This window comes from Zingiber officinale, chromosome 4A, assembly GCF_018446385.1.
Source record: "Zingiber officinale cultivar Zhangliang chromosome 4A, Zo_v1.1, whole genome shotgun sequence".
NCBI classification, from domain to species: domain Eukaryota; kingdom Viridiplantae; phylum Streptophyta; class Magnoliopsida; order Zingiberales; family Zingiberaceae; genus Zingiber; species Zingiber officinale.
This window is the reverse complement of record NC_055992.1, coordinates 37,960,540-38,032,628: the sequence shown is the minus strand read 5'-3', so window position 1 is coordinate 38,032,628 and position 72,089 is coordinate 37,960,540. Positions and strand designations below refer to the sequence as shown.

The following is a 72,089-nucleotide window of genomic DNA, read 5'->3' as shown; positions in this document are numbered from 1 at the left end:
TTATTGACATTATGGTGGCAAATTATCAGCAGTATGGGACTAGACCAGTGATTGCTAAATATGTTCATTCCGTTGCTACTGTATTCCTGACCAGGATCCAGTATCAGCAGCTTGATCTTTAGTATTATCAGACTCATCAGCAGGATATGAATAATTCATTTGTAGGATTCGGGTATGGGAATGCACAACAAGGGATTCTAAGTGGCCCCAGTTTTACCAGCCTTACTTTCAACACCATTAGCCTGAGCAGGATTTTAGGGAGCAACCGCAATAAATTTGGCAACATCAAGAAACACAGTTTAGGAAAGGACACATTCATCGACACAGTTACAATTGCTATTAGATCAACCTACTGTATCAATTTCTGAGCAGATGGATTGTAGAGTTTGTGATATTCCTGACTTTGATTCTGCTACTCTACATACCTCTTCTAGTTTTTTGTATTGTGATATTATAGTTAATCCTGATAATATTTTTGTTGATGATATTGTTGTTCCAAATATTCTTGATGTTGTAGGTGTTGTTGATGATGATGGAAGTGTAGAGACTTGTGCTGTAGAGACAATGCCCCAAGAATCGCTTCCTCTTGAGCTAGTTCAGTCTGTAGTTGTACTTAGTGATGAAGGAAGTATAGGGGAGACTCAAGAATCACTTCATTTGAGTGATCCAGAGCCAAATACTTTACCTGATCAAGATGATGCCACATTCACTATTCTAGAGTCTCTAGGTACCTTTTGTTAGGATGTATACTAAAAGCTTAGCTTTTTGTATGAACATTTATTTTAAATAAGAATCACATTGGTCAAATGTCTGTATTTATGTTAAATGTAGTTGCCCATTTAATTTATATTGTAGATAACATGGTGTGTGGTGTCACACAAAAGATCATGTTATCAGTTCCTTATAAATTATAAATAGTAGCTCACAACCAAGATGGATTGGGACAAACCATTGGAATGGTGTAGTGTAATTTGGTATTAGTTTATCTTGACTATAAAATTACACTAGTACACTATGAGTGTATTGAGCAGGACCATTTAAGGTTATTCTTTTATACTGACTGCATAAAAGAACAGGACCTCTGTTATTATGGAAGTGTGTGCTCTTAATCCTGATATAATAACAAGTACATATACTTAGTATTTATTTCTTTAATTTATCAATAGGTGAGATTTATTCAGTTGGATCAATAGATCCGATAAGTTGGGAAATAATATTATTTATATGGTGTGTTGTTGATTATAGAAAGAAATTGTGTCCTAGTAATCTAGGTTGATGATGAACCCTTGAGGAGCTCATAAGGATTGTCATGTAAAGCTTGTAGGTGGACCTAGTCCAACATGACAATGAAGTTGAATGGTACTACTCTTGGAGCTAGATGTTAATTAAGTGAGTGTCAATAACTCATTTGATTAATGGACATTCGATATTTTAAATACAAGGAGATTAATGCACTCATAAGGAGCCCATAATGTAATATGGGATTGGTGCGGTAGTTCAATAATAACTCTTTAGTGGTATGAGTTATTATTGATGAACTTGAGTTGAGTGTTCAAGGCGAACACAGGAAGCTCAAGCTCATTGGGAGACCAAAACCAATTCTTCCTCTCGGTCATTGTTGTAGCCTCTATAAAGCCTTGTATCCATAAAGTCCGCTTCTTACCCAAGTAATGGGTCGGACACATCCTTGCTTGGAGCAAACGGGCCGACCAAGCATTGTTTGGAGTCCAAGAGGTGGTCGGCCCAAGCATATCTTGGTGTCCAAGATGTGGTCGGTCATTAGTGGAAGAGAAGGAAGTTTTGTTTAAAACAAAATTTTGTTAAAATCTTTCCTTATTTGTAGTTATCTACAATGGTTAAAAGAAAGATTTTAATTTTGTTTAAATTTTCCTTTTTAGCATCCACTAAAGGAATAAAAGGAAGATTTTATTTTTATTAAAATCTTTCCTTTTATAGTCATCCTCATGGTTTTAAAAAGAGAGTTTTAAATTTTAAAATCTTTCCTTTTATAGCTATCTACAAAAGATTAAAGAGAGATTTTAATTTTGTTAAAATCTTTCCTTATTTGTATATATCAATAATGTCTAAAAGAGATATTTTAATTTTGATAAAACTTTTCTTTTTTGTGACCATGATTTAAAAGAAAAGTTTTAATTTTAATCTTTCCTTTTTTGTAGATGTCTACATGATTTAAAAGAGAGAGATTAATTTTAAAACTTTCCTTTATTGCCATGTACAATGGGAAATTTAGAAAAGAGAGATTTTAATTGTTGTTAAAATTTTCTTTTTTTAATGGGAGGTCACAAATAAGGAAGTTTTAATTATGTTTAGAACTTTCCTTTTTTGCAATGACCAAGGATTATATAAAAGAGAGAGGGAGGGTGCCTCATGAGGTGATTCAACCTAAGCCTTGCCTCCTCTTTTATTGTGGCTGAAACTCTCTTCTTCTAATCCTTGGTGGTCGACCCTTGCTTCTTTTCTTTCTCCTTGCTTTCTTTCTCTCAAGGCCAGTGGCACATCAAGAAGTTCCATCTCCTTGGTGGTCGGTTACTTGGAAGAGAAGAAGAAAAGGAAATTTCTTATTTTGGCATCCCTTGGTGGCTCGAGTTTCTTGGAGGAAAAGAAGTGGTTCAGGTGGAGTTAGCTTGGTAGATCGTCGCCCACACGACATCCAAGAGAAGGAGAGGAATACAACAGAAGATCAAGAGGTCTTTAGCTACAAATAAATGTATAACTAATTAATGGTTTTCGCTTCAAATTAATTAGTTAGTTTTCTTTGCATGGATTCTGAAACACCAACACAAGACTAGCGATTTTATGTTTCGATTTCATGTTATCGATTTTGTATTTCAATTTTATGTATCGATCTTGTGTTTCTATTGTGGTCTCTGTAGTTAAACCTAGGGTTACTGTAAGAAGTTAAATATCTAATTTCTTTGAAAGACTTTGTCTAGGAAGTGGTGGATGATCCCATAACCAAGAAGGCCTAGTGTCTCGCCATGTTTAACCTGGAAGCCAATCTTTAAAATATATATTTAATCAACTTCTGTAATATGGTTTAACTTAGGAAGATCACATCAGTTAAACTTGGAGTAAAAATGTTAAGTATCGTTTCCAATCCAAGTTTAACTTCTGAAGAGCAACTTGGATTAATAATGTTAAGTATCGTTTGTAATCCAAGTTTAACTTCAGTAGAGCACACAGATAGCTAGGTTAAGTTCTATGCTTGTACAAATTTTTTGTACATGAAAAATAGAATGGAATCCAGGTGTAGCAACCATCACCTTTCAGTATAGTAAGGTTGATAATTCTTTAGAATTCTTAGAAAATTCCATGGAGGTCATTATTTCTGATTCTATTGAATGTGATATATCTTTTGATTCATGTTCTGTTGATATCGATATTATTTTTGGTACATCTCACACAATATGCGTGCAGAAATTGCATCCTCTTTTTAGTGCATAGGATTTCTACATACATTTCATTTGCTATCAATTACGCAAAGATGCATTCTATCAATTGAAGAAGACCCTAACACTGTATGCAATAATGAAGCTTCTGGAGTGGACAATCCAACTAAACTATCTTCGGCCACCAAAGAAAATTTTTAAGGAGGCGTTGGTAGAGGGAGCAGTCCTCGCTTCACTTACATTCATCCCACTTCCAGAATGACTTCTGGAATTGAATCGACTCCGACCGCCAGAAAATTAGGGGAGTCTATTCCATCTTACTTTCTCTTTGTCTTTCTATTTCTATATATTTCTTTGCTTTATTGCTTTATTTGCTTTTGCTTGGTAGTTCATTTTTAGTTTATCTCATCGATTTTCATAATAAATTTCCTATGCATTCTTTTTATCATATTAGAAATTGTAGAAGGTAGTTAAATTTAATTGTCGAGTTTGATGATTTATTGTCATGATTGGATTCTTGGATTATATGTGGTTACAACTTGGTGATGGATTCTATGTTAATAGATTGAGATGATAATTTTTTATATACCTAGTGAGGATTTTCTAAGCCTATTATTTCCATTTATGTGTGATGCACTTGTGGTTAATGTTACTCTAGAACTTACTTAATTCTTTTGAAACCACATTATCATAGGATTGCATGCTTTTTATGAAGCTTATCTCACTTCCTTTTATTCATTCCTTTTTTTTATCACATGTTGTTTGAATAATTCTCTTATTTTTGGTCATTTCATTCTTTTCTCTCTTCCATTTATTTCCCACTATTCTTCTTTTGGATGTGGATATCTTGGATGTACATGATGAGTATTTTGTCCAGGATGGACAAAAGTTTAAGTGTGGGGGAGAGAAATAGCTGAGTAGAATTTAGGGAAAGCATAGGTGAACCATGCTTGATCACCATAGGTACATCATGCTATTAATCTTTATATTTGAGCTATTGATTATGATTAAGGAAGATACACAATATGTTTGAAAAAAAAATATGGAAACGAAGAGTAAAAAAAAGTGAACAGAATGAAAAGGAAAAAAAAAGCAAAAAAAAAAAACATGTTGTGCTATTTTTGTATTCATGTGTGGTAGAAATTTTTGGAAGTGACAATCTTTATTATAGCAATATTTCGATTCTATTGTATATCATGAGTGATATTTTTATTGAAAAGCTATAGTAGAGATTGTCTACATATTTATTGGATCTATGAAAAATTTTGACATGTGATATTTTGTATTTATTTCTGGTAGAATTTTTGTGAGTGACAATCTTTATTGTAGTAACATTGAGATATTATTGTATATCATGAGTAGATTTTTATTGAAATGCTAGAGTAGAGGTTGTTCACATGTTTATTGGAGTTGTGAAAGCTAACTTAAAAGTTGGATGAGATGCTTTTTGGGCATTGTTCTCGTGTACTCATCTATGTAGCATTTCATTATGTCAATGCCTTCCACATTACTTTGCTTTATCTTTTTCACTTCTTTTCTTACACTATCATTTGCTTGACTCATGTTTCTCTTACACAAATAATGCTTTCATTATTTTATTGTACACGCTTATGCATATGGTGGTGGATATTAGAAACAAAGCAAGCATATGGTAGTATATAAATCATGAGTAGCTTGAGTGAGCTCCATTATTGCATGTATATGAGAGGAGAGCCACCATCACTTTCCTTGTGAAGTTATTTTATTATCATTCTCAGTTTATCTATTATGGATTGAAGTTATCATATTTGTTAATCGATGAATGAATTGAATCTATGAATGCTTTAGTCATATGAATTTGACAATCCTAGGTAACTTTCTTTCACTATATTCTAAGCATATTTGAGAATTACTAAGGGAATACATTTTTAGTTATCTTTATTGTTTTATTTAATTGCTCAAGATAAGCAAGAATAAGTGTGGGGGAGTTGATAACTAGTATTTTGATGCATTATTTTGGCTCTTATACTTAGCATTTTTAACCTCTCGTATGCTTAATTTCGTATTTATATCATGTTCTACAAGTTGAGATTTATTTGGAACGTTGATGTAATTTTTCCTATATTTTTTGGTATTTTATATAAAAATATGCATCTTATTTGTAGGAAAGCAATCTGGAAGATCTGGACTGTCCATAGAGAAAATCCTCATCTAAGCAAAAGAAGATGTCACCAATTGATAGAGGTCCAATTCATCTCCAATTTGGATCAAGAAATAAGAGTCAATCCAATTACAACAATCCACTTAACTAAAAGTCCAACCCATGAAAGAAGTCACTTCTCTTATTAGATCCGGATATGTTCCCTTAACCCAAAACCTCAACTCCACAACCTGATCCACTAATAAACCTAACCCCCTCTCATTTCACACGACGACACAGTACTAAGGGGAAAGAGAAGCCCTTTCTATTGGCGATCCTTTTCCTCGCGTGCTAGGGCTCGCGAGAACTCCCACCACACCATACCTCTACCTCTTCTTCTTCCTCACCACCAGCCGGTGGCATCTTGTCTTCCCTTGCCATCTTCCGGCTAGCCCTTTCCACCCTCTGCTTCTTGATTCCAACGGCGAGCAACAGTGGACTCTTGCAGGCGGCAGGAGGCTTTGGCAGCGAGCTCCGATCTTCACCTTATCGAAGAGGGTTTCTCCGGTGTGATCTCTACCGTCTGGCTTCTTCCTGACAGCTCTATCGTTTGGGGTTCAAGCGATAAAGTAAGGAGGTGAGCAGCGGCAATCCATCTTCACTTCCAACCAACATCCAGTGGAGGGGTTCTTCGTTGGAGGATTCGTATCTTCATTGTTAGCGAAGCGGGCACCAACCGACAAGCTTGTGCTACTGTTCACCGGAGTTCGGGGTTCGATCTTCAGGCCTTCGTGTGGCGACGAGGGTAGTCCTTGGTATCGAAGTGGATGAATGGATTGTGGTTTAGATTTCTTAGTTTAATTTTGTTAATTGTGTCAATTTGCTTGTGTTAATGCTTCTAATTGAATGCTTGTATCAAACTTGACTCCCCACGTTTAAATTGCACATATTATGCTTAATTAGTTTTATGCACTCAACATGTTCGATCAATTGCTTCAACCATTAGTTAGGTTTAATTTGATGCATTTTAGTTTGTTTAATTCTTGTTTTGTCTTGTTCTTTCAATTTCGTTAACTTCTAGTTTTGATTGAATGCAATTAGGTTATGTTAGATTAGATTTCTTTAATGCTTTAGGGTTCGTTAAATGCTTACTTTATTTTATGTTGCCTTTTATTTCCTGCAATTATAGTTAGGTTAGACTTAGCTTTTATTACTTGCATTATCTTTCATTTACTAGATTATGTTTCATTTAATGCTTTGTCATTTCATTTCTTAGTTTAATTGTGTTGATAGTTAATCCATAGCGTAGTGTGACAATGCGTTGTGGATTAATTATTCGCACTTAGTTAGATTTCATTCCAATATTAGATTATATTCCTACTTGCTTTGCTTTTCATTTGTTAGGTTTAGAATCAAAATCCAAAACCCCCATTTCCATATTGAAAACCCTAAAAATAGGAATAACATACAATCCTATATTATCATCCTATTGTTGCTTTCGTTGGGAGACAACCTGAGTCATTTCTATACTGCATTAGTGTAGTTAGAGGGGGTTCAGAACTTAAAAATTCTTTTGATATCATTTCACGGCACGAAAAAAACACAGTTATCACTGTGCCAGGCCCGTGCCCTGCTATATAAAAGGGGATCTCTTCCCCTTTTCAAAGGGAGGAAGGTTCTCCCTTTGGGAGTGCCATCTTGGTGCCAATCTCCATCTTCTCCGGTCTCAGTTTGACGATCTAAAGCGGTTTCCATCGCCTCATTGACTTTGAAAGCTTGGGATTGTATCCGAAGATCACTCTATGATATTTGATAAGCATCTCTTCACTTTTCTCTCTTGTTGGGTTTAGATGCTTGTGATTCATATGTCTTTGGATCTCTTTCTTCTTGTTATGGAGTAGATCCCTTGTTTTAGGATTATGGGAGTAGTTGTGGTGTGGATTGATATAAAAACTCATGGATATGCTAATTTCCTATCTAGATGACATTATCATGCTTTGTATATATTTTGATTTTATGTGAATGCATGTGTTTGAACTTAATTCTCATGTTTGATTGAATGGTTATGTAGAGTTGTTGATCCCGTAGGGAGACGTGCCTAGCTGGTCGGGGCCCATAGCTGTTGGTTCTCATGCTCTAGAAATGTCAATCATTGGCATAGTGGCAAGCTCTATACCCAGAACTATAGACCCAAAGAAGGATTAGTGTTGATCAGGAAATGCAAAGGGAAGACTTAGTAAAAATTTACCCCTACGGATTTCTAAGTGAAGTCATCGACTGTTTCCCCAGGAGAAAGGGTCGTCGCCTTGGCTCGAGCATCTGCCCACCTTTGGGCAAGCGGGCCCTCGATAGTTATTTGGTTCCGAGGGGAGCACGGCTCGACACTCTTTGGGTGACAATACTCATCAGTGGGTAAGCGAAGAATAGCCTTGATGCTTCGCCGACCGCTCAGGGCTGATGGCTCTAAGGAGGCTAAGCCCTTGGACTTGGACATAGGGGAGGAGCAAATGAGGAACATCTAGTTGACTGGGCTGATGGGCGGAGGTAGAAGAATGCGACCGAGGACGCACATATCGTCCCAGCCGGTAGCATGGACAGTGAAGACGTTCAGTCGAAAGATGGAGGTGTAGGAAGAGAAGCCTCTCTCTTAGGAATGGTTGAGAAGGAAGCTTCACCCAGATCGGATGGAAGGGAGAGGTTGAAGGAGCTGTGGATAGAAGAGTAGAAGTGGTCGAGCAGGAAGAAGCCTTCAACCAGTTCCTTTTGCAGCGTTGGATTAATGGCTCACCGAAAGTGGCCGACTATGAGGGCACCACGATTGGCACCATAGATTGTTGTTCGAGGGGGGGGGGGGGGTAGCTCACTAGTGGTGGTTGTAGTGTCGCTTACCACCACATGACTCCCACCGACATCGTCGGCCGACTCTTTCGATTGCTCAACCAGCAGCAGGCCTCGACTTTCCAGCTCGGCAGCACCTCGGGCGTTGACCTCTATGTCGACAAGTTTGCTCTTACCGCTCAGTCGTGCCCTCAACATGACTTTGACTACAAAAAAGAAAATGAAATCAGTTAGCTCCTAAAGCGACAGAGTAGAGGATAGTTTACCTAGAGTGCTGGGCAACCGAATTCGGCTGGGACTTAACCTAAAATTGTACAAAACGCCCTCCACTAGCAACTTATGGATGTGATATTTTTGATCGGCTAGACAAGAGACTGCTTGGAGGTAGGACGACTCCCAATGATATTTTCTCAAGGCAAGTGGCTTGGGAAGCTCCATTTGCTAGTCGGCCAGGAAAAATAGCTGGTTGGGAAGGCGAACAAAGAAGTAATGCTCCTTCCAATGCATATTGGAAGAAGTCATTTTATCAAAAAAATATAGAGCCCACACGAGCTTGGAGGAGGAAGGTGCCCGGCTCGGATAGTTTGGGATAGTAAAAATAATGAAAAATGTGGAGCACGAGTGGAATTCTATATAGACAAAATAGTATTTCCACATCGTACAATAACATAAACTAATTAGGCACTAATTGGTGCAGAGAAATACGGAAGTATCTATAGACATTGAAAAAAAAGGTGGATCGGTGATCCTATCCGAACGCTGAATCGATGGACGCTGGGCACGTGGCGCTCTCCGTACCGATGACGTGGATCTCTGACCGACCGTATGAAGCTCCGGCGAACCTGCAAAGAAGTCGGGCCGGGAAGGGGTTCCCGGCGACGACCCTCCGACGCTCAAGTCAGGCAAGAGGAAAATGAGAGAGTGGCTCCGAATATGCGAGAATGCGTACCTCCGACGAAGTGTGAGGACCCTTATATAGAGCTGCGAAGAGGCTTATGCACACATACCGAGGCGAATACGTGTCCTCTTACCATACCTCAGTATGGGCTTGTCAGAGGAGCTTGCCTGACGTCATACTGCTACAGTCCAAGTACCTCTCTGATGGGACGACAGAACCTTCTGTCGTAAGGTTCAAGTCAGCGTATGACTTGGTCGTTGGACATGCCTGTTGTCAGAAGATGTTTCTCGATGTTTCCCTTGTCCTTTTGTCTCTTCTGTTCCCGCGCCGAGCGTTCGGCCGCTCGGCAGTCCCATCACGTCCGACCGGACGTAGGTACTGATCCGCTCGGGAGATTCCAAGTCGTGTGCTCGGATGAAACTGTTCACAGCATTACTGCTTTATGCCTCGCCCGAGCGGGCTACTCGCTCGGCCCGGCAACCCTGTTCACCATGAGCGTCGGAGACCCGACTCCTCGTCGGGTTGTCTTTGCTTCCGCTTATACCCCGTTCGGCCGGTCGGTCCTCCCTTTTCCGGTCGACCGTTTGACCTTTGACCTCCACGTGGCGTTGACTTCCCTCAAAGGGGGTCCCCCGTCCTTACTGCCGGATCACTTGCCTCCCCTTTAAGTCTAGTCGAAGGAGGCGATTAGTCTGACTGACTGGACTGTTAGTTGCACCGAGCGGCGTCTCCGTGAAACTATCTTCCGCTCGACCCCCACGTGGGTAGCTACGGCGTTCAGTCAACGGCAACATTCCTCGGATCTCTTCGGAATTTGCGCCAATCTTCGACATTAAGGCCAAGCACACGCTCTGTGCCTCAATAAAGCGCTTATTAAATGCTCTCCCGTGATGGAATGCCATGTGGCATTGCTGCCATCATCCTACGGCGGCGGCGCCGCGGGTGATGAGACCGAAGCGGTTTGAAATGGACGGAACGATGCGTGCTCCGGTTCTCGCGACCTGAATCTGACGGTGGAGGCCGCTCGGGCTCAACCCTATAAAGCCTTCGCCTTCTCCACCTTCGTCGCATTTCTACTCTCGCGTGCCCAGAAGCTTCCTTCGGCGTCTCAGTGCTCCGACAGCTTCGGTTCTCTTTTTCCGGCGATCCCGCGTTCTTCGTCGATCCTCCTTCTTCTCTGTAAGGCTCTTTTTCTGTTCTATCTTTGGTTCTTGTGTTTTCTTTGCCTTTCTTTTCCTGAGTTTTGGTCCTCGGGGCTCTGTTTCGTTTGTCATCTTCTTTCTTCTATCCTCTGCCTTTCTTCGCCTTTTTTGGTTTCGTCCGTTCGGACAATGGCTAGTTCCTCTCAGTCTCAAGACCAAGCCCTCAGCCCATGGTATACTACCATGGAGTCGTGCTTCGATCGGTGCGACGCCGATATTCTGATGGATACTTTTGACATCCCATCTGACAAACCGCCGCGCGGAGCTTTTTGTGTTTTCTGCGACCAGTTCACAGCTGGTCTGCGATTTCCAATTCATCCCTTCATCGCTGAAGTTTGCACTTTTTTCGGCATTCCGCTCAGAAGCCTAGTCCCCAACACTTTCCGCCTTTTATGCGGCGTCGTCATCTTGTTCAAAATCCACAACATCCCCATCCGACTGGAGGTTTTCTATTATTTTTATTACCCTAAACAGTCCGAGCTGGGAACATATATGTTCCAGGCTCGACCTGGTTTAGTTTTCTTCAATAAACTGCCCTCTTCCAATAAGTATTGGAAAGAATTCTACTTCTACCTTCGTATGCCCGAGCAGGCTCCCTTCCGAACCCAGTGGCAGGTCGGACCACCAATCTCACCAGAGCTCAAAAGGTTCAAGACCCGACCGGACTATCTACATGCCGCCAACATGCTAGCCGGTCTGAAGTTTGACATCACTAAGTTCCTGCCTGAAGGGGTGATGTACATATTCGGCCTGAGTCCGATCAGAACCCCCCTCCCGAGCGGCTTCGGTAAGAATTTTACTTGTATATTTGCCTTGATTGCTAACTGATTTTCTCCTTTTTTCCTTTGCAGTGAACATCGTCATGGAGTTTGTGATGGCTGGCATTTTGAAAAGGAAGGCGGCGGCGCTCGAGGCCGCGGCGACCAAAGAGATGGAGACGCTTGGCATTCAGCCGGTCGGCTCTAACGAAGGAGAGAGCGAGACAAATGCTGGGGAGTTGGCTGCTCAGGCTTCTCTTCCGGAGCCGGCGGTTGGCATAACTTCTAGCTGAGGGGCTTCCGTCCGGGAGGAAGGCTCCACACAAGAGGAAGAACGCCCTCTTCGACAGAAGAGACGCCGAGCGAAGACACCCCTTCGATCAGCCACTTCCGCCGTCCAGCCTCCCGAGCGGACCATCACCGATTCTCGTGGCAAAGCCCCAGCGGTGGAGGCAATCTCATCCGATCGGATCCCCTCGCAATTGGACGCGTCCGCGGACCCTCTCGAGGCCATTCCAGTCAGCACTCTTCCACCCGCTCCCCGCCAAGTCCAACGTTCAACCATTTTGTCCCAGTTTTCGACGCCGACCTCCGATCCTTCCCCGGCTTCCGCCCAGACGACCCTCGGTCGGCGCCGCACCATTCGGGTCTCCCTACATCTTCCCACCGAGGAATTAATGCCCGAAGTCGATTGGCCAACCACGCCCGAACACATGATCACAATGAAGGGGCCCTTAGCTGAGATGTGGGCCGACGCTCGGGCACGCGTCGCAATGATTCCCCTCAGCAATCTGGCCAACAACCATATGCAGCAGGCCATGAGGGTAAGTTTATTTTCTTTAAGTCCTTTACGCATTCTTTCCGATCGGCCATTAACAATCTTTCTTATGCCAGAGATGGGTGGAGGAGATAGCTATTTGCAACCGTTTAGCCATGGTGGATGAGGAGCTAAAGCGGCTAAGGAGTTCGGGCGGTCCGCCCGGCTCCCAAGGCCCCTCCTACGCCGAGCTGCAGAAAGAGCTCAAAAAGACCCGAGCTTTGCTAGCGGCGGAGCAAAAGAAAACTACCGACCAGGCACATACTCTGTCCGAGCTCGATCGACAAGTCAAATCACTTGACCGAAAAATAAGCTTGGCGACTGAGCGGAAGAAGACGACCATTGCCGACCTGGAGAAGAAGAATATCGAGGCTCGGGGCCTGGAGCAAAAAGTTAAGGAGTTAATGGAGCAGCTCGATGGCGAGAAGGCGGGCCGCTCGGCAGAGGCAATTAAGCATAAGGAGGAGCTGAAAACTCTGCAGGAGTCCCTAGCAGCCTCCCAAGCGGCCTTCAAGGAATATCAAGACGCTGAGCCTGGCCGAGTTGCAGCCCTAAGGTTGAATTACATCCGTTCGGACGAATTCTCGGAGAAAGTCTGCGAACGGATGTACACCACCTTCGAGCTTGCCATGACTACCACCACCACTTATTTGAAGTCCAAGGGTCATCTGGCCGACTCCGTCCTCATCCCGGCCCAAGACCAAGCGACGCTTCTTGGCACCATCCCCTAGGACATTTATGATTTCCTTGAATAGGAAGTTTTTATGTAACTCGGCCGCTTGGCCAAAAACTTATCCATTTTTATAATTCTGCCGCTCGGCCTTAATTTCATTAATGCTATCCTTTTACTTGCTTTTTCTTTTGCTAATCAATATGAGTGTTCTCCGCTCGGCTCGCCAACTACCGTTGTTCATGTTCCTTTGCTTCTCCTCGTTATTCGCCTCTCATCCCACCTTTCTTGTGTTTGAAAGGGGTTTTTTACGAAGTATTTTGCGTAGCTAGTCCGCTCGGCTGAATATATCTTGTTTCGCAAACGGGATTTTCGCCAGATGTTAACGTACTTTTGGTTATTTAGTCGATCAGTCACACGACTTAAGAGTCGACCTCTTTATTGTCTTCTTTCGGTCGGAGGGTTTATAGTCGCCGACGCGACTCTCGATATTTAACGTCGGAGCTCGACGATCTTCCGGCCGGAGGGTCTATAGTCGCCGGCGCGACTCTCGATATTTAACGTCGGAGCTCGACGGTCTTCCGGCCGGAGGGTTTATAGTCGATCATCCAAGAGCAAGCATAGGACTACTGCCATAATAGTCCATTCAGGTACTACTATTGATCCTGTTACTAAGCGAGAAGTCAAAGGGAAGGAACGCATGGCTTTTAATTATAAGAGGCTTAATGACAACACATACAAGGATCAGTATAGTCTTCCAGGTATCAATACCATTATCAAAAGAATTGGAGGAAGTAATATTTATTCCAAATTTGACCTGAAGTCCGGATTTCATCAAGTAGCAATGGACCCAGAATCAGTTGAATGGACTGCCTTTTGGGTACCGGATGGTCTATACGAATGGCTTGTTATGCCATTTGGACTAAAAAATGCTCCAGCCATATTTCAAAGGAAGATGGATGATTGTTTCAAAGGTACCGAAAAATTCATTGCTGTTTACATTGATGATATTTTGGTTTTCTCAAAATCTGAGCAGGAACATAAGGAGCACTTGGAAATTATGTTAAAGATTTGCCAGAAGAACGGATTAATATTAAGTCCTACAAAAATGAAAATTGGGACACCAGTTGTTGAATTTCTTGGTGCAACTATTGGGTCTTCTACTATTAAGCTCCAAACGCATATTATATCAAAAATTGCTGATTTCAAAGAATCAGAGCTGGAAACAATTAAAGGCCTAAGGTCCTGGTTGGGTCTCCTTAATTATGCTCGTAGCTACATCCCTAATTTGGGAAGATTGTTGGGACCTCTATATGCAAAAACCTCCCTCACTGGAGAAAGGAGGATGAATTCTCAAGATTGGATGTTAATTAGAAAAATCAAAGATATGATATCCACACTCCCTGACCTTGCAATACCTCCTGAGGAATGTTTTATTATCCTAGAAACAGATGGATGCATGGAAGGATGGGGTGATATTTGTAAATGGAAGTTGAAAAAGGATGATCCTCATACTGAAGAGAGAATCTGTGCATATGCCAGTGGAAAGTATGCTCCTCTCAAATCCACAATAGATGCTGAAATCCATGCGGTGATGAATAGTCTGAGCAGCTTCAGGATTTATTATCTTGACAAAAAGGAACTTATTATAAGAACTGACTGTCAGGCAATTATAAGTTTCTTTAATAAATCTGCTCAGAATAAGCCCTCAAGAGTCAGATGGCTATCTTTTACTGATTACATTACAGGACTCGGGCTTGATGTGCAGTTTCAGCATATTGAAGGTAAAGATAATAAACTGGCTGACACATTATCTCGTCTTGTTTGTTTTATAACAGGGCCATGGCTTCCTCAAGAAGAAGACTATTTAGTCTTAGCCCAAGTCGAGGAAACACTAGTGCAACTCTAGAAGAAGCCCAATATCAAAGCATCCCAACACCTGGAGGGCCTTATGAACTACTGGACCAATATGAAGAACTCGTCGGAAGCCCAAGCCAAGGGATCATTGGGCTTCATGAAAAAGATCTCAGGGAACACCTTGGTGACATTGAATGGACAGCATCCAGCCGTGTCCTCAAAAGCATATGGGAGCTCAAGCTTATCATCAACTCCAAAGAAGCTGATTTCGCACATCGAGGACAGCTCAGAGGGGGCCTATACTTTAAAGATACGCTCCCTGAAGTGACAAAAGCAAAAGAAGAATTACTAGATCTCTTCATCAAAGCACAGAACGTGGCACAACGCATCAAAGACGTGCCCCCATAAGGAAGCATGATGGACCCAAGAATCCAAATAATATCACTAGGCTTTAACTTTATAGCCTTCCTTTACTTTTTAGCTTTGCTTTCGGCTACTTTACTTTAAAGACGAAATGGACTTGAGCCTCGGGGAGCCGTCCACTAGTCTAAAGATAAGGATACCTAGTCAGGAATGCGTGTAAAGGACTAAAGGTAGGATATGCTTGAATGAAGATGGGGCCCAATGAGCACCCTGTTCAGCATTCCATACCTCTATATAAGTCCATAGCTAGCTCGTTGCAGAACAGAAGTCAAGAGACTGACATAAGTTCTACTTCGAGATTTTAGCTTTCTTAAGTTTGTAAGTTCCTAATCTTGTAATCAAAGTCTTTGCAATTTCATAAGTTCTTCTTGCAATTATCTTTGTTATAAGTTTAGAAGGCTTCCGCTTTTCTTTTGGTATCAGAGCAAGTTTTAAGATATGGCTGAGTAAAAACTTAATAAGGTATTCAAGTAAGAGGTCACTGGGAATTGTATCTTTTAAACACCCATATGGTTAGGCAGAAGCATTAATAAGTATCTTTCTTTAAAATCTTAAGAATAACGAATTGCAACTGTTGATCAGTTATAGTTATTCCTAAGAAAGAGATTGGCAAAACCTCTTACTGATATAGTACTTTATTAACTTTAATCCTTCTTTAAAAAGAATTTTTGTGATAAGGCGACCGAGGAACGACGGGTAGATTGCAAAAGGACAGATCCTAACTTGGCAATTGTGATAAGACCAAGGGCACATCTGTATGAGCAAGAAAGCCTTTAGAACCTCCTAAGCTGTAAGCAGAAAATCTAGAGGAAGGAAGAAAGTTATAAGTGTTTATGTCTAAACATTGGGAGGAAAAAAATTCAGGAATGGTATTCCAAATCCCATACCTCAGATCTTGAATATCTTGACCTTGCAGAAACAAAGCCAACAGTAAAAGAACTTGCTCATAACTTAGCAGTAGTTTACGACCGACTGTGTCTCTCTTGTAGAGTTCATCTTAAGAACTTTAAGAAAATACAAGAAGAAATTGAGGAACTGAAAAATCAAAATAAAGAATTGAAAAAATCGATAGTTTCCCTTACTGAAGTTGTCATAACCCAACAGCCATTTACTGAAAGATAGCTTAAGAAAATAGTAGTTGGTATTATTGAACAACCCAGAACCTTAAAACTTTCTGAAGATTTAAGCAAGAAGCTTGAAAGAATAGAAAAACTTCTTTCTAAGGTAGAGGCGTGGGTAAACGCATGAGTTATATTAATACTCAAGCAACAACCAGCTACAGAGAAGCTCTTCAAGCAACCGAAGGAATAGAAGCACCAGTCCTTGGGTTCCTCAAACCAACAGAATATCAAGGAGCAATAAAAGGATCCATTGCTGCTATAAAACAAGCAAACACTCAGATACAACTGCTTGTTACAATTCTTGAAAAGCTAGACAGCTTAGAAGAAAGGATCAAGAAGCTTGAGTCAAAAACTACTACTCCAACAACTTTACCAGAGGAGGTAATACAGAATCTAACGGATAAAATCAAAACTTTGTCTCTTCAGGAAAAACCTAAGGAGAAAAAGAGTAAGCTCCTGATATTTAAAGATCCTTACGTCCAAAAGCAGCAAAAATGATGACAACAAGGACTCAAAATCCTCCTATTACTACAAGGACTAGCACGGAAAATGCTCCTTTATTTGAAGATCAGATACGTGATTACCGGCAAAACCAAAGAAGGAGATACAATGCCCAGAGGGCCCTTCAAAGAATAACAAGACTAGTCCGAGGCCAAGAAGAGCATAATTATACTCTGGAACAACCTTTGTAACTCGGACCATAGGCTGCCAACTCCTGCTTTTGCCTATCATATAGCAATTCCTTTGTTCAATAAAAACATATAAATGTTCATGGGCAAGTACCTGTTGGTCTTCTCCTTCAGATATGCTGTAAATAGCATCTGACTGATCATCCCCTTCTTGTACAGACATTATTTCATAATCTTCAGGTAATTCTAATCCTTCAAACATGGCAACCCTTCTGATATTCTTATATTCTTTAGGGCAATCCCTCGCAAAATGCCCTTCTTCTCCACAAAGAAAACATTTGCATTTTTTATTTCGAATCAGATGCTTCTTCTTTTCTATCCTGGCGTGAGATTCATGAGGCTTTCCTTTGTAAGTAGTCGACCTTCTAACCCCATACTTTTTGCCAGGTTTCTGATAGTACCCTGGTATAGGGATTTGGCTACAGAATGATAAATCTTTGAGGGACCTGCTAAATGCCGCCTTTTTGCATTCCTCCTCAAGGTACCTATAAGCAAATATTATCCTTGGATGAACGCCTATAGTGTTACCTTGATATCGTTCTTCAAATGCTGCTTTAATTCTTTTTCCCAAATCACCAGGCAGTTTTAGCCAAAAAAATTTCGATAATTCAGGTCCCATGAATAACCTTCCTGTTTTAGATGCCAAATTCATATAATCATTAAGGAATGGGATTATATCCTTTACCTGGGTACAGGAAATTCTTTCCAGGTCATGATATGCTCTGTCTTGTATATCTGTTGATCCCTGAAAAGGTTCTTCTAATAGGAATATCCTCCTTATTTGAGATATTACATTTTGTGTACCGCTTCTTCCATCAGCAGAATTAACAAGCCTCTGATATTCATCAGGGTAGGCCATTCTCCACTGAATCCATGTTAGCCTTTCAGTTTCCCCAAGTAGATTTTCAATAAAATCTACTTTATCCTGCACATCAGAAAAGTTTTGTAATGCCACAATATTTTTTGTTATACCTTCCCATCTTAGAAATACATCATCAATCTTGTTGAGTTGGGTAGGTAATGTCAGGATAGCCCCAGTTTGTTGATGAGCTGAGGGTAGATTCCACCATTCTGAATTGTCTTGCTTGGAAAACCTCCTATGTTTAGTGGATGGCTCTGGAACATAACTCATTGGTTCCATCTTTGGCCCTGGCGGTTTTGGAGGAAATCCAACAGGGTTCATAGTTTCATCCACTGGTGGTCTGTACTGAGAGTTGGCTTCCTGAGAGTACACTTGTTCAGTTAGTGCTTTTAACTGTGGATAGTCAGTGTTCCACTCATCTGTAATAGCCGCAACAATTGGTTCTTTTTCCCCACCACCATCCGCAAAGGGATTAATGAATTCGTCATCAGATGTTGTCTGCAAAGCCAGATATTGCAAATAATCGAGGTAATCATCAACAGGATGAGTTAACATACATAAAAAGTTGGTTGATGATGATTGTGAATCAAGTTGCTGCTGCAACCGCTTTCTATATTCACGCGAATGTTGTAACATTCTGGTAGTTTGAGCTAAGGATAAAGCCATAGTTGGTGGTCCTTCAATAAGGTCAAGATATGCTTCTTCCTCATAGAACTTGTGCTGCGCAATTCTATATTCTCTGGCCTTCTTGCTTAAGATTTCCAGGTTATCTTCCTTCATGGTCTGAATAGCTTTGCCTTTGTCGGGCTTAGGATCTTTAGCCACATAGAAGTCATATTCTTGAGCGTATTCTTCATCACTGCAGCAATAATAACAACCAATACATTGAGGGTTTGCTTTATGTTTTGAGCAAACCTGTATAGTTGTGGATCCGAAGCCTTGATTCCCTCTGGTTGTTTGTTGCAAAGTTTCAACTTCTCTCACAGGTGGAGTAGCAATGTATTCTAGTATGAGTTGAGCTATACATTCATGCTTGTTAAGATATATATCATTATTGGTGGTATTAAAAGCCAGAATCTTCACTTCCCCCCTATAATCGGAATCAATGACACCACCCATAATAATAATACCTTGTAGTGCTGCACTTGATCTTGGAGCTATTCGTGCATATAGTCCTTCAGGAACTTGAATGCATATTCCTGTTGTTAATAATGCTTTATCATGAGATGCTATATCTTGGGCACGGTTTATTGCGAGATCATATCCTGCTGCTCCTGAGCTCCTCCGAATTGGTAGCACAGCTGTTGATGAAATTCTTTTTACCAACAACTCCTCCTCTTCTTTTCTTGCTATGGTTAACACTGCAACAATATGATTAGTAATTGTGTCTTCATCGGATAATACTTCTTCATCTCTTGTGTTATATGTTGGAGGATTTGTTATAGCTGCAACTTGGTAGTTATCAAAACTAATAGAAATTCTTCCATCTATTAGATTTCGTGTGTTTACCTCTGTGGGTTGTATAGGAATATTAACAACTGATTGCCTGATTATCCAGTTTTGACCGGCAATATCTCTTGTGTTGTAACTTCTTCCTGGTAGTGCTCTAACTCCATGGCTTGCTAGATAATCAACAACACTTTGTACTTCATATGCAAACCCTACATTTGGAGTATTCGATAGTCTTCCGACTAGTCCTCTGGTGACAAGGATATTGGCCTCACCATTTTGCCAATTTTCGTATCCTCGGGCCAGGAATGATACCTGTATATTTCTGTAAAAATCAGAAACAGTTAGCATGGTATCAGGTATAACATATACCAATTGTGTTCCTCGTGTAAGATCAATCTCCATAGTAGCAAAGATTGATTGGTCTCCTTGCCAGCGATTATCCCGAAATACCACAAGGAGCATAGTTCCTTCTTCCTGTCTATGAAGAATTTGAACACGGACTTGGATAACCCCTATATGCAAGAACCTCATGCCACTTCTCTATAACTGCCGGAAGCTTTCTTCTTGAATAAAGGTTCTGTCAACTTGGTTACTTATGACGAGAATAGCTTCTTCCGATCTATGAACATAGACTCTGTGATGAGCATCATCCCTTCTTGAGTGATATAATACCTCAGCAGGTACTATAGAAGCTCGTTGTTGCATTGACAGTTGCAACTGTATTTGGGGATCTAATTGTTGTTCCAGAGTATAATTATGCGCTTCTTGGCCTCGGACTAGTCTTGTTATTCTTTGAAGGGCCCTCTGGGCATTGTATCTCCTTCTTTGGTTTTGCCGGTAATCACGTATCTGATTTTCAAATAAAGGAGCATTTTCCGTGCTAGTCCTTGTAGTTCCGTGTTATATTAAAAGGCTCTTTGAAGCTTGTAATGGATCCGTCCGGTAGCCTCCGAAACCACCGTTGCGCCGATCCCGAGAGGGTGGTAAGGAACACCCGACACTTTACTCCATCTGTGTATTGATGTAGGGTAGTTGTGTTGTCAAACTTACCCAGATGATCATCCGGGTCGGTGGTTCCATTGTATTCACCGATCGCCGGGGGCACATAGTGCTTTGGCAGAGGGTCCTGCAGGATGGCCTCTGAAAATTACCGGTTGATCCGCTCGGGGGAGGCGTCCGTTCGGGGGGCCTTGCCTTTTCTGTTGTCTCGCATGAGCGCCTCATCGGACGAAGATCCTCGATCACGGTTAGCTGTTGTGACTTCAGGAGACGTACAGAATAAGGCCCGATGAAATGGAACCGTGGCAGGCGGTGCTTCCGCTCGGCCTCCTGATGCTGACGTCGCTTGTTGCTTCGGCCGCTCAGCTTGTGACTTCTGTTTCTATTATTCCACAAGTTTAGCTGCTCTTGCCTCGATCAGAGCGTCGAGCTCCTCCGTGGAGAGCATCACCGTGTGCGGTCGTCCAGCTTCGTCCATTTCTTCCGCTCGGATGCAGGTGCGTCCCCACAGACGGCGCCAATTTGATCCTGTCCGAACGCTGAATCGATGGACGCTGGGCACGTGGCGTTCTCTGTACCGATGATGTGGATCTCCGACCGGCCGTATGAAGCTCCGGCGAACCTGCAAAGAAATCGGGTCGGGAAGGGGTTCCTGGCGACGACCCTCCGACGCTCAAGTCAGGCAAGAGGAAAATGAGAGAGTGGCTCCGAATATGCGAGAATACGTACCTCCGGCGAAGTGTGAGGACCCTTATATAGAGCTGCGAAGAGGCTTATGCACACATACCGAGGCGAATACGTGTCCTCTTACCATACCTCAGTATGGGCTTGTCAGAGGAGCTTACCTGACGCCATACTGCTACAGTCCGAGCACTTCTCTGATGGGACGGCAGAACCTTCTGTCGTAAGGTTCAAGTCAGCGTATGACTTGGTCGTTGGACATGCCTGTTGTTAGAAGATGTTTCTCGATGTTTCCCTTGTCCTTTTGTCTCTTCTGTTCCCGCGCCGAGCATCCGGCCGCTCGGCAGTCCCATCATGTCCGACCGGACGTAGGTACTGATCCGCTCGGGAGATTCCAGGTCGTGTGCTCGGATGAAACTGTTCACAGCATTACTGCTTTATGCCTCGGCCGAGCGGGCTACCCGCTCGGCCTGGCAACCCTGTTCACCATGAGCGTCGGAGACCCGACTCCCCGTCGGGTTGTCTTTGCTTCCGCTTATACCTCGTTCGGCCGGTCGGCCCTCCCTTTTCCGGTTGGCCGTTTGACCTTTGACCTCCACGTGGCTTGACTTCCCTCAAAGGTGGTCCCCCGTCCTTACTGCCGGATCAATCGGGAAACGCAAGTTGGCCAAAAATTGATCTTTAAAGAAGGAAAGGAAGTCATTCGGCGAAATATGGGGACGCGCATACGCAGAAGGAATGGTAATTTGGTAGTTGTCGAGGATGTGGTAAGTCATTTGCATTTGGAGAATTTCATCCCTGTTGAAATCAGATTCTGTGGAAGTATACCACAAGCTGGCAATGGCTTGAGGAGGAGAAGTGGGATAGGTCATGGGATCACGAATATAAATCAAGGATTGAGAGCAGAAAAGAAGGAGGAACTTACAGGAGTAGTGGAGACTATCGGTGGCGAACAAAGAAGGAGAAGAGACGAAGAGTGTGAGGAAAGACAATGAGGGGGAGAGAAAAAGTCGAGGGCTTAAAAACCAGGAGAACGGTTGCCCTGAGTCGTTCGATCAAGGACCTTGGAAAATATGGGTTCATTGCAACTGTCGAATTCAAAAAGGTAGCCATCACATCAAAGCTAAACAGTCGTCTATCATATCGCGCATGCAGTGATATGCAGAGGTGACACATGGCATTCTACTATATGCGACATTAATAAAGAGGCAAAAAGCATGATTACAGAGCATGGCTGAGCGTGTCCTGCATTAATGGGCAGAGATTTGAATGATTCTCAAGAAATCATGGTGACATCATCAGTAATTAAGGGGCACTGCAGTCGGAACATGGATCACTAAGGAGCCCAAAAATAGACAAGTATTGGCTATAATATCATCAAGCGGCTATTATGAATTCATGTACAGAGAACATCATCAACTGAACAGTGGCTATAAAATCGAAGGTCTCCGGCATCAGTAGCCGAACGACGGCTATAAAATTGAGTGTCTCCACCATGAATAACCAAACGATGACTATAAAACTGAAAGTCTTCGTCGTTAACAACCGAATGACCGCTATAAAACTGAAAGTCTTCACCATCAATAGTCAAATAACAAGCTATAAAACTGAAAATTTTCGTCATCAATAGCTGAACGGCGGCTATAAAATCTAAATTCTTCGCCATCAATAGTCGAACGACAGCTATAAAATTGAAAGTGTTCGCCATCAACAGCTACACATTAGCTATAAAATTGAAGGTCTCCATCATCAGCAGCTGAACGATGACTACAAAAATAAATGCCATCAGGATCGACAGTCGAACGGCAGCTATGAGCTCCAGGAGAAAAGAGGAAATTATGGACCACACCAATTGTCCTGCCAGTCGGACTTGCGACCTCCTTTGACTAGACTTAAATGGGAGGCTTGTAATCCGGTAATGATGAGAGGTCCCACTGAAGGGGGTCAGAGTAAGGAGGACCGGGTGACGTGGAAGATAAAGTCAAGCGAGATGATAAAGTCAGCCGAACGAACTAGGTAGGGCCGAGCGGACCTAGTATGGCTGGGCAAACATTGCAAGTTTTGAGACAAACAAGTCGGGTAATTCCTAGTCAGGCAAAAAGCCTTTTGACTGCAAAGAGAGCTAAGCAATAGCTAGTGTCGCTGACCAGGCTCTGCATCCGGTCAAACAGAGATAACTGGCGATGGATAAGGAGCAAGGAGACGAGTCGGCAGCTTCTATAGACATTGCCGAGCGAAGCAACCCGGCTTAGGAAACTCCGTCCGCCCGTTCATGGCCCCTCTAAATATATAATCGTATCCTTTTGGGAATTTGTGTCGCTGACAACAGGGCATGCCCAACAAGTAATCATCCTTTAGAAGCTTCCAGGCTATCACATTATAGGATTACATGGCTGCCTAAGGAATGATGTCAGGGACACTTTTTGACCTGTCTCTTCCTAGGACACCTAGGAGAACGTGCCTATGCCTTGAGAGTCATGCACGAGCATCATGTTGACACTATAAAAGGGGGTCCCCATCTACAGAGAAAGGTATGTGCAACTTCATTCTCTACATCTCTTAGCTACAATTCTCCATTTCTTGAGATCGCTGGAAATTGACTTGAGCGTCGGAGGGTCAACGTCGAGAACCCCTTCCCAGCCTTGCACTGATGCTTTTGTGTTGTACAATTACGTGGAGTCTTCATGGCATGAACTTCGAAGTCACATCCCCAGCTTGCCATCTTCGTTGTTTCTGGACAGGATTATATACCTAAAAGTGAAATCTATTACTTAAACAAAAACATTAAAATCTATGATTCAAGGGGAGGTGACAACTTGATTGTTACCTTAACAACTTAACTTGCATGCTTACTTGTTTGACACTTAAGAGTAGAAAGGTTAAAAATAATAACAATAAGTTAGTTCTAACTTATCAAAAGTATCAAAAAAGATTGGGATGATAGTAGGTTAGAGAAACTATGTTAAAAATGTAGGATCATTACGTTAGAGGGGGGTGAATAGCGCTCGTGGATTTTACATTTTCCAAAAAATATTTGCTTAAAAACTCAGAGAGAGAAGAGGCAGTGGAATAAAGACAGAAAGATAGAGATAATACTAACATGACCAAGATTTACTTGGTTCGGAGCCTGTGGCGACTCCTACTCCAACGTCCACATGTGAGAGTGTTTTGGTAGACAAATACTAATCATTCCAAAGGTTACAAGAATGATTACAATTTTGGTCAAGTAATTTGAATAAAAATAATACCGACGACTTGGAGAATTAGATTTTTAGTGTAGTTGTCGTCGAAGCAGCTTTCGAACGTCATAGAGACCTTTTCGGAGCAACGCACAGAAGTGGAAGATGTTTGGAATGATGTGTCTGAGGTGCTAGTTGAATTCTCCTTTTATAGGCCACTCCTGACACCTGGAACCTCCCCCGGGTGCCCCATGGGGCTAACATGGTGTGCTCTCATCGAAACTCCATCCAGCAAAACTTATCCATCTCCGGGTGCCCGGACCACCCCCGAGCATCTGGATTGTGACATAAGTCCACTAGTCTTCACGCTCCAGCTCACCATGCTGATCCACTGTTGGTCGACAGGGCACCTGGAGCAACTCTGGATGCCTAGAGCAACTCCAAGCGCCAAGACTGCTAGGGCGCTTGGTTAGGCACCCTCCCAAGGGCTCCTCTTCGACGAAACCTTCCCGGGTGCCCAGACTAGCTTTTTCTAAAACCTCCTTTCTGTAAAATAAAGTTAGTCTAGATAATAAATAATATATATATGAGGTATGAATTTGACAGCCTCTGGACTGTGCTATCCTGACTTTGAGTTTTGCTGAAACTCTAGGTTAGACTGACACTTACTGTTTCTTCTTCGGGGAACACGTCCTCACCTACTCCTCTCAGGAGAGTTTACCTTTTGCTAGACTAGTCCTCTAGACCGTCTGACTTTTACTCAGTGTCTGAAACTTCAGGACTTCATGCTAGACATCCGATCCATGATTCGTCCAGTCTTTCATCTAGTGTCTGCGACCCCCATGATTTTAACCTAGCATCCTCTAGGATTTCACCCAATGTCCTCAGCCTGCCAAGACTTTGTCCAATCCCCCGAATCAGGACTTTATTGTCTAACTACAGTTAGGACTTTCCACTTGCCTAGCCTTAACTAGGACTTTCCTTTTCCTAAGAACACTTAGAACTTTCCTGTATACTCAGTTCAACTTGTTAGGCAAACAATACAACTTAACTTTGAACTTTTGTCAATATCAAAAATACAAGTTTGATTAGCTGGTGCTTCCAACGCCAACAATCTCTCCCTATTTGATTTATGGCAATATAGCTCAATGTTAAGTAAAAACATTCAAAATAGTAAGGTATGTAGAACATGTAAATTTTTAATTAACATAAATTTTTAAGTAACATTTTTTCAAGGCAAAAATCAAATGTTACTCACTCCCCATGAAATGTTATTTTTGTTTCTTAATATAAAACTTTTTACTTTACTTTTAACACATTTCTTCCCCTTTGACATATATTAAAAACTATTAAGTAGAGAGAAAAGTTGTAAAAAAACTTTAAATTTGAAATGTTGACTTTTAAATCTTTTTTTCCTTTAAGTTCCCCTAAGAGTAGCACTTAACTTTTATTTTCGAAAAATATGTTTAACTTAAAAAAATCTTAGCTAAATACTTAGTTTTGAAAAGGGTTTCTTACATAACTTTGGAAGGATTTTCTTTGGAAAAAATACTTAGTTATACATAGCTTTAAAACGAATTTCTTTGAATTGAAAAATACTTAGCTAACTACTTAGGTTTAAAAATAATTTCTTACTTAGCTTTTAAAAAGATTTTCCTTGTAAATTGCATAGCTAAAAAGAATTTCCTTGGCTTATTCCAATTTTTTTTTTTTTTGAAGATACTTAAAAAAACTTAAATTTTTGCAAAACTTAGCCTTTAAAACTTGACTTTAAATTTTAAAAAGTACTTAGCTTTTGCAAATAAAAAATATTTTAACCTCTTTTTTCTCTCCATCTTGATTAATGCCGTAAAAAAATTTAAATAAATTGTTTATGTTTGAGGAGCCCTAGAGTCCAAGTATGAAAAATAAGATTAAAAACCTATTTAAGATAATCACCTATTTTCTTAATTTTCCGTCTCACCCTTTCTAACTTATCAAATATATTAAGCTTATGAGTTTGTGTGAGATAAAGTTAAGTTAATCTTGAAGTTGATTGAGAATATCATTTCTGAATTTGAAAACAAATATTAAAAAAAAAAAGCAATTTTAAACTTCAAAATATTTAAGTTTAAATTTGAATTTTAAAAAAAAAATTAAGTTTGAATAATTAAATTTAAAATTTAAAAATATATGTTTGAATAATTAAATTTGAATTTTAAACATTTAAGTTTGAATTTTAAAATATTTAAGTTTTAAGAAAAAAAAATTAAGTTTGAATTTTATAAAATTTGAAAATAATTTGAAAAGAACTAAGATTTTGAAATTAATTAAAATTTAAAAATTAATTATGATTTGAAACTAATTAAGATTTTGAAAATATTAAGATTTAAAAATTAATTACTAAAGATTAAATTAAGTTTAATTTGATTCGGTTTAAGTTTAATTAAGTTTAGGTTAAATTTGATTAATTTAAATTATATTTGCTTTGATTTAAAGATTAAGTTAGGTTTAAGCTTTAATTAACTAATTTTAAACATAAATCCATCTCTTCTTTTTTCTAGATTGTCAATCAAGGAACCTTATCTGTTTTGTGAGATGGTTATTTTCAATTTTGATTAAAATCTAAAGATTAATTTATATTTGAGTTAGACTAAAGTTTAACAGTTAGTCAATTAAACATTCATTTCAATATTTGGCTTCCAGACTGTGGCGAGGTACTAGGCCTTCTTGAGTATTGGAGCAACAATCACTTCTAGACAAAGTCTTTTAAAGAAATTAAATATTTAATTTTTTTTCTAAAAATCCTAAGTCTAACTAGTCAAGTGTCAATTAAGTCTAAGCCCTTATCTATATTAATCTAAGCAAGAATAAGAAAAGCAGTAAATCAAAAATCAAACAAATCTATTTATAACAGAAATAGTCTTTTTATTGGCTCTCTCTAGATAATAGTCTTGATAAAATCTATCAAGGTAATGGATTTGATCCTTGAAGATCCAATATTAATTAAGTCCAACTTGATTAGTCAAGTTAGACTTGTGAACCTATGCTTGGACTAGGTTTTTATTTGATAATTTTACTAAAAATAACTATGATCTGAACCTTTGTTTAGCCTTATATCTGAGTCCAGATCAGTTGTATATGACCCTTTATTTTTCAAGAATCAGATCAAGGTTCTTGGAACCCAAAGTAAACTATTCCAATATCCTTGAGTTCTTTGACTTGAGTTTTTAAAGTAGAATTCTCTTTCTCAAGTTTTTAAACTTGAGTTGAGGTTCCATCTTGAACTTGTTCAGTCAAAGAGCTCATGTTAGTCTCCTCCTTAAGGACTGTTACCTCCTTTTGGAGTGACTTGAATCGGAGATTGGATTTGGCTAACTTTCTTAATAAGTATGAAATTAAATTTTGTAATTCATCTACTTGAGTACCAGCAACCAGAGAACTTACAATATTATTTGGCCCTTTGGAAATGATATGGATCTATGGCTTCTTTCGAACTTGATTTCTGATTCTGCTTTGATTTCAGACTCAAACTCAGTTTCAGCAACATAAGCTTTTCTGGTAGAGCAAGGAAGCTCGTTTGTTCATGTTCTTCGTCGAAGTCTTCTGAGGATTCGGGTCACGTTGCTTTCAAAGCCTTCCTTCTTCTTTGCTTCTAGTTTAGACATTCCTACTTGTAGTGACCATTCTTATTGCAGCCGTAGAAGGTAACTTTGGACTTGACCTTCATGTTCGAATGAGTCACCTTCTTGATCTCTTGTTTGGTGAAGCCCTTCTTCTTCTTGTACAATTTCCATACCAGTTTCACGAGCTCAGCAGTGATTTCATTGTCATCTTCTGAGTCTGATTCGTCTTCGAACTAGGATTCGATCTGGCACTTGGTTTTTGGTACCCACGTTCTTCTTGTACCTATGACGAAAGCAATACCTTTCTTGACTGGCAGTACATAAGTCTATTCATGAAGTTTGAATTTGGGAAACAACTAGTCTAATTTAATTAAGAAAAGGTCCTTAGATACCTTATAGACATTTACTATTGATGCCCACAATGTATTCCTTGGAAAAGCGTTTAGCACGTACTTGATGATGTTGTGATTCTCTACTTTTTGTCCGATCACGTGGAGGTTGTTTAGAAGATCTTGGATGCAAGCGTGTAACTAGCTCATCATCTCACCTTCCTACATTTTAATGTTATATAATTTATTAAGAATTAAATCTCTCTTACTTACCTTTATGTACGATGTCCACTCATGTAGTTTGATGAGTTTTTCCCACAATTCTTTTACGCTTGAGAAAGAGCCGACTTGGTTCAGTTCTTCTTTGGTTAGGCCGTATTAGAGAGTACATGTCGCTTTTGTATCCACCTCGATCTTCCTCTTTATTGGTGCATCCCACTTGTCACAAGGGATGAGTACTCCGTCTTCTGTGGAAAATGTGAATTCGATTTAGATTATAATCCACATTTCCATTTGAGTCTTAAGATAGTACTCCATCCGGCTTTTCCAATATCTAAAGTTCTCACTGGAGAAAAGAGGCGAGTGAGTGGTACTATAGCCTTCTTGGTGGGCCATTGATAGAAAATCTCGCACACACAAAAAATAACGAATATTCCAAGATTGAGTCTTGAATTAGTAGTGCGGGAGGAAAGAAAACTTAAGAACTCGAGTGGTGTTGCACCAACTTCGAGAAATAATAAACTCAATTGAGAAAAACTAATCAGAAGGGGTGATAGCATCAATTCCGATTGACTCCGAAAATCTCAAGATGCAAAAATCGGAAAAAAGGTGTAAGAATATATTAACTAGCGAAAAACACATAAATTTTGCTCGAATGGTGGTTTCACCAATTCAGAGCGACCCCGCTCTGATACTAATTGTAGGATCATTGCACTAGAGGGGGGTGAATAACGCTCGTAACTTTCATGTTTTTCAGAAAACATTCGCGTAAAAACTCAAAGAGAAAAGAGACAGCGGAATAAAGACAAAAATAAAAAGACAATGCTAACACGGCCAAGATTTACTTGGTTCGGAGCCTGTGACGACTCCTACTTCAAAGCTCGCACGTGAGAGTGCTTTTAGTGGACAAATACTAATCAATCTGAAGGTTACAAGAATGATTACAATTTTAGTACAAGTAATTTAAATAAAAACAATACCGACGACTTGGAGAATCAAATTTTCAGTGTAGTCATCATTGGAATAACTTTCGGGTGTCGTACAGACATTTTTAGAGCAGCGCGCAGAAGTGGAAGATGTTTGGAATGATATGTTTAAGGTGTTGGTTGAATCCTACTTTTATAGCCCACTCTGAGTGCTTGATATCTCCCCCAGGTGCCCCCACAAGAATGATGTGGCGTGCTCTCATTGAAACTCGATCCAGCAAAACTTATCCATCTCCGGGCACTCGGACCACCCCTGGATGCTTGGACTGTGACGTAGGTCCGCTAGTCATTGTGCTCCAGCTCACTGTGATGATCAACTTTTGTCCGTCCGGGGACCTGAAGGAACTCTAGATGCCAAGACCACAAGGGCACCTAGCCAAGCACCCTCCCGAAGGTGCCTCTTTGTCAAAACCTTCTCGGCGCAACTCTAGGGGCCCAGAGTCCCAGCGCCGAAATTTGAGGGTCTGGACCAGCTTTTTACTGAAACTTCCTTTCTGAAAAATAAAGTTAGTCCAAACAATAAATAATATATATAAAGTATGAATTTGACATCTTCTGGACTGCCCGATCTTGACTTTGAATTTCGCTGAAACTCTAGGTCGGGCCGTCACCTACTGTTCCCTCTTCAGGGAACGCGTCCTCACCTACTCCTCTCAGGAGAGTTTACCTTTTCCCAGACCGGTGTTCTTGACCATCTAGACTTTTGCTCAACGTCCGAGACTTCAAGACTTCATGCTGGACTTTCGATCCATGAACCGTCCAGTCTTCCACCTAGTATCAGCAACCCCCAGGATTTTCACCTAGTGTCCTCGACTATAGGATTTTGCCCAACGTCCTTGACTCGCCAAGACTTTGCCCAGCCCCCGAACTGGGACTTTGTTGCCTAACCGCAGTTAGAACTTTCCATCTGCCTAGCCTCAACTAGGACTTTCTTTTGCCTAAGATCACTTAAGACTTTCCTGTACACTCAGTTCAACTTGTTAGACAAACAACACAACTTAACTTTGAATCTTTGTCAATATCAAAATACAAGTTTGATTAGCTAGTGCTTCGAGCACCAATAGAAAGCATGTATAGGACAAATCATATATATTCAACTTGGTGCAATCAACTTAGTAGAACTAGCTGAAACTACTCGAGTTTAATCTGGACTAGTTAGACTAAAATGTAATATTAAGTTCCTTGGGTAGGATAATTTGGAAAAAAAAGTTTGTCGCATGTGTTTCTTTAAATTATATCCAAGTGACTCACCATATCCTAGAAGCTTATTCTAAGGAAGCTTGCTTGGCAAATCCAAATCTAAATTTAAATCTAACACAAATTAAAACTACCCTAATTAATAATTATTTAAATCAATATTAAAACTAAACTCATCTCCCAGAACTATATTACCATATTTGGCAACCTAGGTATGGTGAGATAAATTAGGTAATTAAATTTAAACTAATTAACTAATTAAAATAATTATTAAATTAAAAGTAATCTTAAACTCATTAATAATGTTAAACATAAACTTAAGTATCAACCTTAATTAATAATTAAAACTTAATTCTAATTTAACTTAATCAATTATACTTAATTAATAAACATAATCTCAATTAACTTAAATTTAATTAATAAACATTTAAAACATAATAATTAAACCTAATATTTAATCTTTAATTAAAAATCTAATTAATCCAAAACTCAATTAAAAATCTAATTAATCCGAAATTCATTAATTAATTAATCAATGTTAATTTAATCAATCCTAATTTAATTAATCAAAAATTTCATAATTAATTAATCAATCTTAATTTACTTAATTCTAAAGTTATTAATCAACTAATTAATCCAAATCAATAATGAATTAATCAATCTTAATTCAATCCTCAATTAATTAAATAATTTTTATTTAACTTCTATTCTTTAAAAATAATTTTTAAAAAATAATTTTTATGCCATCTGTAAGAACTTCGTTAAAAATTCTCGTTACAAAATCTTTATACTACACTTTTTTTTTTGAAAATCTATTTTTCTATCTCTGAAATAAATCTTTTTTAAAATAGACTTTGAATACTTAGCATTTTTTTGCAAATTTTTTTTTAAAATTGAAAAATATTATACATACACTATTTTAAAGCTTTTTTTTATTCTTCAAATTTTTAAAAAGTGCAAAATTCTTTATTATGCATGGAAATTTTTTGAATATTGCATCATTAACATTAAAAATGCATGTCAAAACAATTTTAAAAAAATTATGGTATGATCCTTTTTTTTTATTTTATATATGTCAAAAGGGGATAAGTGGAGTTAAAAGTTAAAGTTTTAAAAAAAAAATCATTAGTAATCTTAAAAAACCTTAGTAATGTTAAACTTAGAGAGAGGGAGAGGGGGAGAGTTCAAGGAAGAGTTTTTAAGAAGCAATTATTTATTGTAACTTAACTTTGAATTAGGTTATCAAATATTAAAAATAAGGACATTATTAGTGTAGAGAGCATCAGAATTGATCATATATTTTGATGTTGTTAAAGGTACAAAGTTAAATTCTACTGTGATATAATATGTTGATCAAGTGTGCAAACCTAATCTGACTTGATAGATCTAAACACATTAGGCATAAGTCCAATTGGGTTAAGATGACTAAACGATTGGTATGAATCCTAGATGGATCAAAATGAACCAGACATCTAATAAGGAAGACTAGTTGGATTGGCAAAACCAAACAATTGACGGGAAGACCTAGTGGATCAAAAGGTCAGAAGGCAAAGGAGGTTTAAAGACTGATAAATAAGGTAATAAATTGGAGTGGAGAGATCTAGTGAGAATGCATCCCAACTTGGGATGACTTAGGCATTGATCCAACTTAAAGTCAAATTGAAAATCTAAGTTGAGATCAGACTAGATCCTAAACAGGATTCGAGTCACACATACTTTTCATGCATCTGTCTTTCTAACTCTGTGTTATAGGGACATATTGTTTTTAAGCTAACACATGTGCAGGAAAATTCAATCTAGGCATCTCAGATGGTTTGAGGCGCCTCGAGTGAATAGAGATGCCCCGAATTAGATAAGCTACAAGGACAGACCTTCACAGAGATTGAGACACATCAATAGTGAAGGCGCTTCCGATCACTAGAGGCGCCCCAAAGCTAATAAACGTGAAGGATGGGCTTCGTTATGGTGATGCCATGACAACATCGGAGGCGCCCTGGACCATTGGAGGCGCTAGAAAGAGGATAAAAGCTAAAGACGTTGGATCAGATCTGCATGCATGAAGGAGTCTCAAATAATAACTCACACCACTAAAGACTTATTATTGAACTACCGCACCAATCCCATATTACTATATGGGCTCCTTCTTATCATGAGTGCGTTAATCTCCCTGTGTTTAAGAAATCGAATGCCCACTAATTAAATGAGTTGCTGGCAACTCACTTAATTAATATCTAACTCCAAGAGTAGTATCACTCAACCTTATTGTCATGTCGGACTAAGTCCACCTGCAGGGTTTACATGACAATCCTTATGAGCTCCTCTTGGGGACATCATCAACCTAGATTGTTAGAACACAGTTTCCTTCTATAATCAACAACACACACTATAAATAATATTATTTCCCAACTTATCGGACCTCTTGATTTATCGAACTAAATCTCACCCACTGATAAATAAAATAAATAAACACTAAATATATGCGTTTGTTATTATATCAGGATTAAGAGTACACACTTCCATAATAACAAAGGTCTTACTACAACAAAAACCCTCATAGACATCGATTTTCCACCGGTGTCTATTACATTTTCGACCGATGTCTATGAAGGCGATGTAAAAGGTCTGTCATTTTAGACATCGGGTTAAAACCGGTGTAGTATCACTTAACAACACCAGTATTCGAATCGGTTATTAACCGGTGTAGTATCACTTAACGACACCGTTTCATCAACGGTGCAAAACCGATGTAATATTATATGTTAATAACACCAGTTTTGGCAGCGGTGGAAAATCGATGTAATATCAATATTGTTTAACGACGCCGATTCGATTTCCGAAATAGTATAAAACTGATATTATACAACATTTTAATAGTACAAAATTTAGTTAATATTATTATACATCGGTGTATCTAAACACATCAAGTAAATATCCATGTTACCAATACATAATATTATTCTTACAATATAAAAAGATAATAGATATTGTACACATCAAGTCCGTATCCACAAATTACACAAATATTCCTCTTACAACATCAAAAGATAATTAACTATGATGCATAAATCGCATTGGCTGATGACAAATCACCGACAGGGGCTAAATCACCTTGAAAAATTATATCAAACTTACAGTTGCAGGGAGCAATGTTGTCATTTTTAGTCAACTTCTATAAAAATCTTCTACCATTGTTAAATTTATGTTTGTAGCTGATGCCAAATGCATTTCATCAATTTCTATTGTAAGCAAGGCGTTGCATTCAACCCGTCCAACTTGGAGAATTTTTGGGCAACCTGATAGGATGTAGCTGTAATGAGAAAAAAGATCAACAACGAAAGTTCAACTGCAATAGATAGGGCACTTACCTGCAACTGGGCATCGAGGATGTGGTTTCTTTGTGCTTATGTAGTGGATTACTGGTTCCTTCTCATAAATATGCTTGCAGTCCATCCTGCTTAATGAAGAACAACAGATAGAAAGAACACGGTTTATGACTTTAATAATAATAATAACATACCTTTTACTTGGGAAACAAAAAAAATATGTGAAACAGACTAGTCATAAGCTTCTTTATCACTTGATAAATAAATATACATTAAGCATTGTTCAAGGAACATGAACAATTGAATCAACAGAATCTGTTAAAAGTTTTTTTTGAGTTGTTAGAATGAAATATAAGTAGAAAGCTACGGAATGTTGTCTACGACATTAACATATCTCACATTGCATTCTACAAAGCACACAAATTCATAGTTCGAAACTAATCAAATAAGGACTCATGCCAAATTGAATATGGTTCAAGAAGGAACATGATTTCCAAGGAAACCAAGCTCTGCATTTTAAGAAAGAAGTTCACTTTAAATAGTTGTTTTTAGTTAACTTGTGAACCGTTCAATATTTGTTCATTCACAAAGAAAAAAAATGACTTTGTACATATGAAACAATCTCACTTGACCGTTATGTTTTCATCTTTCATTACTAACAAACAAAAAATTAGGGAATTTTAATTTATATTGGATAAAAACATAACTACAAAACTTTGGTAAAGAGTGAAGCACTACTTTACCAACGGACAGGATTTTACAATTCTATAACAGACTTTTCTTTCAAAGGGCACTTCATATTTAATAGGTTATTCTGGGTACTGGTTATGACTATATCTTCTTGCTCCTCACCAGGCATTGGTTGACCAGCATAGTGAACATTCTGCAATAAATTATATAATAATTTAACAATGTCACAATACTTTTCGACCAAATTCATGCTAAAATAAAATTGAAGAATACATGTTCCTCTTGTCTGCATACCCTCATATCACTAATAAAGACAATATATACATGGCTCTTGAATAACAGAAACACACTAAAGAAAAGAGGATTTTTTTTTTTTTCACAATTAAACATGCTTAATTCATACATAAAACTGAGAAATGACAAAAACCAAAATTCATAGACTAATTGGGAAATAGAGGAGAAAAAGTTGAAAATAACTTAACCATAAACAATGAATGCAGAGGAAATGCCATAAACATATGTAAGCAAAAAGTTATTATTCCAGTTTTAAAGTAAAAAACTTATGGCATGCATTCAATCATATGAAAATAGGCAATGCAACCATGTAGTTTTTTCATATACCAAACTGAAAATATGATCACACACTCATAAAAGAACAACAGGATAATAAACTTCACGCATATGGTGCAACGACAAGCATTAGTTTTAGTATTTTTTTTATTATAGTCAGAAAATATGTTCTTCTCTTATGATTTGCTTAGCTATAATAGTCTTCACATTCCCTTTTGAGATGACCCATGATTTAATTTTCTACATGGAATTGGAACCATGGACAAAATTCTTTGGCATGAGGTTGACATGGTGTTACTGAGGGTACTAACTGAGTCAACAGTGAGATGGTAAAATATCCCATTAACTTGAGAAATTTCATTTTGTCGAGACTCTTCCATAACACACCAATAAGCTTTCTTTAAACCCTTCCAGTTTCAACTATCTAATTAATTAAATATAAGGAAAAATGTACTCCAACAAAAAATATGGAAGATGCGGAAGCTGTTTAAATGTTAAGCAAAAAATTGAATACCTTCAATCCATTTTTTCCAATAACATAATCAAGATCATCCGAAACAAGAAGTGACTCGAGTGTCTGTGACTCAAGTCTGGCCTTTACTTTTTCTGACAACTCATGCAACTTCTCTTGAGAAAATGGGAATGCTTCCGATGCCTCAAATTCATACTCTTTAATAAGTTCAATTAAATCTACATTCATAGTTTTCCCATCTAATCCAATCAAGATGAGAGTAGAGCATTTATATTCCTGGAGACCAAAATAGCAAAAAAGCTTATCGCAGCTTTTGTCATTAAAAGGAAATGCAAGCCAGGGCATGTTTTCTATGGCTTCATTGTAATAGGATTCGTCGTCTTCCAAGGACACTAGCACAACCTCAAAGCTCTCTCCAATTTCCTTGAGCTTCTTATAGATTTGTGCGAGTATTGGAGAGAACTCACTACAACAATCCCTATTGCATGAGATGTACAAAGCCACTATTTTTCCTTCGAGATTTGAAACAGAAACCTGTATCAAAATCAGCATATATTAGTAAAAAAAATTAACTAATGCACAATAATTTCCTAGGATTGTGCCCATTAAATAGGATTGTGCCCCTTCAGATGGAGAAGATCACACAAACCTAAATAATTTCCTATAATCATCCATTAAGAAAGTTTGATCTAGTGATCTGCAAACAAACTCATTCGATGTGGAGGAAGGCACTCAAAGCCAACACGTAAGTTTGAATGCATCAATTACAAACCAGCAATGGAGACCATAGAATTTAAATAATTCCTCTCCCACTTAGTTATTTAAAACGAGGAATTTTAACATGCACACACACACAACACATATAAATAGCATAAAAGGCAATAAATATGAAAACTAATTTCCAACTATTATGACCTCAACCATAGCTGTCTTCTGTATGCCGCTAACCCTAGCCGCCGCCAACCCTGGCCACCGGCCCTAGGGTTTATGTCGTTACATCCTTCTTGCTTCCTTTTCCGTCGTGCCTCTGGTCCTCAAGATAGCACCACGCATAGCAAGGAGACGAGCCGCAACAAAATAAAATTTTACATTTATCGATCCTGTATTCCATGAAGGAATGTACATGTAATTTAGATCGAACAGAATGTAAAATCCTAAAAACTAATACAACTCCTGTTGTATTTAATAATTACAATCATGCACACACATAAAATGCCCTCGACATGCCCAAGGGTCCAATCACACACAAATACAATAGGGCCATAATAGTTGGAAATAGGATGTCTGCAACCACAGAGTTAATCAAAACCAAACACACAGAGGTAGAAAACTAGCTCTGATACCAATTGTTGGGTTCTACTCAGAATTTCGTTCTGTTTCCCTTGTATAAAAATTTGTACAAGCACATAACTTTTCCTAGCAACCCATGTGTTTTTAAACTTGGATTGGAAACGAAACTTAACATTTTTTACTCCAAGTTCAAACCATGTGTTCTTCATAAGTTAAACTTGGATTGGAAACGAAACTTAACATTTTTACTCCAAGTTCAACTCATGTGTTCTTAAGAAGTTAAACCATATTACAGAAGTTGATTAAATATTCATTTCAAGGATTGACTTCCAGGTCGTTGGCGAGGCACTCGACCTTCTTGGTTATAAGATCATACACCACTTCCTAGACAAAGCCTTTCAAAGAAATTAAATATTTAAACTCCTCACAGTAAACCCTAGGTTTAACTAAAGAGACCTCAATCGAAGCACAAGATCGAAACACAAAATTAAAGCACAAAATTGAAACATAAAATCGCTAGCCTCTTGTGTTGGTATTTCAAGATCCATACAAAGAAAAACTAAACTAGTTCGCAGCGGAATAAAGAATTAGTTGTACCTTTCCTTGTAGCTAAAGATCTCTTGATCTTATGTTATATTCCTCTCTTCTTGGACGTCATGTGAGCAATAATCTACTAAGATGAAGACACCCGACCTTCTCCTTCTTTTCCAAGCTTTCGCCCACCAAAGAATACAAGCGAAGAGGCCTCCTCCTTCTTCTTCTTCTCCTCCAAGCAACCAGCCACCAAGGTAGAGTCTACTCCAAAGTGGCGCCAGCCCTAATGAAGAAGAAATGATGGATGCCGCCAGCCTTTAGGGAAAGAAGACAATAGAAGAAAATAGAAGAAGGGCCGACCACACAAGAATAAAAGAGAAGCCTTAGGTTGTGTTAGTTTTTGGGCACCTCCCTCCTCCTCTTTTATAATCTTTGTTAGCGGCTAATAAGAAAAGTTTTTTAATAAAATTTTCTTTTATTTGCTATTGTAGATGGTTACAAAAAAGGAAAGATTTTAACAAAATTAAAATATCTCTTTTAAACCTTTGTAAATAGCTATAAAAGAAAAGATTATAACAAAATTTTATTTTAAACAAAATCTTCCTTTTATTCTTATAATGGTTGTTTACAAAAAAAAGGAAAGATTTTAACAAAATTAAAATCTCTCTTTTAACCATTGTAGATAACTACAAAAAAGGAAAGATTTTAACAAAATTAAAATCTCTCTTTTAATCCATTGTAGAAACCTATAAAAGGAAAGATTTTAACAAAATTTTGTTTTCAACAAAACTTCCTTTTCTCTTTTTATATGGTCGGCCCCATGCTTGGGCACTAAGCATGGCTTGGCCGGCCCACATCTTGGGCACCAAGAGGGCTTGGTCGGCCCCTTGCTTGGGCACCAAGCAAGGATGTGGCCGCAGTACAACAAAAACCCTCATAGACATCGGTTTTCCACCGGTGTTTATTACATTTTCGACCGATGTCTATGAAGTCGATGTAAAAGGTCTGCCATTTTAGACATCGGGTTAAAACCGATGTAGTATCACTTAACGACACCGGTGTTCGAATCGGTTATTAACCGGTGTAGTATCACTTAACAACACCGTTTCATCAACGGTGTAAAACTGATGTAATATTATATGTTAATAACACCAGTTTTGGCAGCGGTATACGATCGATGTAATATTAGTTAATAACACCGGTTTTGCAGCGGTGGAAAACCGATGTAATATGGGTATTTTTTAACAGCACAAATTTGATTTCCGAAATAATGAAAAACCGACAATAACATAAAAAAACACAAATATTCACAAATTATACAAATATTCTTCATTCAACAGTATCAATAAAATACACAAATATTCACAAATTACATAAATAATCTTCTTACAACAGTATCCATAAAATACCCAAACATTCTTTTTACATCAAAAGCTAATAGATATCAGAATCAAGGTAGAACATTCTTTTAACAACACATCAAGGTAGAACCGCACTTCAAATTTAATCTAGCATGCATTCCGCCCACTCGAACCGCACTTCATCAATTTCAACTATGGAGTACTTGAGATTTGTAAACTGTAAAAACACATAAATAATATATTAGTAAAGATGCAATTTTGAAAGCTGGAAATGGTAAAGATGCAATTTTGAAAGATGGAAATGGTAAAGATGCAATTTTGAAAGATGGAAATGGTAAAGATGCAATTTTGAAAGCTGGAAATGGTAAAGATGCAATTTTGATTTATTTATTTTTTTCCAAATATTTGCTCTAGCTCTAACGAGGCCAGTCTAGTTTTTCTGATCTCTATCCTTCTAACACTTCAAATTAAGCATTTTGAAAGCTTTTCAGTCTGATTTTGCAATGAGAACTACCAATAAACTAAATTTGGAATGCAAAATATCTAAACCAAAGAAAGTCCCTTTCTAATTGATATTTGCAACAAAGATAATCTACAATACTTTATACAAAGTTAATTCATGATCAGGATCCAATAATCCACCATATGTCAAATAACTAAAACAAATGTGTACATGTATCAAATAAAATAGAATACTGAGTTTTTAAAGGCTACTGTGGAAGACTATTGTTCATAATGCTTAATTCTTTGAAGGATAATTGCGCGCATCCGCATACACACCGATACACATATACATATGCAATTTAGCACAAAAAAATCATTGTAAAATCTAAAACTTTCATATATGACACTTAGTATATGTTGCTTAGAATACAACATAGATAATTTGCTCCTTCTAATTAAAGTGCAGAGATTGATAAGAACCGACAGCATCATACAACAAATTACTAGGCATGATAATGGTTGAACAAAGAAATATGACTACACAACAAATCCAGTGAAGGAAGCATAGAAGAACAAAGAAAATGTTCATAGTTAACAAGCAAATGAAGAGATATACTATTTATTGTACTACCTCTGATGCCATCTTCCAAATCTCATAAGCAAGAATGCTTTTTGTAGATATACAAGTTCCATGCTGGCAATATACAAGTTCCATGCTGATATCACTCTGAAATTGCAACACAACCTCAAAAGGCTTGTGCTCTTTCCTAATAAGCTTTTTTCAATGTAAGCTCGGATAAAAATATAATGCACCTAGGTTAAACAAAATATACATATAAACGCAAATGGAACTTCAATTTACTGAAAAATATCTATAGCTGATTGATCGATCGTGTTGGCAGTGATGCAATGAAAACTGGCAGCAGCTTCATTGGCACTGCAAACAAACCAAATCAATATGATCTGTTAAACAAAATGCTACTTCAAGACAGATGTTTTTTGTAGATAAATGTGGAGATTTTGTTTCTTGACAAAATATGGGCATACAAGAACATTACTGTGGAAATTGAAAAGCACCTGATCCTCTGACAGACAAAATTTGAAGGGGGACCCTTTTTGACAAGTAGAATAGATACAATACACATCTCTCTTAGGAATATGCAATCATCTGGCTATTGGATACTGTTAGGGCCGATGATCGCGGCTAGAGAGGGGGAGTGTGAATAGCCGCCCCAAAATTGCTCGTTTCTTTCTACAAATCAAGTTAGTGCAGAGGAAATAAAACGAGTAGAAACGAAAGAGGAGAATAGCAAACCTCAAACTCGTCGATGTAACGAGGTTCGGAGATGAAACTCCTAATCCTCGGCGTGTCCGTAAGGTGGACGAAGCCTACCAATCTGTCGGTGGATGAGACCCCGGAAACCCGGCTAATAATCACTCCTTCTGGGTGGAGAAACCTCGCCACAATGTCTTGCAACATCAAGATAAACAGGAGTACAAGAATACAGCAAGAAACTAAGTACAATACAAAAATGTAATAACCCTAGCTTGCCTTCTTGTCGACTGGATGAAACAGCAACTTCACGGGAATCCAACCACAGCACCAACTGTTCAGTTGAAGTCCCAGCCGAGGGAAGCTCGAAGCTTGCCAAGAAGAGCTCAACAAAGCTCAAGCGCAGCTTTCTAGAAAGGGAAGAAGAGGAAGAAGAAGTAGTTCCGTAGTGCCTCTCGATCCTTTTATAACCTCCGATATCCCGAGCCAACTGCGAACTCGCAAGGCAAAAAGGCCGAACACGGTTCGAATAGCCTAGTCGTTGAGTCACAACGGCTAGGCCTGGACCGATCAGGCTCCACCCTGATCGGTCCAGGGTGCTGTTGATCGGTCATGGGGACCAATCAGGCCCTAGGCTGATCGGTCCCCAGACCGATCAGCTGTTCTTTCCCAGCTCTGTTGCCTTCTTCTGATCGGCCTCCTGATCGGTCTTCAGTCCGGTCAAATAACACACAGAAGCTCACTGTGTGGTTACTGGTCGGTCACCAGACCGATCCAGATACCCAGTATATCACTGGATCGATCCACTGATCGATCCAGAGCTTGGTTTTTGCCCAAACGAAGTCCCAAGCCTTCCAAACCAACATCCGGTCAACCTTGACCTGTTGGTATATCATGCTTAGCATCCGGTCACTCCCTTGACCTGCTAAAACTCCCCACCAAGTGTCCAGTCAATCCCTTTGACCCACTTGGTCTTTCCAACACCAGATGTCCGATCACCCTTGATCGATCTGGATTTTTCTCTTGCCCGGCTTCACTCACCAGGACTTTCACCTAGCTTCACTCACTAGGGTTTTCCCACTGCCTAACTCCCAGTCTTCCCGGCTTCACTCACCAGGACTTATCCGTCTGCCTGGCTTCACTCACCAGGACTTTCCACATCCGGTCCAGAGAACGAGCTACCGAGCCCTCTCTGACCACAGTTCGGAGAACGAGCTACCGAGCCCTCTTCGACTTCCATCCGGTCCAGAGAACGAGCTCCCGAGCCCTCTCTGACCACAGTTCGGAGAACAAGCTACCGAGCCCTCTCCGACTTTCATCCGGTCCAGAGAACGAGCTCCCGAGCCCTCTCTGACCACAGTCCGGAGAACGAGCTATCGAGCCCTCTCTGACCTCTCATGTGCCAAGCTTCCATACTTGGACTTCTCCGTGCCAAGTCTCCATACTTGGACTTTTCCCGTGCCAAGCTCCCTGCTTGGACTTTTCACCATGCCAAACTCCCTGCTTGGACTTTTCCCATGCCAAGCTCCCTGCTTGGACTTTTCCGAGTCAGGTCAACTCACCTCGGGTCAACCTGGTCATACCAAACTCCCTGCTTGGACTTTTCCCATGCCAAGCTCCCTGCTTGGACTTTTCCGAGTCAGGTCAACTCACCTCGGGTCAACCAGGTCAACCTTGACCTAAGGTTGCACCAACAATCTCCCAAGCTTGTATCCTTGTAAAACATCAAGATACAACTTTTCTGTTCACGTCAAACATTGTCAAACATAACTCGTCAAACATCAAAACACAACTCGAGTCAAGTCAACTCGAGTCTGGTCAACCAGGTCAACCTTGACCTAAGGTTGCACCAACAATCTCCCCCTTTTTGATGTTTGACAAAACCCATAATCAAACCCATAATCAAGTTAGGTTAACCCGATAACCTAACTTAGGTTTTCCAATGTTCTTCCCTGAACATTCTCTAGACATTCTCCATTCTCCTTTCTACTCTCCCCCTTTTTGACACAAATCAAAAAGAGTGAATCAAGGTCAAGAGTTTCTTCCTAATGAAAGTCCCATACCTTTCATTGAAACTCTTAATTTCCCCCTTGACACTAGAGTCAACAATTAACTTAGTGATAATCCCATATCACTTAAGTCTTTTAGGAGTAAAAACTCCCCCTAAAAGTCAACTCCCCTTGACTAATAGGTAAAATTCCCCCTAAAGATCAACTCCCCCTTGACCATTGCACCAACAATGTCTTGGAGAGTTTCAAACCTTCAAAATACCAACTCCCGAGCTGAAATTTCAGACAACTAGTCGAATTTCAGCAATTTGGCACGCCCTGATCGGTCACCAGACCGATCAGGCTCCCTCTGGATCGGTCACAGTGACCGATCAGAAACCCTTCTGATCGGTCCACAAACCTGATAAAGGTCTGATAAGTTCTGATTTCTCTCCACGAAATTCAGAAACCTCTAGAAAATCACAGAAAATTCTAAAAATTATAAAATTTTGAGGATACACTCCTCATAACATATACTATCATGGAAAAATAGTTTTCTATGAAAATAAGTTCCCTTTTCAAATCTTGATACAAAGTTCAAAAGTCTTTGAAATAGCTCAAAGTTAACTCATCTTTGTATCACTTTGCTCAATGATGAATGCTATCACTAGAAAAGCTTCATCAAGGTTTTTCAAATCAATTTTGAAATGATTTTAAACCATTTAATTTAGGACCACAATCTTTGGGTTAAATGTACATGACTTGTACATAAGCTTTCCCTATGATCCCCAAATTTGAATTAGGCTCATCTAGGTACAAGAACTATGCACCTTGTTCCTAACTCATCATCCTAATATCTCATACACATCTAAGGTGTATCAAACACATCCAAGTCAATTTTGATGTGAGATATGAGTTTAGGCTAGCTTAATCTAAGTTCTCATGCATTTTTCTAAATAACAATTTGATCTCCATATCAAATTGTGTTTTAGTCCTTAAATCAATTTCATTGATCATTAATGCACAAGATGATGACATGTCATATAATTGTATCATAAATGGAAACATGTGCCAATGTCATGATGTCATGGCATAAAGTATGAAACTTAAATAAAGCATGATATTTAACTAACCTAAGCATTATCATGACATTTTAAATGATCATAAAATAAATATGATGTCATGACATGGCATATGGCAAACAATATATGGCAAATAGCACATAAAGGTATAGAAAATACCTAATTCTAGCCTTAGTTGCCATTTTTGATAATTTTGATCATTTTGCCATAAATTCTATATTCCTAAGTGTAATAGACCTAAAATCATATCCTCAAGACTTTTAGATCACTATGTGCCAACTAGATTGACTCTAGAAAATTCCTCAAATGTGGTTGGCACATCCTCATTATCTTAGGAATAATTTTCACTTTCATTTTCAAGGCTTGATTAGACCTTGAAAATTCCTAAGGTGCCACCTTTTGCCATGATTAGGTTAACTACCTATTCAAGTAAGGTTGGCACACCCTAAACCATCTAGTGTGATGGAATCACGCTCCTAGGAACCCAATACCTATTGGAGCTCATTGGGTTCACTAAGTATTCACTAGGGATGACTTCCCTAGCAACCCTTCTAATGACTCTCCTAGGCTTTGAAGCCTTGGTCATTTGGAACTCATCAAGATCAACTCTAGGGGTGACTCCCCTTGTGACCTTGGTGATGGTCTTCCTAGCCCTAGATTTTGTTCCATAATCGAATGGAACATTGTGATAAGTGGGCTTGACCACTTGGGACTTAGGTTTGTGACCCAAACCTTTCATATCCTTGTGCATTGGTTTTTGACCCTTAAACCCTAGAGATGACTTCTCCAAGTTCTTAAGAGCCTTTTCCAAAGTATCATGTCTTGACCTCAAGACTTGATTCTCCTTCTCTAATACCTCAATTTTTAATTTTTCATTTTTCTTTGAGGTATTCCTAGGCATATGTCTAGTTGTTTTGGGGTTTCTACCTAGATTATCCTTAACCTTAGATGAGTTGATCCTAGGGTTGGCTTTCCTAGTGTTATCCTTATCTAGGCTCACATGTTTGGCACCTAAGCATGTGTATCGATTTCTATAATTATCATGCTTATCATTATTGTCAATTGCAATCAAACTACTAGCATGCATCTTACTAGTATTGCAATAATGTGCCTTAGAGATTACCTTAGGGTTTGCCTTAGCTCCCCCTATCGATGTGCTCGGTCTCTTGTCCTTGTGAGATTGCCTCCCCCTCAGACATTGGCTCCGATAATGTCCCCTTCGCTTGCATTGGAAGCACACCACGTGCTCCTTGCCCTTGCGTGTTGGGACTCCGGCTTCCTTGACCTTTGACGCCGGTGGAGTCTTTCTAACCCTCTTTGGACATTTACTCTTGTAATGTCCAAATTCCCTACACTCAAAGCACATTATGTGTAATTTGCTAGAAACTAAATGGCTTGAGTTACCTAGAGTTGAGGATGGATGAACGCTCTCTCCTTCATCCCTTCCGGAGGTAGAAGCTTCTTCTTCTTGCTCCGAACTTGAAGAAGAACTCTACTCCTCTTCTTCTTTAGATGTTGAGTGGCCCTCAACTTCTAATTCCATTCCTCCATGAAGTGAACTCCTTGGCTCACTTGACTCCTCTTCATGGCTTGAAGTGGAGTTCCCCTCATGGAACTTATCCAAGTTGTTCCACAACTCCTTGGCATTGTTGTATCCACCTATCTTACATAGAATGCCATTAGGTAATGAGAATTCAAATACTTTCATTACCTCATCGTTGATTGTGGAATGGTGGATTTGTTCCCTTGTCCACTTCTTCTTCTCGAGTGGTTTTCCTTCCTTATCCATTGGAGGCTTGAAACCTAATTGAACACAACTCCAATTTTCAAGGTTAGTCATAAGAAAATACCTCATTCTTACCTTCCAATACGCGAAGTCGTCGCGGTCATAGAAAGGTGGAATGGTGATGTCTTCTTCGAGTTGATCCATCTCTAGCTTGTGCTCCCTCGGGTGTTAATCCGGCGAAGAGCGACCTCGCTCTGATACCACTTGTTAGGACCGATGATCGCGGCTAGAGAGGGGGGGGTGTGAATAGTCGTCCCAAAATTGCTCGTTTCTTTCTACAAATCAAGTTAGCGCAGCGGAAATAAAACGAGTAGAAACGAAAGCGGAGAATAGCAAACCTCAAACTCGTCGATGTAACGAGGTTCGGAGATGAAACTCCTACTCCTCGGCGTGTCCGTAAGGTGGACGAAGCCTACCAATCCGTCGGTGGATGAGACCCCAGAAACCCGACTAATAATCACTCCTTCTGGGTGGAGAAACCTCGCCACAATGTCTTGCAACAGCAAGATAAACAGGAGTACAAGAATACAGCAAGAAACTAAGTACAATACAAAAATGTAATAACCCTAGCTTGCCTTCTTGTCGACTGGTTGAAACAGCAACTTCACGGGAATCCAACCACAGCACCAACTGTTCAGTTGAAGTCCCAGCCGAGGGAAGCTCACGCGAAGCTTCAGCGAAGAAGAGCTCAACAAAGCTCAAGCGCAATACTTAACCAAGAGGAAGAAGAGGAAGAAGAAGTAGTTCCGTAGTGCCTCTCGATCCTTTTATAACCTCGATATCCCGAGCCAACCTGCGAACTGCAAGCAAAAAGGCGAACACGAAGTTGAAATAGCCTAGTCGTTGAGTCACAACGGCTAGGCCGACCAGGCTCCACCGATCGGTCCAGAGTGCTGTTGATCGGTCATGGGGACCGATCGGGCCCTAGGCTGATCGGTCCCCGCACCGATCAACCGCTCCTAGCTCTGTTGCCTTCTTCTGATCGGCCTCCTGATCGGTCTTCAGTCCGATCAGATAACACACAGAAGCTCACTGTGTGGTTACTGATCGGTCACCAGACCAATCCAGATACCCAGTGTATCACTGGATCGATCCACTGATCGATCCAGAGCTTGGTTTTTGCCCAAACGAAGTCCCAAGCCTTCCAAACCAACATCCGGTTAACCTTGACCTGTTGGTACATCATGCTTAGCATCCGGTCACTCCCTTGACCTGCTAAAACTCCCCACCAAGTGTCTGGTCAATCCCTTTGACCCACTTGGTCTTTCCAACACCAGATGTCCGATCACCCTTGATCCATCTGGATTTTTCTCTTGCCCGGCTTCACTCACCAGGACTTTCACCTAGCTTCACTCACTAGGGTTTTCCCACTACCTGGCTTAACTCACCAGGACTTTCCCACTGCCTGGCTTCACTCACCAGGACTTATCCGTCTGCCTGGCTTCACTCACCAGGACTTTCCACATCCGGTCCAGAGAACGAGCTACCGAGCCCTCTCTGACCACAGTTCGAAGAACGAGCTACCGAGCCCTCTCCGACTTCCATCCGGTCCAGAGAATGAGCTCCCGAGCCCTCTCTGACCACAGTTCGGAGAACGAGCTACCGAGCCCTCTCCGACTTCCATCCGGTCCAGAGAACGAGCTCCCGAGCCCTCTCTGATCACAGTCCGGAGAACGAGCTACCGAGCCCTCTCTGACCTCCCATGTGCCAAGCTTCCATACTTGGACTTCTCCGTGCCAAGTCTCCATACTTGGACTTTTCCCGTGCCAAGCTCCCTGCTTGGACTTTTCACCATGCCAAACTCTCTGCTTGGACTTTTCCCATGCCAAACTCCCTGCTTGGACTTTTCCGAGTCAGGTCAACTCACCTCGGGTCAACCAGGTCATACCAAACTCCCTGCTTGGACTTTTCCCATGCCAAGCTCCCTGCTTGGACTTTTCCGAGTCAGGTCAACTCACCTCGGGTCAACCAGGTCAACCTTGACCCAAGGTTGCACCAACAATCTCCCAAGCTTGTATCCTTGTAAAACATCAAGATACAACTTTTCTGTTCACGTCAAACATTGCCAAACATAACTCGTCAAACATCAAAACACAACTCGAGTCAAGTCAACTCGAGTCTGGTCAACCAGGTCAACCTTGACCTAAGGTTGCACCAACAGATACTAGACATATCAGAATGTAACGGTTGAGGTGACTGAGTCTTGATTAGAGGCTTCAAGGATTCCATGATACTAGAAAAAGAAGGCCTTTTCCATGGCTCGCTGAAGCTCAACATGTGATTTAAGTTAGTGTGTGGGGAAGCACAAGTGAAGAAGTATGTTAATATTTAATAACCATGCCTGCATCAGGCAATAGATATCTATACCTGGCCCAACAGGACTCAATTATGGCAGCCACATGTCTATTTACAGTACTTGGGATCTCAGGCCTTCTTGCCTTGAAGCCAACTGCAGCAACCACCTGCAAGGGCACAGCTTGTATTTTCTTATACAGTTAAAGGAAAATATATCAATTAATGGGACCCAACACTGTCAAAAGAAGTTACTTTTATTTGTAGCTAAAATAAACAAAGACTTGATGGATAAAATTTACAAAGTAAGCTTGGATATGGTGGATGGTGAGGTAGATGTTTCCAGTGTTTGGAAAAGTGTTAACAAAGTCAATTTTGGGTCATGTTAATAGGTCGATAAAAGTAAGCTTGTATTTTGATTGTTGCTTCTTAGATGGTGAATTAACAGATTGAGAACATCCATATTCTAATCCTGAATATGCTATAGAAGATTGATTAATACAGACTAGAATGACAATTAATGATTGAAAAAAAAAAGAAACATTGACTATCATTTAGAAGATGAAAATCCTTCTAGATGTCCATTAAAAACTTACTATACATTTTCTGATTCCCAGCACATAAAATCAAAACAAGTAACTGCTATAAAAAATATAAATGACTCCACAAAAGATTTGTCATGGCAAACATACCTTTCCAAAAAAAGTATCTTACAATCTTTAACCTTCAAGGCAAAGAACCAATAAAGCTTGCAAACACAAACGAAAAACATCAAATAACAAGACCTTTTTTCCAAATAATTCTTTTCTTTCTCAAAAGAAATTAAAAAGGAATATGGCATGATTTTTGAAGCTGGCAGAGTTGTTACACCTAAAAATCATATCAAACCATGTAAACGTTTTATGGATGACTACCAACAGAAATTTCCAAAGTTTATTTAAATTGAAGCTTTTGTGCAACATGAGTTCTCAAACTTCGATTTGCATGTAGTAAATAAGCATGACATGGTACATAAAGCTAATAATAACATGTTTTAGACTTATGAAGTAAAAAAACAAATTTCCTCAAGAGAATAATCATATCTATCAAGAACTATCCTTCAACAATACAGAGGAAAACAAATGAAATGAAAGAAAAGAATGAATGGGAATAGTACAGACTTCAAGAAAAAAAGGAGTCAATTTGAAGCCTATATAGCAATTCCTATAACTTGTACATGTACTTACAAGCTAGGCTCATGCTCAAGTGTAGTCTTCTCTCTATGAGGAGAAAAAATATCATTGAATTCCACAATGGAGAGACAAACCTGAAAATTGACATAAACAATAAATGAGTTCAATGCTTGAACATATAGAACATCTCATTGGTATACCCAACTTAATAAGTATGGTCAAGATTACTACTAAATCCAGGAGTCCAATTTGTTTTTTGTAACTACAGCTAAGAAATAAAATACAAAGTAACACAAACAAGTAATGGGATGGAGCATTAACCATCAATTGTAACTTGTAAGTCATTAGGTGACTTTTTGTAGTGAGAAGCAACATAAAGGGAAATCATTCCCTGTAATATAAATGAAAAAATAGCACAAATTTAACCAAATAAAAGTACCTATAAACATATCTCACTCTCCTTGTGATATTAGAAAAGTATATCTCGGTTGACATAGTAAAGGGCACATTCACTTGGATGTGGAAGTCTAGACAAATAAAAGATCATTTAGAGAATGACCTGAAAAATAATTATTTACTTTTCATCAAGAATACTAACATAGTGATATTTGGAATGTAACTTGCAACATCCAAGCAAAGTAATTCATTAAGCCATGACTTAATTGAATCCTCAGTAGCATATCTGCTAGCTTGTGCAATTCCATCTTCTTGAAAAGCTTACCAGTATATGGAGATGGAAAAACACGAGAGTTTCAGAAGCAGATAACGATGTCGTTGCCTCACTACAGGCCACTGCTTAGACCCCCTCGTGTGCAACCGTTTGTGAACGGACTGCCTCGTGAGGCATCGACCCCCTCGCATGCAGCCATTCGCAAATCGACCGCTAGTAAACTAGTGGTTTGGAGAGGCTGCGACCCCCTTGAGTGTGGCCGCACCTAAATCATCCTCTCATCGCCTGGCGAGGTTACGCACGGTGCTGCGGAGAGGGAAGAAATAAGATATAGGGTTACCTTTGAACTCCTTGCTTACTGCGAAGAGGGAAGAACCTGGTGCGCTGCAAATACGAAAGGAAAGAAGGGGTGGGAGAGAGGAAACCTAGCGGTGATAGAGGAAAGGAAAGGAGATGGAAGAAACCTAGCGGTGGAAAGGAGATGGAAGAAACCTAGCGGTGGAAAGGAGATGGAAGAAACCTAGCGGTGATAGAGGAAAGGAAGGAGAGGGGAGGAAATAATGATCGAGTGGGAAGGAAAGTTTAGGTTAATATGTTTATAAAATAATGATATTTATATAATATGTCACCATACAAAGTTTAATATGATAATTTTTATAAAAAAATAATTAATGGTAAAGAATGTCATTATAAAATATTTATAATGATATTTTTTAATAAGTGTCATATGGAAAATGTCACAATAGATTTTTTTTCTTGTAGTGAGAGGAAAGGGTGTCGATCTAGGAAGGGGAAGGACAGTGTGATATAGGTTTAGGTTTGGAGGGAAAAGTGAAGTGTTACAAATTTTGACTAAGTATTGGGGGGAAATTAAATTATTTTATTTATCATAGACATCGGGTTTTAAAAATCGATGTTAAAATCGGTGTCTATTGACCAAAAAAAGGTGCTCATAGACATCGGCTAAAAAAACCGATGTCTATGAACGAAAATCTGTGCTCATAGACACCGGTTTTTGGAAAAATCGGTGTAAAATACTCAAAGACATCGGTTTTTGCTTAAAACCGTTGTTGTTCCACCAATGTCTATGAGGGTTTTTGTTGTAGTGCCGGCCCCTCATTTGGGCAAGAAGGAAAATCAAAATGGGTGAATGCGAGGCTTTATAGAGGCTACAGCAAGGACCGAGAGGAGGAATTGGTTTTGGCCTCCCGATGAGCTTGAGCTTCTTGTGTTCGACCTGAACACCCAACTCAAGTTCATCAATAATAACTCATACCACTAAAGAGTTATAATTGAACTACCGCACCAATCCCATATTACATTATGGGCTCCTTCTTATCATGAGTGCATTAATCTCCTTATATTTAAAATATCGAATGTCCGTTAATTAAATGAGTTACTGACAACTCAATTAATTAATATCTAGCTCCAAGTGTAGTACCACTCAACTTCATTGTCATGTCGGACTAAGTCCACCTACATGGTTTATATGACAATCCTTATGAGCTCCTCAAGGGGGCATCATCGACCTAGATAACTAGGACATAATTTCCTTTTATAATCAACAACACACCATATAAATAATATTATTTCCCAACTTATTGGGTCTATTGATTTAACGAATAAATCTCACCCATTGATAAATTAAAGAAATAAATACTAAGTATATGTGCTTGTTATTATATCGGGATTATGAGTACGCACATTCATAATAACAGAATTTATATTCTTTTATGCAGTCGGTATAAAAGGAACAACCTTAAATGGTCATGTTTAATACACACATAGTGTACTAGTGTAATTTTATAGTCAAGATAAACTAATACCAAATTACACTACAAATATTCTAATGGTTTGTCTCAATCCATCTTGGTTGTGAACTACTATTTATAATTTATAAGAAACTGATAATATGATCTTCTGTGTGACACCACACATCATGTTATCTACAATATAAATTAAATGGGCAACTGCATTTAACTAAATGCAGACATTTGACTAATGTGATTCTCATTTCAAAATAAATGTTCATATAAAAAGCTAGACTTTTAGTATACATCCTAACATGAAACTATACAAATCGCAAGTGAAATGGGGATTGAACCTAAGTTTCAAGAAAAATGTATCATTTGAAGAAAGAAATAATTTGATGAAAGTGGCAATGATGATGTGACATGATCAGGTGAAGAGTCTTTTAGAGTTGAATATTTTCTACTTATAGTTGATCAAGCTCGATCTTCTCTTCAAGTCAATTTGAATAATTTAAACAATATCAAGAGATTTTTGGATTTTTATTGAATTTGGAGAAGTTAAAAAGTGTGCCTTTAACTAGCCTGATGAAGTCTTGTATGGAGCTTCAATAATTTTTGAGTCACGATAGACGTTCAGATATTAATGGTGATGAGTTGTGTTCAGAGTTGATGGTTGTAAGATGCTATTTAACTAATAAAAAAAAACAATTGATATGCTACAATATCTGACAAAACTAAATAGTTTATTCCCAAATACTTACATTACCTATAAGATTTTGTTAACAATACTAGTAATAGTTGCATCGACAGAAAAATGTTTCTCAAAGTTGAAGTTAATTAAGAATTATCTTCGATCAATAATGTCATAGGATAGACTAAATGGGCTAGTAATGTTGTCGATTGAGAATGAAATAGTCAGACAAATAGATTATGTAAATTTGATAAATATTTTTACTTTTAAAATAGCTAGACGAGTAGTTTTTATGTAATTATTTTAAATATTTGTTAACTTTTTATTGATATAATATATTATTTTTGGTTTATTTATGTATTTAGTGTATTGTTATATGTAAACTGAACATTACACTTATTAATCGTCACAAAATGATCATTTTTTATTTTCACTTCAGGCCCTATCAAACATAGGTACAACTCTACACCAACTTGCCAAGTTTCTTGTATTATTTGAACTTCTCACTTACTTCCAGATTTCAAGTCAACTTTAACTTTACTTGCAAGATATTCAACTCAATCTAACCTTGACCAAATTTAATTTGGCGACCATTGACCAAGTTCTTTAAATATAGATATTAAAAAATAATAAGCCTAATTGTATCAACAACCTTCTAATCATCTTTTGTGAAGCTCAAGTAGTAGGATTTGCTGGAAAATTATTTCGACGTTGGTTGTAGCACTGGCTTAACCTTATACATTCGATGTGAGCCTTGTTTTTTCTTTATAAAACAATAGTTATGATATATATATATATATATATTGCACGATTGTACGTGTCTCACAATCATACACTGCAACGTCGCGCAACATATCACAAATTCAGGGGCGTATTTTAAGTAGGGGCTTGGCTGGGCTTGACCATAGGTTGCTTTATATTATTATATATAATATGGGTATATATATTAGTATATTACAATTCCCTTCTCTGAAAATAAATCGGCACTACTAAAACCCTATTGTCATTCTTTTCTCCCAAAGCAAATCAAGAGAACGAAAAAAGAAAGGATGACAAAAAGCGAGAAGCCGAGAAGAGCAGAAAGAGCCAAAGAGGTAAAAAAAAATTCAATCGTTCACTAATTTTCTTCTTATTTTCCTCCTCCCTCCCTCCCTCCTCCTCCTCCTCCTTCATCACCGAGCTTTGCCTCTACAACAGCGCTTGCTCCTGCCGAACAGCAAGAGGATCTGCAAAGCAGCAAAGGCGATACGCCGACACACCTCCTCTTTTGAAACTCCACCGTGCAGCTGTTGCGCTGTTATTTGTTGGTGCTCTCTGCCTTGACCGTGAGTCCGTGAGTTGATTCATCTTATCGTCTCACTCATCTTTGCAGCCTACAACCCTACACTAATTTATTGGAGTCATTCGGTGAGTTAATTCTTTGAATGCACTCATTTACTGATTTTTATTATTAACTATGGTATTTGATAATTAATATTCCATGATTTTTATTATTAACTATGGTATTTGATAATTAATATTCCATATTTTGGTTATGAATTTGTGATTAAAATTTATATTGCTTTTTTACAATTTGTGTTTGTAAGATTTGAAACTTTAATTTGTTCTAGTAGTAAATATTGCTTCATAAATCAAAATCATAATTTAGAATTTATAAATGCATCTTTTATTAAATCCTTTTGATTTTTTATCATTAATATTATGTTTATATGTGAAATAAATGATGAGTTAGGAACTGTCTATTTATAGGTGAATCAAAATGTCAAAAAGAAGTATCACGGATTATTTCATTCAAAAAAACAGTGAGCAATTATCAAAAAATTCAAATACTACAGATAATCCTCCTCAGTCAAGTTCAAGATCAACATTAGAAACAAAAAAACTCAAACTTGACAATGAAGTTGCTCTTGATCCGTTAGAAGGAACTAATACATATTATGAGAGAGACCCCTGGGAAACGAATTGCAATTTGGGAATATCCATGTGATAAACAAGACGAGGTTCAGAGAGAATATGTTGGCATGGGACCGTATCAACCAATTTATGAATATCCACTTGTTGATTTTAAGCATCAAAAGCACAGTTTCCAGTCTTCTTGGTTCGTAAAGTTTCCATGGCTCGAGTTTTCTAAAGTAAAGGAAAGTGCATTTTGTTTTCCATGTTATCTTTTTGATATTCCTTCATCACATCATACAAAATTTACAATTGAAGGATTCAAGAATTAGAAAAGAGTGAATTGCAAAACATGCCCATTGAAAAGACATGAAGGGGATTGCAATTCACTACATAGTACTGCTATGCAAAAATGGGAGGGCTTGAAAAATGTAACTCAACATATTGGTAGAAGGATGAATATACAATCCGAAAATATTATTAAACTAAATAGATTGCTTCTAAATGTTGGGGTTGTAAGGTTGCAAACATAGTCCCATATTGAAAACACATGGAAAATATCATGGGTTTATAAGAGAAAGATATCTCCATTGACATGAGGCCTTTTGGGGAAAGCCCAAGAGCAAAGCCATGAGGGTCTAGGCCCAAAGTGGACAATATCATGCTATTGTGGAGATATCTAAATTCTTTTCGATCCAACAAGTGGTATCAGAGCCCGGACTGCCAGAAGATTTAACCGCCGACTGTGCACAAGAGCTATGGTCAAGAAAGTGGGGGCTCCTATGTTCGGATCAAGAGGACCAGACACCAGGCAGGAAGTCCTAGTAGGTCGGGTAGACCGAGGGGCAGGAAGACCTGGTGGGTCGAGGATCGGACGTGGGAAGCCCATGGTCCTTTGTTTGAGGGGGGGATTGTTGGGGTTGCAAGGTTGCAAACATAATCCCATATTGAAAACACATGGAAAATATCATGGGTTTATAAGAGAAAGATATCTCCATTGACATGAGGCCTTTTGGGGAGAGCCCAAGAGCAAAGCCATGAGGGTCTAGGCCCAAAGTGGACAATATCATGCTATTGTGGAGATATCTAAATTCTTTTCGATCTAACACTAAAGACATCAATTAGAGCTGTGAGGTGGCTAGCATTGCAAAGGTGTGCATTTAGAGGACATGATGAAACCGTCGATTCTCATAACCGTGGAAATTTTATTGAATTGGTCAAATTTCAAGGAGAATTGTGTAAAGAAATTGGTGATATTATATTAGATAGAGCTGCTAAAAATGCCAAGTATATATCACCATCAATTCAACAGGAGATACTAAAAATTATTGCTGATCTTATGCGAATTAAAATCCGTGATGAAGTGGGGGATGCTAAATTTTGTATTCTTGTTGATGAAGCAGTTGATAAATCTCATAGATCACAAATGGCTATTGTTTTGCGGTATCTAGATTGTGATGGGTTTGTTAGAGAGAGATTTTTTGAACTTGTTGGTGTTGATGACACTAATGCTTTGACTTTAAAAACACATATATGTAACATCTTGACACAACATAAGCTTTTGATTGAAAATATGCGAGGTCAAGGATATGATGGTGCTAGCAATATGCGGGGAGAATGGAATGGATTACAAGCACTATTCCTCAAAGATTGTCGGTTTGCATATTATATTCATTATTTTGCTCATCGACTACAACTTACTTTAGTTGTAGCAGCTAAAGAAGTATCAGATGTATGACTATTTTTTTCCAAATTGAGTTCAATTATCAATTTTGTTGGTTCTTCTTCAAAGCGACATTCTCAATTGAAATCAATTCGAGGAAATGAAATCATTGATTTGATAAAATCTGGAGAACTTGGGACTGGTACCGGAGTCAATCAAGCTAGTACTTTGCAACGGCCCGCATCTACTTGTTGGAGTTCACATTACACTTCTATTATTCGAGTTATTGAATTATTTGGTTCAATTTGTACACTTCTAGAAGATCTCATAGGAGGGAAGTTGACCTTTGGTATTCGTGCGGAGGCTAAAGGTTTGCTTAAAGTGATGATGACATTTGATTTTGTGTTTATATTATTGTTGATGCATAGAGTTTTAGAAACATCTGATATGTTGTGCCAAGCATTGCAACGAAAAAATCAAGACATTTTGAATGCAATGAGTTTAGTCGCTACTACAAAATTGCTTTTCCAGAAAATGCGAGATGATGAATGGGATGATTTTCTATGGAGTGTGAATAATTTTTGTGATACTCATGATATTGTAGTGCCTGATTTGACTGATCATTATATTAAAGGTACTAAGCGTTCTTGTCAGCAGAAAAATCAGTTTACAGTGGAGGAATTCTATCATTTTCATATATTTAATGTTGTTATTGACAAACAGTTGATGGAGTTGAATACAAGATTTACTGAGGAATCAATAGAGCTTCTTACTCTATGTGAAGCCTTGAATCCAAGTGATGGTTTCAAATCATTCTCTGAAAGTGCAATTTATTCCTTAATTGAGAAATTTTATCCAAGTGATTTTTCCAAAGATGACATGAAACATTTGAAGACTCAATTGGATCATTACAAGCTCGATGTATTTGAGGACCTGAGGTTTAAAAATGTCGATTCTCTTCCTAAATTATGTCGACTGCTGGTTGAAACAAAGAAGTCAAGGATTTATTTCGTTATTGATAAGTTGATTCGTCTGGTCTTAACTCTTCCGGTTTCAACGACTACAACAGAACGAGCATTTTCAGGGATGAAACTTCTTAAAACACCACTTCGCAACAAAATGGAGCAAGAATATTTGAACAATGCAATGATCTTGTATATTGAGAAAGAGATAGCTCGTGAAATTGATATAGAGTATATAATTGATATGTTTGATCTCTTGAAAAATAAAAGGTTGCAACTAAAATAGTATTTTATTGAAGTTACATCTCTTTTGGCAAAAATTATATTTTTTTGTTTATGTATTTTATATTATTATTGACGCTTGAACTTTTGGCAAACATTTATCTAGATTTGATAATTTTATGGAGAAATGCGTGTTTTGCACTTAAATTTTTATATTATGTTGAAAATGATATAGTGACTTCTAATTTAAGATTTAATTTTCCAGTCCCTCTATTTTAAAATCCTAACTATGCCCCTATCACAATTCATATATATATATATATATATTATAATTTTTTTTAAAAATATTTATTAATGAAAAAATTAAATTGATAGAGATTATTATTATTATTATTATTCCCACCTCTCCCGTAATGGGATTGAATTGAAGAATTTTTAACCTGTAGATGGCGTACCAATTCGCCCGGTCGTCATTTTTGATGCACTGATCCGGACCGGCTGACTTTGAAGAAAAGATAAAATATTATTACTTATAATTTTTTATGTTAAAATTTGTTTAATAAAATATAATATTTTATATGGAACAAAATGGGTCTTAGTATTTTCTTTCCCCTTTATTGGATTGGTGAGTTTTTCTGTTATCTCTAAAGTGTGATGATAAATTTATTATAATGAAATAGGAAAAACATATTTTTAGAAAAAAAAATTCTATCCTTACTTATTCGATAGTTCACTATAAAATAATTTTAAAATAATTTCATGATTTAGAAAGATATCTACATGAATATAATCATATGTTATTGTGTGGCTGGAACATTTATGACACAAGGATGATATAATTTTTAATAAACAGCTTGCATTTACGGCGGTGCGTGGCCACTGCTGCCGCATCATTATTCCGAGAAAGGCGTTCGAATTAAGTCATCCTTATCTCTCCCCGTAATAATTTTTAATAAATTTGCTTTATAAAATGACGTTACATATTTTTATATATATATTAAAAAAAAAATTTTCCTTTATTTTTAAAAAGAATAATAATAACAAATTTTCAATTATAAAAAAACTTTATTTTTATATATAGATCATTTTCATTATTAATATATTATTTGTGCATTTTTTTTAATAATTTTTCCAATTAAATATAAAAGGGCAAAATCAAAAACACTCTTATTTTTTCCTAATTCATATAGGCGTTCCATTTTAATTTTTTTTTACAAAAAAAAAAAATTTCATTTTATTTTATTTTATTTTATTAAAATGACACCCATCCTAGTATTCAATTATGTATAATTATCTAACTATCTTATAATATTATTTAATACTGTTATCTTTCGTCTAAATCTTGAATCGATTGAACACATTATAGCAGTTATGATTTTATAGTTGTTACACATATTGTAGCAACTACGATTTCGTAATTGTTAAATACATACTTAATTCATTCAATGTTGGTAGAAATTATATTATACTAATTATAGTTTTGTAGCTGCTACTGTTAGGACACGTAGAGAGGGGGTGAATAGCTTCAATCGTTTCATCGAACTTGATTTGCATCAGATTCTTGAAGTGAAGATTTTCATAATACTAACATCTTTGATTTTACTTAGTATCTACCTCTTTGAGATGACTAATCTAAGGGTCCTCTCCTCACTCACAGGTACACTATGAAAATCTCCTTCTAAGAGGTGGAAAAGCCTTGTACAAGCTTAAGCATGAGAAATACAAATAAGAAATGCAAACTATGTTATAAAGAAATCGAAAACGACTTTACAACATGAACCTGACTTTGCATGCTCTTTTCTTGCTTTGATTAGTCTCTTGATGCTTAGAAATTGCAGCAACACTTATCACCTAAAACTTAAGAACTGTCATAAAATTGATGCCTTCGAAATGTCCACAAAACCCTTTTCTAGGGTTCTTTGACGTCTCCCAATCGATTAGGCTGTCATGTAGGATCTGCCCGTTCAAACATACAAAACGACTCTTTTTCAAATATCTAATCAATTGGTGAGTCATATCAATTGATTCGACAACTTCTAATTAATTGTCCTAATCGATTCAGAAGCTTTCTGTTTGTCAGTGAAAGTGGCCTAATTAATTGTCAATCGATTCTCAAACTCTCTGTTCTCTCGTGAAAAAAGTCTCAATCGATTAGAGAAGACTTAATCGATTGTCTCAATCGATTCACAAGCTTTTTATACTCTCGCGAAAATAGATTGATTGATTGGCTCAATCGATTGAATTTTAACCCAATCGATTGACTAATCAATTCCCTACCTCACTGTACGCTCGCAAAACTTCCCAGTCGAATGCCCTAATCAATTGACTTAGGGTTAATCGATAATGGATTGTCCAAATCTAACTCACTTGATCTAAGTCTAGGGTTCCTTTGTCCAACATCCGGTCAACCATGACTCATTGAGACTTCTTCACTAAGTGTCCGGTCAACCCTTAACTCACTTAGACTTTTCATCTTGTGCTAAATGCCCTACTTTTGACCCGCTTGGACTTTTTCTTTACCAACTTTTCATTGGACTTCCGATCACCAAGTGTGATCCTCCTTGATTCACTTAAATTTTTTCCTTACCTAACCTCTAATTAGAACTAGTTACTAGGTAAAATTTCACCCTGCCTAACTTTAGTTAGGGTTTTCCCTTTCCTAACTACAGTTAAGGCTTTCTTCCTTTACGAATGAGTGGTCCTCCTTGGGCCACTTAGGCTTTCTTTTACCTAACCTCTCATTAGGACTTACCGTTGCCTAACCTTCCGTTAGAACTTCCCGTTGCTTAACCTCCAATTATAACTTCTCATTGTCTAATCTCCAGTTTTGACTTCCCTGAATAAATATCCAATCTTTCCTTGACTTACTTGACTTCTCTCATAGATATTATCAAACATTGAAACTCAAACTCGTGTCAATTCGAGCTTAGTCAAACTGGTCAACTTTGACCTGAGGATGATTGCACTAACAACTACAACATGAATGGTAGGAATATGTATTGTAGCAATTACAATTTCATAACCATTACAATACGAATTCAACTTGCTCACTTAATATTTATCTTATAACAGCTAAAAAATTGTGATTGCTACACCGTGTTCGACTAATTAAAAAATTAAGTGGGAAATAATAAAATTAAAGGATGGTTGGATATACGACTAATACTAAGGTAGGATGCTTTAAAAAAAAAGGGGGGGGGATGCACTTCAGGGGAAAAAACACCAATATAATTTTAATTTCTATTTTATTTCCTAAATTTATTATCTATTTGTTTCCCTATGAACTAAGTACACAATCTGTGTTTCATTTGTTTTTTAAACATGTTTTATAACAAGGGGCCTAGTAGGGGAGGAGGCATTATTGCTCTAACTCTTTTAGCTACTGTTGGATTTGATGATTTATTATTATTATTATTATTATTATTATTATTATTATTATTATTATTATTATTATTATTATTAACAATGTACTTCACGGATATCTCAGATTGGATTTATCTAAAAATTTAGTTTAGTGACTATAGAACCCTATTCATGGGGCATGCTCATAATGGCTAATCAATTTAAGTCGACTATTTAATTGACTCAATGATTAATCAATTAAATTTTGTTATTCAATTCATTGAATCATCATCTATGATAATTCTAATGGTCGAATCTTTATCTCCAATAAGAATTATCCTTTTCTCAAAACAAAATCTTAACATACTTAAGAACTTTGCATCTCTTTTTTGCACACAAAATTATCTACGAATAGTTAGTTATCCTTTCAAATGTATTGAGTTGAGTTTAGAACTTCATGCATCATTCTTCACCTAAATAGTTCATCTCCTTCATGCATGCCTCAATTTGGTTGTGTCAAATAATTGTCAACATAACTCAACCTCATGCCATGAGTTTCCAAGCTCCATGTGCAAATTAATCTATCAAGATTTTGATCAAACTCAATTATTTAGGGCATCATTTCATTAATAATTTCTCCCTTATAAACTTTTCAAGCTCTATGTACAACCTACTAGGCTCTTGCACACTTAATGTATATATCAAAAACATAGAATAAACCTAATTTAAACCCATATCAAAATACCTAATTCGAACTCAACTAACTAGGAATCATTGTACCAACAACATAACTATTGCAACTACTATCCAATAACACATATTTTTAGTTACAAAACAGAATAATAAAAACAATGAAGCAATGTTAACAAAAAAGTTTAATATGGTTTGAAAAATTCTATTAGATCCTATTTTATATGCTATAGATTCGTAAAGTGAGTCGTCCCTTGAAAAATTCACAATTTTTTCTCCTTATTAGAGGTGTAGAAATATCATACAATTTTTTTTTATAATAAATATAAAATAAAAGAATGGATAACAAAAGCTAGAGCTTCAATGTAAAGACCTTAATCCATAAAAATAAAAGACAACAAATAAAATAATAACGACGATTGGAGTAGTGAAATTATAATAGAATGATAGCTTCCGAAAATTTTGCAACGATTTTTTTTTTTAAAATTCGTTCCAGAAAGTTTTTTTTTTTTTTTAATGATTTCCCTTACCCCTCTATATATAACTTTCAAATTGAGCTTGGATACGCTTCACCCAATTGTTATCTTTAATTTTAGTCGACTAAAATGTCGACCACAGTATCTTTTTACCGATTGTCATATTCAGTCAACTTACTTGTTTAGTCAACTAAACTTAACTACTAGTCAATTAAATCATCGGCTACAATCTTGAAATACCTTATTTCTTAGTCTAACCAAATAATACGATTATCTTTTTTTTATCATGATCTCGCACATTCACATGTCTCTCTCTATTATTTGTTGTCCGTCAGAACTTCTTGTACTTGCTAGTGACCTCTCGGTATTCCTTTGGGAATAGGCCTTGCCTTTGGATATTCCTCGTCCACCAGGAATGTCCTTCTAACTTCTTCCACTTGCTAAGAGTAAGCGACCTTATCTTTTGGTCTTCCTCTAAATCAAATTAATTTTGGCTTACTGGAGCTTCCTCAATCTCAGCACCCATGAGCTTGTCAAGCATTGTATATATGTACACTTAATGAATATGTCACCAAACATAACAATAATCTATTTTAAATCTTCACTACAACAAAAATATTAAAAGACAACACCATAAAAACAACGGTTTTAGAAGGAACTATTGTTAATTTGGTAAAAGACAACAGTTTTTAACAAAATCGTTGTCTTTGAGCTCCTCCAAAAAATAAAAGACAACAATTTTTCAAAAATCGTTGTCGTTGAGCGACTTTTTGTAAAATCAGCAACACTTTTTACAACGATTTTCTAAAACTGTTGTCTTTAAGCGCTTTTTTTAGGGGTCAAAGACAACAGTTTTAATAAATCGTTGTCTTTGACTTTATTCTTTCGCCGTTTTTCCCCTTCGTCGTTTTTGTTGTAGCAATGTTTTGCTTCCCTCTCTCCGAAAATTTTTTGGCGCCCTGTTTTCTCCCCTTAGCCTTCCCGAACCCTAAACCCCTCTCCTCATACGATCTTTTCCTCTTTTAGCCTTCCTACCGAAAAACGTCTCTGGTGAAGGAGTCACCGGTGAACCCTCACCCAAGCAGAAGGAGAAGAATAATCCCCAAACTCCACCGCCTCCGCCTCCGCTCCCGCCCCCGTCCGCCCCCGAGCCTCCGCCTCCCTCTGCCCCAAACGACGAGAGGGACTTCAAACGCGTGGGCAAGATGGCCTACAATTGGCGATCACCCTCCTCACCATCTTCGCCGCGCTTCTGCTGACCACACCGAACGAGTCTTCCTCTACGCCGCCGGCACCTGCCTCGCCTGCCTCTCCCTCGTTACCTCCGTCGGCCTCATCTACTACTCTGTCCTTAGCCATCCCGGCACCCAGCTCGCAAAGGTACAGGAGAGGGTGATGGGCTTCTCTGCAGTGAACCCTGTGCTGACTGTCATCTTCCGCTTGGCACTCATACCCATCCCGCTCTTTCTAAAGATCATGGCTCCCATTATTTTGTTAACCGGGATACTGCTTCTCTCAATTTATTTAACAGATAAAATTAAAGTCACATGAAAAAGAAGCGCAACTACTATACATCGAATTAATCAATCAGTTGCATATATATCAAACCATTCGGCGTTTTAAAATTATGTTCTTTATTAATTGTGGAATGTTCGTTCTAGTCTTAGAGTCAGTTTAGTTGCATAGATAGCTCTGAGATATGTTAATTTGTTGAGTTCAATTAGGAGCTGATTGTCTATCTCTGAGATGTGTTTCTTTTAGTCTTAAAGCTTTGCTTTGATCTTCTTCAAAAAATGCATGTGTTTCGTTCGAGTCTTCGAGAAGTCTTCTATACTGTAAACTTCACTTTGACCGTTCAACATTCTTGGTGTTCTCATTCAACAATTACATGTTTGCTTATGGATTTTTGGCGACTTTGCTTTAAGCATCAACATCCAAGAGGGAGTCCAACTTTAGCGTAGATGGTTGAGGTTCCTTAAGCATCAACATCCAAGGGGAAGGGAGAAGCGAGATCACTGAGGTTTCTTCTTTCCCTCACATTGGAGAGCAATGTAGGTGCTTTTCTTGATCCATTCTTTTTTTTCTTTTCTATCGTATTAGCATAGATCAAGAATAGGGATTTAGAACTTCAGAGTAGATGGATTGCTTCCCTTGTTTACATTGTTGCAAGAGGGAGTCCAACTCCCGAATAGAAGATAGAGACGACGCTCAATCCATCTCAGGATTCCATGGCGATTCCTCAGGTCAGTATCCGGACTGCAATCTACATTGTGATTTAGTGCAATATGAATAAATTTTTTATGAATCTCTCACTAAAATATTTCTCCTCTGTGTAGAATCAGTGATCAAGAACAAGGAGTCATCGCTATAAGAGAAGAAGAGTAACTCTATGCACAACTCCACTTTTCGGCATCTCGTGATTGCCACATAGAATTTCAAAGAAGCTAATTTGATCGGAGATGGGGGTTTCGAAAAAGTTTACAAAGGATTGTTGGATTCCACCAGCCAAGCAACCCTCTTTCTTCCTACTCTTTTCTTTGCTTTTGCCTCTGTCAAAGCAGAAGCTATTGTTGACGGGGAAAAAGATCTTTTGCATGAGAAGGAGGTGGCTATCATGTATCAAAAGTGTGATGGGATTCAAGGGAACAAAGACGATGATTGTATGCATTAAGGAAGCAAATGTCAACATCCCTTAAAGGTTGGGTCTAAATTATTTGCTGCTTACTGGATGATAAAGCTAGGACGGTATAAAATATTGACGGTGACATTATTCAATCTGATGCTAACTTGCAAGTCCGCTGTTTTGAAGGAGCTATTGGTATAGACATAGATACCAATGAAACTGAGAACTCTCAGGAGGCTTTACGGGTTCTTGATATTATTTTACGACAGCATGTGGCAAAATAGTATGTGAATTTCCTTCTAGTCATTTATTGTTGACATTATGGATTACATAATTGTGGGTTTGTTTGTTGCATTTTGATAGTTACAAAAATACATTTTTAGGGAATGTCTTCTTGTGAAACAATCATTTTTTCAAAACAATCCTAAAAACTTTACTGACGTTGGTGGTGGAGTCATAGGATATGGAGGTTTTCCTTGTAATTTGAGGACTTCACAAGGAGGCCTTTCTTTGAGTATTGGTAAGAACTTACAATGCCTCTATACTTCGGCTATTTGTTTTTTCTTGCATTGTCATTCAATCACTTTATTGTTTTAAAATATTATTATCTTTCTTATTTGTTGAATATAGATGTCTCTACTACTATGACTGTGTGTCCTAGACTAGTGGTTGGTTTTCTACTTATAAATCAAAATGTCAATGATGCATACCAACTGGACTGGAACAAGATGATTAAGAATTTGTTCTTTATGTTTATTTTCTAGGTTATTGAATGCCTATATATAATATACCTATTAAGGCAACTTGTTTTAGCTTGCTTGTTTCATTCTTCATATTATGTCTACTAAGATTATTTTTTTTCACTGTTTGTTGTTGCTAGGCTAGAAGAGCTTTGAAAATTTGAGAGTGAAGACAACTCATACAAATCAAGAATTTAAAATCATTGGGATAAGTGACAAGCATTGCAAGGATGAAATGTGAGTCTTTCGGGGTTGTGTTGCTTTATTATTTTTCAGTATTTTGCAATCAATTGGTTTATAAGAATCTTTGAATTTTTGAACCGTATGTAATGAAGCATTGTTTTAAGAACTAGGAGAAGCTGCTTTTATATAAATGGAGGCACCAGTGGCGGGCATCTCTGGCATCCGAGAATTTTAGTATAGAATTACTTCATTTCAAGTAACAAACTGATCCATTTTATGTTACTCCTTCAACATAGTATATATATATATATATATATATATATATATATTGAACTACTCCTCAGTAGATTTAAATCGGAAAGCATTGACAGTTAATCCTTAACGAATACAGGGAGGAATTATACAAAGAATGTGTCATATCAATGCAAGGTGGGTTGCTACTGACCAACAATAACTTAGGTGTTGTAAGAGAAGCAATTGAGAAAGCATTTGCAAATCTTGATGTCAGACTCTCGATTTGGTGAGCCCTAAAAGAATATCTACTTAGCTTAATTGTTGTTTTTAAAGTAATTTGTCACTCTCTAATCTTAACCAGTGGTCACTTAGTTACACTTCAAAAGTTTAGTATTTCATTTTTAAATATGTCGAACCTCTTGGTTATGAAGGCTTGAACAGACAAGTAAGGATATTGAATATTGTGTAAACCATCCATTGAAGCCATTGAGCACCCTCTCAGGATTGCAAACATTGATCCCCAGAGAACTGTAAATAGCATTTATGAATGAGTCCTCATTTCTATTTGGCTGCTGATAACCCATGTTAGGATTTAATAAGTATCTTGACCTTCCTGTTGAGGTCTTAGAAATCAACGTAGTCATTACTTTCTATCACTAGTGGTTACATCATGGCATGCTATTATTTCCTAAGAAAAAAATGTGTACTAGTCTATTATGTCACAAGATTGTTGAAGAATACTCTCTAGCTTGATTGGTTGGGTGTATATATATATATTTTTGATGCATGTATAAGAGCATTGATTGCCATTTATTCGGAAGGAAAAGGTGAATGCCAAGTCATATTTATTCTTTTCCCTTTTAACAAAAAATGTGTTTGTATATACAAGGTGAAGCTTCTCTATTAACACAATGTTTCTACAGGAGTTTACTAGAAACTTTTACTGTCATGTTCCAAGAGTAAATAGTTTCATTCTCTAGTTAATTAGAATTACCTCAGTTCAAAGATGGATTTTTTTTTTCAAATTTCCTCTCACACAAATGATAAATTTCTTCTATGCAGAGTCAACTGTTCTTGCATATGTTATGTCACAGTCAAATCGTCAACACAACTATGGATTAGATCTCCTCCTTTTATCTGTTGATGAAGGCATTCAGGTTATAGAGATGATTCACTGGAAAATGTTAAAAGGAATGAAATTGAGGTATTAACTTTAGTTACACTGCTACTTTCTAAGGCTATAGTATAATTACCATGTTAGGAATTCTTCTTTTATTAATTAAATTTAGTTATTTCTTGATTTTTTTTATGTGATGGTGATGTTATATTATTATGCTCTTACTAATCTAGGTTATTATCATTTCATATTACATTTTTTTATTTATTTTGTAATACATAAGTTATTTTTTCCGTTCACTCAATGAATCTCAATTAGTTAGCTGTAACATATGTTTTTGTTATACTAAACAATTCTAAACACATTTCTTACTATATAACCTGAATTTATTGGGCATTCTGTCTATATTATTGCATATATGATGACATATGAGTTCCCTTTGATTTTTACCATAAATTTGTAAGTGCACTTCATATTACCCATGCTTGAGCAAATGATATTATACAAGATTTGATGCCTCTAACTGAGATGTCATTCAACTTGGGTTATGTTTGTTCAAGTGTTACAATTTTTCTGTCATATGGGATAAATACTAGGAGAGATTGTTGTTCTACATTAACTTTCAAATTTTGGGTGTACGATTCTAGAGTCATGTGAATGTTATTAGCATCAGAGATGTTAATCATATTGTAGCTATAGTGTCTGTAAATTGTATGGACTGCTGCTCCTTCCAAGTTACATTAGAATGTCATGGCATTATTATTTTTTATTCTTGTTTAGGTGGTAGCTCAAATTTTTCGATGGATTTGCATCAAAAGGAACAACTTCATGAAAATATTTCTACCATGCAGTCACAACATTTACCCGTGAGTTGAACTGTGGTGAACTTTTGGAATTGGCTTATCTATGTTGATCATGTTTCTTCATTTATTTGGTAGTTTGATATCAACCAAATGACGCGATCTGGCGGATTTAGCTTAGGAGGAACTTTTCAATCTAGCCTTCAGTAACATCAACTGCATAATACCACAACCCATAGTGGTGCGCTACCTTTTGCCACTGGAAACACTCAAGGCCTACGTTCACATGGCTCTGATTTCTTTCCTTCTCATGATAATTATCATTCATAGGTACCTTGCCCTGGCTTATGCAATTCTTTAGATAGAGTAATCTTTATTAATGATATGGATTAAATGATTTTGCCCTCAACTTTATACAGATTCAAAACAGTGGAGACCTTAGTATTGGGTTGAGACCGTTGAACTCTCCTACACCAGCCTCTGGTTGGAGTATGTATGAGCAACTGATTCAGCAATATCAACAACCACAAAGTCTTTCTCAACTTCGACTACAGTAGATGTCTGATGTTAGCTAGTCATATAGAGATCAAAATGTAAATTCCACTCAGGGGTCACAATTACCGTCTGGTCCATTTGGTATGCTTGGATTATTGAGTGTTATTAATATGAATGATCCAGATCTAGCATCTCTTGCATTGGGAATTGATTTAACAATAGTAGAACTGAGCTTGAGCTCGATAGATAGTCTTTATAAAACATTTGGCTCTCCATGGTCTGATGAGCCTACCAAGGGGGAGCTTGAGTACTGCAGTCTAACATGTTATTATGCCAAAACACCACCACCTCTACAGGTAAGCTTTTATGTTGTGGTTTTATTTGCCGATATGAATGGGGTACTTGAAGAGTATATGATTTATCAAATCTGTTATTGTGGTTGTAGCAACTACATTTCTCCAAATTTTAGCTATCAACCTTGTTTTACGTCTTCTACAGGTATTCTATTCTTCCCTTTTATTTTTGGTGCTTTGCTCACATACTTTGCTTCACAAAAATCCAGAATGTTGGAAAAGATTGACATGGAAGAATTAGCAAGTGAGAAAGAGGAGTCCAATGAAATTCTATAAGTTGAAGATTGTGATGGGGCTTGGGTTGACAATAATTACTTGCAATCCTACATGGCATGAACCACCATCACAAGTTTCTAGTCTTTTGACTATTGTTCATTAGTTGTAAATGAAGTTTATTTGTTTATTTGTATTGGGATAAATTTTATTTGAATATTGACATGTTTCTTCTTTTGTGATTGTAAATTCTTGTATAAGTAACATTTTGAATGACATTGATATGGGAAATATTCTTTATTCTGTGATTATGATTCTTTATTATATATTTATATTAAAATATGATATATTGGTATTAAAAGATAATAATTTAAAAGACAACGATTTAAAACTGTTGTTGTTGTCTATCACCCTCAAAGACAACTGTTAAAAACCGTTGTCGTAGCTCCAAAAACGATTGTAAACTGACAATGTTAATAAAAATACTCTAAACAACAACGGTTTTAAACCGTTGTCTTTTCATTCAAAGACAACGGTTTAAAACCATTGCAAAACTGTTGTCTTTTCATTCAAAGATAACGGTTTAAAACCTTTGTCGTAGCCTCCACTTTTAACAACACTGCCAATTACAACAGTTTTAAAGGGCCTACGACAACGGTTTTTAACCGTTGTCTTTTAAAGTTTTTGTTGTAGTGCTTATGCCAAATATCAAAATCATTAAGTCAAACTTGACCATTTGTTATCATTGTATCAACAATATCTCTCTTTTTATTTTATTAAAAACCCATTTAAGCACCTCCCGAGTTTTGGTATAACAGTTAGATACGACAACGGATAACGGTTAACTAGATACCTAAGGTTTGAATCTCAGCTACGACACATTGCATGACATTTTCCTCCAATAGGATGATAAACCTAAGGACGTTAGCCAGACTGGACGAATAATCTCAAGTACTTTTCAATTTCTTGATTTACTTGATGAGTATAATGTGAGAATATACCGTCTATCTTAGAATTAATCGAGTACCTATTTAAGCATTTAGTGGCAATATAAACGGTTCTAATTTAAACTTTACATTTTCTTCCCTTTTGATATATGATCCTGTCTGAAAACTTGAGAGATGACGTGATGGGCAAGTGGCGATATAGTTGACTGGTAAAAGACTTCACAAAGGAAAAAAAGATGATGAACTGGAATAGGAAAAGAGCTCTGGGTGTCTTTATCTTCTCTGCACACACTCAAATGAGCCAACCGAATGTTAGTGCTCAAAAATCAAGGAAGGGGTCCTTGACAAATGCCCTCTGAGGCTCAAGTCAGTATGATGTCCGAGCGAACCAATAGAGAGAAGGATAGTAGAATGTGTGCGTATGAGTAAGACTGTCATAAGGTGTGTGTACCTTACCAATGAAAAGAACCCCCTTTATATACCACCTCTCATAACTTCCGTAATCATGATGTGAAAGAGAACGTTAGAGGTTGTCGAGTCAGGGAAGATATATAACCTGCACAATGTATAGTAGCCATTCGAGGAATCTTCTGTTACCCATATGTGTACCTCTTTTATCTTTTGTTACTTACACCATTAATGAGGCGGTTGAAGGAATATACTGTCATAAGTTGTCAGTTGATGGGAAATGCAATCACCTTTGAAGAAGGTTCTAGCAAATGCTCATATTATAATAGAGGAAGATTCTCTAACAAATGGTTGTTATTTTGACAGGTTGTTGTGATTCTCTGACTATTTTGTCTGCTCAGTGTATCTCGACCAGATTTATAAATCGGTCGACTGTATATCCATCCTTCCCTTAAGCTGCTCAGTTATGCATTAGGCGATGTTGGAGATCTGTTCTAGAAGTAATATAAAGCTAAGTCTCCTAGGTTAGGTTGCTTATTTAGCCGACCGACCATATACTAAGATACTTGCCTCTAAGGAATGGGGAACTGAGTCCCTGAAAATTTGATCAGTACTTTAAGGTAATCATCCATATAAGAGAAGACTTTCCTTTGAAGCGAAAATATGAGATCTAGAAGTTCGACTGAGTTTATAAGAAGAGTTGCTTTACACTTATCTTCTGTATATATAAGAGACAGGCATGCTGAGCTGTGTAAATCTGATCGGAGCTATTACTGGCAGACAATATGAAGGAAGACTGGAATGTGAGAAAACCCATAGGAACAATCGATCATATGTTGAAAGACTTATACTGAATGGGAAGCTACGCCCCCTTATTCTGGTCGGACGTATGACATCCCTAAACTCAATTGGCTATGGATTGGTCGGATATATAATAGATGTCTTAATACAAGAATGGGGCGCTAGGTTCCCTAAGTCTGACCAACTCATAGGCCAACTGTCCTCGTACTAAAGGCCTTAGCATTGGGTGAATAACAAAGCCTTGTGGAGAATGACACGCAGGCTGCCATCTCCTCTTGACTTTGACTGTCATGCCACCTTAACTTTGATTGCCATGTCATACCTAGGTCTGCCCATAACATCCCGTAGCACTAGTTATCTCTTTAAGTCTAGTCGAAGGAAGTTTGTAGCCGACTGATTAGACCCAAGTTTGATTTTCATTTGATCGCCCAACTTACTGTTTTGATCTGAGGGATGTGCTCCCGCTCATCCATTAATGCTACACTTAACTATTTTTCTTAGAAAAATGCATGTTTCCTGCTAGACACATCTAGTATAGCACCATTGATACGCAAGAAGACATTTTTTAGCGTAATGATTTTGTTGTCGTATCCATCATAAATTTCTATTTATGGGTGGATGCCACGTGCCCCATTAATATATTTTTTTAAGTGACCGTTGATGCATGCCTCTCCGTACGAACCAACGACACTTTTCCCCTATAAATCAACGATCTCTTGTAAACATGACTTCTTGATCCAACGGCTATGGTTGAACTATATCTTGTCGCTTATGTTTAAAAACCCTAGACGATGCAGAAACAAATCAATTGCACTTCGTCTTCTTCAACCTACTTTTTGGCGATTTCTCTTGATAGATTTTCCCCTTCATGATCTGACTCAATACTGATTCTTCTTTGTATTATTTGCCTTTCCCCATGGCTCAAGAGTCCTTTGCCCCCTTATATACTTTTTCTTATTTAGATTTTGATAATGTTGATCGAAACTTAATCCATTTGCAATACAAAATCCCCAAAACCACTGTATTATCCTTCCTTCCCCCAAGATCATCCTCATCATCTTCCTCCTGACCACATTATATTTTTCAAAGACCAACTGCTGGCGGATTTGAGTTTTCTTATCCTCCACTTATTATGTGAGATAAGCTACTATTTTAACATTCTTCTCCAATAATTTGCTCTGAATGCATTTCGTACTATGTGCGAGATGTTTATTTTGTTTCGCCTATATGACGTTCCCCCCACTCCTCGTAACTTTCACTTATTTTCTTATCTAAAAAAATCATAGCTAAGGCTATTTTTATTCCAATCTAGCCCAAAGGCGGTGTCTTTAAGGAACTACTACTTTCTTTGAATAAGGGATGAAAATCCTGTTTCTTCTTTGTTGAATTGCCTGAGCTCACTTCCTGGTCGACCGGATGACAATCCGACCTTCCCCCATCCCTGACCTTGGGAATCATAAGCTCAACCCAACCTTCATTATTCATTCAAAGAAGCGGGGTGGCGTTCAATTCAAGGCTCACAAGTTATTGCGAGAGAACCTGCTATATCTATTCGGATTAAGCCCTGTTCAAGTGAAACTTCCTTGTTCCTTTGGTAAGCTTTAATAACTTAAGTGGCGTTTGGTTTAGGGGTTTGGGAATGAGGAAATGGATTCATTCCCAAACCTTGTATTTTGTTGATGGGAATGGAATTAAGATTTTGGAATAAAACCCAAAAATTTGGGTATAGATGAAACTCCCTCCCTCCCTTGGGTTTTGATGGAATAGGAATGTAAATTAAGTTTTAGACAAAAATACCCTTAGCATATTTGTTAAATTTTTCTTTCATTTCACACTCTCTCTCCTTGTTCTTTCTCATCATATTTTCTCTCTCCTTATTCTATCATCATACTTTCTCTCTACTCATTCTCTCTCATCACATATTCTCTACCATTTTCTCTCTATATTCTCTTCCATCACATACTCTTTCTCCTTATTTTCTCTCTTCATTCTCTTCCATCATACTTTCTCTCTCATTATACACTCTCTTCTCATTTTTTCATCATACTTTCTCTCTCCTAAATCTCTCTTATCATTCTCTCTTCATTTTTTCTCATTACACTTTCTCTTTCTTTATTTTCTCCCATCACACTCTCTCTCCTCAATCTCTCTTACCATTCTCTTTGTATTTTCTCTCATCACAATTTCTCTCTCTTTATTTTCTCCCATCACACACTCTCTCCTCAAT

At 37.9% G+C, this 72,089-nt stretch overlaps 1 protein-coding gene and 1 long non-coding RNA gene across 2 annotated transcripts; one reads left to right on the top strand and one right to left on the bottom strand.

The window, feature by feature from the left end:
* Positions 1-47,284: 47,284 nt before the first annotated feature.
* LOC121969827 lies at positions 47,285-49,811 on the bottom strand. Its single transcript, XR_006108673.1, has 7 exons — positions 49,779-49,811; positions 49,599-49,722; positions 49,187-49,523; positions 49,028-49,115; positions 48,643-48,722; positions 47,492-47,586; positions 47,285-47,387 (listed from the first exon to the last, which is right to left on the bottom strand). It is a non-coding gene; the product is annotated as an uncharacterized LOC121969827 (long non-coding RNA).
* A 2,938-nt stretch (positions 49,812-52,749) lies between these two features.
* On the top strand, positions 52,750-62,499 carry LOC121972356 (zinc finger MYM-type protein 1-like). The gene is made up of 4 exons (XM_042524037.1): positions 52,750-52,794; positions 54,708-55,325; positions 55,386-56,177; positions 61,975-62,499. Exons 1-4 carry the CDS (start codon positions 52,750-52,752, stop codon positions 62,497-62,499), a joined length of 1,980 nt encoding a protein of 659 aa, XP_042379971.1.
* The last annotated feature ends 9,590 nt before the right edge of the window (positions 62,500-72,089 follow it).

Bases quoted from the DNA above. Each gene is read 5' to 3' on its own strand.
- LOC121972356 (XM_042524037.1), top strand. From the start codon at position 52,750: ATGACAAAAAGCGAGAAGCCGAGAAGAGCAGAAAGAGCCAAAGAG. The intron at 52,795-54,707 runs GTAAAAAAAAAT...CTAACACTAAAG, and splicing joins GAGCAGAAAGAGCCAAAGAG to ACATCAATTAGAGCTGTGAG. The intron at 55,326-55,385 runs GTATGACTATTT...TCTTCTTCAAAG, and splicing joins CAGCTAAAGAAGTATCAGAT to CGACATTCTCAATTGAAATC.